This window comes from Gadus morhua, chromosome 22 (assembly GCF_902167405.1).
Source record: "Gadus morhua chromosome 22, gadMor3.0, whole genome shotgun sequence".
Lineage (NCBI taxonomy): Eukaryota > Metazoa > Chordata > Actinopteri > Gadiformes > Gadidae > Gadus > Gadus morhua.
This window is the reverse complement of record NC_044069.1, coordinates 31,175-102,434: the sequence shown is the minus strand read 5'-3', so window position 1 is coordinate 102,434 and position 71,260 is coordinate 31,175. Positions and strand designations below refer to the sequence as shown.

The 71,260-nt window shown below is 49.0% G+C and overlaps 4 protein-coding genes across 6 annotated transcripts in view; 1 reads left to right on the top strand and 3 right to left on the bottom strand.

The window, feature by feature from the left end:
* The window catches only part of LOC115536189 (germ cell-specific gene 1-like protein), a 13,370-nt gene extending 1,715 nt beyond the window's left edge, over positions 1-11,655 (bottom strand). Inside the window, exons 1-6 of one of the 2 annotated variants that reach the window (XM_030347931.1) lie at positions 11,316-11,655; positions 8,512-8,715; positions 1,498-1,692; positions 1,266-1,325; positions 794-952; positions 13-124 (exon numbers count right to left, since the gene is read on the bottom strand). In XM_030347931.1, coding sequence (XP_030203791.1) covers positions 13-124; positions 794-952; positions 1,266-1,325; positions 1,498-1,692; positions 8,512-8,707 — 722 coding nt within the window. In that variant the 5' untranslated portion in view covers positions 8,708-8,715; positions 11,316-11,655. Of the gene's footprint in view, positions 1-12; positions 125-793; positions 953-1,265; positions 1,326-1,497; positions 1,693-8,511; positions 9,349-11,315 lie in introns of those variants that run through there. The other variant, XM_030347932.1, reaches the window with a different exon arrangement.
* A 5,402-nt stretch (positions 11,656-17,057) lies between these two features.
* On the bottom strand, positions 17,058-34,388 carry LOC115536179 (epsin-1). The gene is made up of 10 exons (XM_030347897.1): positions 34,323-34,388; positions 33,579-33,710; positions 30,093-30,184; positions 25,505-25,660; positions 25,008-25,136; positions 24,276-24,396; positions 24,027-24,202; positions 22,646-23,948; positions 19,741-19,887; positions 17,058-18,788 (listed from the first exon to the last, which is right to left on the bottom strand). Exons 3-10 carry the CDS (start codon positions 30,159-30,161, stop codon positions 18,775-18,777), a joined length of 2,115 nt encoding a protein of 704 aa, XP_030203757.1. The 5' UTR covers positions 30,162-30,184; positions 33,579-33,710; positions 34,323-34,388; the 3' UTR covers positions 17,058-18,774.
* A 501-nt stretch (positions 34,389-34,889) lies between these two features.
* On the top strand, positions 34,890-46,649 carry LOC115536273 (adaptin ear-binding coat-associated protein 1). Of its 2 annotated transcripts, XR_003974630.1 has the most exons (8): positions 34,890-35,021; positions 38,949-39,049; positions 40,377-40,481; positions 43,292-43,373; positions 43,474-43,582; positions 44,158-44,305; positions 44,594-44,679; positions 44,900-46,649. XR_003974630.1 is itself a non-coding variant. In XM_030348057.1 (7 exons), exons 1-7 carry the CDS (start codon positions 34,927-34,929, stop codon positions 44,617-44,619), a joined length of 666 nt encoding a protein of 221 aa, XP_030203917.1. In that variant the 5' UTR covers positions 34,890-34,926; the 3' UTR covers positions 44,620-46,649. The 2 variants fall into 2 exon arrangements, 1 of the variants encoding a protein (XP_030203917.1); XM_030348057.1 differs by having other exon boundaries at positions 44,594-46,649.
* A 4,788-nt stretch (positions 46,650-51,437) lies between these two features.
* LOC115535955 (serine/threonine-protein kinase SBK2-like) lies at positions 51,438-57,326 on the bottom strand. Its single transcript, XM_030347567.1, has 5 exons — positions 57,132-57,326; positions 54,497-54,641; positions 54,216-54,418; positions 53,142-53,303; positions 51,438-52,856 (listed from the first exon to the last, which is right to left on the bottom strand). Exons 1-5 carry the CDS (start codon positions 57,135-57,137, stop codon positions 52,176-52,178), a joined length of 1,197 nt encoding a protein of 398 aa, XP_030203427.1. The 5' UTR covers positions 57,138-57,326; the 3' UTR covers positions 51,438-52,175.
* Between the last annotated feature and the right edge of the window lie 13,934 nt (positions 57,327-71,260).

Below are 71,260 nucleotides of genomic sequence, written 5' to 3'. Positions count from 1 at the left end.
GGGGAGACTCACGCGAAGGACCAGCTGTAGTCCCAGGTCTGGGGCCTCCAGTCCTTGGGTCCGATGCTCACCGTCATCTGGAACACTGTGGTGTACATCATGTGGGCCATCATCCCCATCAGACCTATACAGACACGCACGCACGCACGCACGCACGCGCGCGCGCACACACACACACGCACACACGCACGCACGCACGCACGCACGCACACGCACACAAGCACGCACGCACGCATGCACGCACGCAACCACGCGCGCACACACACGCACACGCACACACACACACACACACACACACACACGGGTATGTGACGACCCAGTTGGGTCTTTGACCCCGCCCCTGCTGTGTATGCCTGTGTTTCTCTCCCTCCTGATTAGGAGATTGTCGGCAGGTGTGGGATGGACCGGTGGCAGTATAAAGAGCCTGCCCAGACAGCAGACGTGGCTTCTCCCTCCTCCCAGCATTGGCTTTCCTTTGTCTTCCTTTGTATTCACATGGACTGATATTTACATTACCTTTTTGGTTACTTACATTTATACTGACTTGGACCACACTTCTTATTGTTATGTTTATTATATAATAAATTACTTATTATGTGAAAATAGCGTGGTCTCCCCGGTTCATGTTGCATGCATGGAGCCAGCATGTCACAACACACACACACACGCACTTAGTTTTATGTTCTGTGTGTAATTCAGCATTGGACAAATGGACTAGTGCAGCTGTGATTGTTAGGGTTGATGGTGTGTGTGTGTGTGTGTGTGTGTGTGTGTGTGTGTGTGTGTGCTCCACCTGAGAGCACGGTGCACATGGCAGCGTAGGCGTTGATCTTGAGGGCGTTCATCTCCCTGCGGGCGCAGAGACAGATGCTCTCCACACACATGAGCAGGAAGCCGGTGGCCAGCAGGCCGATGTACGTGAACTCACTGATGACCGACAGCCACAGCACACCTGGGGACCCGTTAACCAATTAACCCGTTAACCAATTAACCACGGACACCAGGCACCACTTAGCTAGCAAACCAATCAATGAAATTATAAATCATCTTTTAATGTTTTCATTTGAAAATCGGAATATTTGATGTGCTGTGTTAGCCATTTGACAATTAGTAATTCATGTACACATTAAGAAATCCACCAACTAATTGGATTATTGACAAATCTATGATTCAACCAATCCTTTAATCCATTAATCAATCCACCGATCAATTGATCCAAGAGAAAAAAGCTGAGAGGTCAAAGTTCAGACTTCAGGCGAACTGACCCTGCGTCTCCCCCGGAGTCAGCTCGATGAAACTCCGACATTTCTCTTCCTGGTCATGCCCTGCAGGCACCAATCAGAAGACAAGGCAGTTATCCCCATCATCCAATCAGTGCGTGTTGCTATCGTGTCGCTATCGTCTAACACGAGGGTCGGCTGGTCATCCCCCCCACCCCCTCACCTTCATTGTGCATCTCACAGGAGTGCCAGAAGCCCCCCCCCCCCCCCCCCTCACCTTCATTGTGCTTCTCACAGGAGTGCCAGAAGCCCGTGTGGAAGTAGCGCAGCATGTACTTGTCCTCGCCCGTCTCCCAGAGGTAGTGGACGGCGTTGGCTAGGGCCTTCTGACGCAGACGCGCTGCCTCCTCCCGCTGCCGTGGCGACAGTGTCCCGTTGGGGAGGGGGCCCTGGGGGTCCGGGGTGGGGGTCTCTGGGGGGGGAGAGAGAGAGAGAGAGAGAGAGAGAGTGAGAGTGAGAGAGGGAGGGAGAGAGAGAGAGAGAGAGAGAGAGAGAGAGAGAGAGAGAGAGAGGGAGAGAGGAAGAAGAGCAAAGTAGCGATCAGAAATGCTCAGGAACAGAATCGCTTTTTAAACAACATCTCTCCGAATCGCCATCCATCATTTCCTCTCGTCACCTAGGCTGCGGACCTCCAGAGCTCCGGGGGCCCCAGAGAGCCCCGGGGGCCCCAGAGAGCTCCGGGGGCCCCGGAGAGCTCCGGGGGCCCTGGAGATCATCTCAGTGTGTGTGTGTGTGCGGGGGGGGGGAAGTGGTCTGTAATCTGCTGGTCGTTCATATTAATCCAGACAGAAGAACAAAGGGTCTTAAAGTCTTAAAGCCACGAGAGACTCTGGATTACAGATTGGGTCGCATATATCAGGATTAGGATTACAGCAGAAACACGCGCGCCGCTCATTCAGCCGCACAGCTTCAGGAACACACGGATCCTCAACCCAGCTGGGTTTACCTGTAGTCACGGCTGATTAGTAAGTAGATTAGTTGGCTAGTTAGTTAGTGAACATGTTGTGTAGGACTGCAGTTAGTTAGTTACTTACTTTACCTGTGGTTTATATCTTGTGTTAGAATGTTAGCTAGTTAGCTAGGTTGCCTGGTGTAAGACTTGTGTAAGTTAGTGAGTTAGTTAGTTAGCTGGTTAGCTATGTAATTTGTGGTGTAGGGCTGTGTGAGTTAGTTAGTTAGCTAGTCAGCTATGTTACCTGTGGTGTATGTAAGGGGCATCGCAACAGGGATAATCGCACAGTGGAAGGCTGCGCGATTTAATCTGCACAGTGGAAAGCGCTCGTCCACTGGGCGGACGAGCGCTGGCCGGAGATGTTGGCTCCTTTCAGAAGCAGGGAGATTACAAAACAAAAATAAATGTATAATTTGCTGAGTGCTGCCTGGCACTAATGCTCCCGTTGAACTGATCTTTATTCCATCATGAACAATACTTGGACTGACGAGATAAACCGCAGCGTTCCCACCGTAAAGGCGTTGCTTATCACACGGGCCAATTTTGATGACACCTGTCTCCACCTGATTCCACAGCAGCAGGCTCAGTCAGGCTCAGTCAGCAAACAATTCGATTTTGGAGCAAATTCACTCGTACAAATATGTGTAGGCTAATTCGGAGAGCATTTGTCTCTGTGTTCAGGTGATGTTTTTGGAGCTCTACGAGGTTGACGTCTTACACACAAACACACACACACACACACACACACACACACACACACACACACACACACACACACACACACACACACACACACACACACACACACACACACACACACACACACACACACACACACACACAGATCCGGCCCACGAGGGAATATTTACTGGCCCTTTTAGTGGAAACCTATAGGTAAAAAGTAAAGTCTGGGATATTGCATAACAGTCTATGTTTAACGGATTTCCCTTCTATTGGGCAAAAACTGTTGGTCTATTTTTATTGATCCCCTTCGAAAATTTATTTGGAAAGGGGTGGGTCTGGGGCGGGCTATATTCTCGCCTTTCTTTTTTGTAAAGCTTATTGTATTGCCTTTGGGCCGATATGGAGTTACCTGCGTCCATTCCTTGATTGTTCTGACGCGGCACTCCAAACAATTAATTTTGTTCTAATGTTCGTCCAATCCACTCCAATAGTGGTAAGTAAGTAAGTAAGTAAAATGTATTTATAAAAGCACATTTAAAACAGTTTGCACTGACCAAAGTGCTGTACATAGTGCATTCAGCAGGCAAAATAACAATAGAATAAAATACAACTAAAAGACATGAAACCGGACATCCACACACAACAAAGGCAATAGTGCAGAGGTCAGATAGTTGATGGGGAGGGAAGGCAAGGTTGTACAGATGGGTTTTGAGCCTTGATTTTAAGGCATAAATGGAGGGGGCATCACGTATGTCGGGTGGCAGTTGGTTCCACAAGCGTGGAGCAGCTACAGCGAAGGCCCGGTCACCTTTTTGTTTCAGTCTGGAGCGGGGGATGTGTAGAAGACCTTATTAGAGGATCTAAGGGACCTGGTGGCTGAATGGGGGTGTAAAAGGTCTGATATGCAGAGGTGTCAAAAGTATTCACATTCATTACTCAAGTAGAAGTATAGATACTAGCGTTTAAAAATACTTCTGTAGAAGTTGAAGTATCAACTCAAGCTTTTTACTTAAGTACAAGTATAAAAGTACTGGTTTCAAAACTTCTTAAAGTATTAAAGTAAAAGTAATGCAAGGGGAAAAAAATGCCATTAAGGACAAAAGCGTAGGCCGTGCCACAGGGGCCTATAGAATTACCATCAGCTTTTTTTGCCAAGTATGCTCACACATACAAGGAATTTGGTCTCTGCATTTATCCCATCTGTGAATTAATGACACACACAGCACACCTCTATAGCACACTGCCCCACAAAACATTTTTCTAAAGGCCATCTAATGACTATAATATTAATGTTGAAAAAATTGGGATGCACCTGTTTCAGACACATTTATACCCATTGAAAATGAACGCATATTAGTACAATGCAAATACATTTAAGAACCATATATGTGAACTGAATGTAGATGGGCTCTGGTCATGCGCAGGTGCCATGTATCAAGTATAAACCAATAGGGTGTAAGAATGGTATATGTTTCTATTCTCATCCAACCAATCAAATTCACTCTATCCGATGGCGCAGATTATCTGGATAGGTTTTTCTTTGAACGCCGGCGGAATAAAAACAAGCCGAAATTAAATAGGAGTAACGAGGCCATTTTTAAAAAGTAAGAAAGAGTAGAAAGTACAGATAAGTGCGTGAAAATGTAAGAAGTAGAAGTAAAAAGTAGGCTGAAAAATAATTACTCCAGTAAAGTACAGATACCCAAAATTTCTACTTAAGTAAGGTAACGAAGTATTTGTACTTAGTTACTTGACACCTCTGCTGATATGTATGATGGGGCCTGACCATTGATGGCTTTGAACACCATAAGAACAGTCTTGAAAATGATCCTTTGTTGTACTGGCAGCCAGTGAAGGGAAGCAAGAACGGGAGTGATATGCTCCCACTTTTTTGACCCGGTCAACAGTCTTGCTGCTGCATTTTGGACTATTTGGAGGCGTGATATGAAGGACTGAGGGAGACCAAGGTAGAGGGAGTTACTGTATTCCAGCCGTGATGTTATGAAAGCATGGATTTCTATTTCCAGATTGTGGTATGATAGGGAGTGCTTTATTTTAGAGATGGTTCTGAGCTGGTAGAAGCTGTTCTTCAGATTGTGGTATGATAGGGAGTGCTTTATTTTAGAGATGGTTCTGAGCTGGTAGAAGCTGTTCTTCAGATTGTGGTATGATAGGGAGTGCTTTATTTTAGAGATGGTTCTGAGCTGGTAGAAGCTGTTCTTCAGATTGTGGTATGATAGGGAGTGCTTTATTTTAGAGATGGTTCTGAGCTGGTAGAAGCTGTTCTTCAGATTGTGGTATGATAGGGAGTGCTTTATTTTAGAGATGGTTCTGAGCTGGTAGAAGCTGTTCTTCAGATTGTGGTATGCAGTGGCGGAGCCACGTGGTGGCCAGGGGTGGCCGTGGCCACCATTGGTCAAACTTCGGCCACCCCGCTGGCCACCCCTACGACCGGGCCAAAAAAAAAAAAAAAAATCGAAACGCTATTTTCGCATATCTGTCGTTCCCTTAAGGACGCATTTTACTGCAACACAAAACGGGAGATTCCAATGCGAGTAGAGTTTACTTCTTTGTGATTGAATTACCAGCAGCCACAGATGCAACATTGTAGCGTGTGAAAACCGCAAAATTCTGCCGTGTCCATGCATTCTTTCTATTCTTTCTTCTCTATGCATAGCGCATCTCGTCGATTATGCTGTTTCGTGCTGCTAGCCTTTTAGTGAGATCAGAGAGTGTTGAGAAGGACAGTACCAAAATGTCTTTGGTAAGATGGATATAAGAGAGACCCGCAGTGAATTCAACCCGGTCCACTTGACATCGGGTAGGTGCATGACAGGTACCGTAAAACGTAAATAGCCCGGGCTATTATTTGTTTTCTATCACTGAACTTTCGAACAACACTCTTGCTCAGCAACGATGGGAAATAGCCTATCAAATGCATTATTTAAACCAGTATGAATATTACCGTAGGCCTACATGTTTACCAGGCAATTGAATAACGCCTGCCCTGCACACAAACACAGGCACGCACGCACACGCAGTGCGTGCCTGTGTGGTAATCGGGAGAGTTGGGAGAATTCACTGTGGCCCGTTAACTTTTCGGGGGGCGCCGGGTCAACGTCGCAACCAATTCGATTTTGTCTAGAGGGGAGTAACTGAGCGCCCCCTCCCGAAGTGGTACAGACGAGGTCGGCCTTGAACTGCGATTGGTCAGAAAGACGTAACAGCTAATGACAACATTGAACTCTCATGCAGGCTCGAACAGAGTGACACACAAACACACACACACACATCCAGCTTGTTCCACGCTTAAAGCGCCCAGGCTACTATGCGGCGAGCTGGGGCTCTCATGTTCTCCCCTGCGGTGTATTCCTTGTCCGCATCCCCTGCCATCCAGTTGTCATACGATTCATGCAGACTGGTTTTGAACGGCTGATTCCATGGATGTACTTTGCGTGTGCCGTGTTTTCCCGGCGATGTGGCGAAGGCGAAGCTGTATGGTTATGCTGTTGAGAGCTTAAATAAATGCACTAAATAAGTTGACTATGAACAATTATTGAAGTTTAACATTTTCTTCAGCAAATTTGAAAACTGACAGATACAATATGTAGCCAGTGAAAATCGCAAAAAAAAAATGAGACACTAAAATAATGGACTTATTTTCTCTAGATGTACCCTCTAGATGGGTGTGTTTAAATTAACTCCAGGATTGGGGACTGGGACTACTAGAATAGTTAGAATAAACTAGTCGTTTTTTCCGCGGCCTGGTATGTCAGCGGTATGAAAAGGCCTAATACTATCAGGTAAAGCCGACTTTAGATGCTTAATGAAAACAATCATGTTTCTGATTTATGTGGCCACCACTATGAGAATTTTGGTCCCAGTCTGGCCACCCCTATAAAATTATTCTGGCTCCGCCACTGGTGGTTTCTTTGACCCGGTCAACAGTCTTGCTGCTGCATTTTGGACTATTTGGAGGCGTGATATGAAGGACTGAGGGAGACCAAGGTAGAGGGAGTTACTGTATTCCAGCCGTGATGTTATGAAAGCATGGATTTCTATTTCCAGATTGTGGTATGATAGGGAGTGCTTTATTTTAGAGATGGTTCTGAGCTGGTAGAAGCTGTTCTTCAGATTGTGGTATGATAGGGAGTGCTTTATTTTAGAGATGGTTCTGAGCTGGTAGAAGCTGTTCTTCAGATTGTGGTATGATAGGGAGTGATTTATTTTAGAGATGGTTCTGAGCTGGTAGAAGCTGTTCTTCAGATTGTGGTATGATAGGGAGTGCTTTATTTTAGAGATGATTCTGAGCTGGTAGAAGCTGTTCTTCACGACCGAGTTGATTTGCTTATTAAAGCATAGATCAGAATCAAAAATAACGCTGAGGTTTCTAGCAGATGGTTTTAGGAATGAGGTTAGACTACCTAGGTCAGTGAAGATGGGTGTTTTGAATTTGGAGGGGTTAATGATGATAACTTCTGTTTTGCTATTGTTTAGTTGGAGGAAATGATCCCCCATCCAGTCATTTATCTCCTTGAGACACTCTGGGAGCATCTGAAGGCAGTCCTGCATTGAGTTTAAATCCAACTCTAACCAATAAATGGTCCAGTTTTAAGTTTCATAGAATATTTATACATTCCCAGGGCATGTTTAATTAGTGCACGCCCCGCCACTCGAAACACACTTGTATAATGCATGTCGTCAATTGATGGAATGGGTTATTTTATACATCATCCCAACTAAGATTTGGAATGAATCAAATAAATTAGGCTACAGATAAATAATACTGACATGGCTACTTTTTGGTTGAACACATTTGAACAAAATATTTATGATCCCCCAATGTTGACCTCTTGGCGTTACTGATTGATAGACTTTCGGAATGGCGGTACTGAAAGGTGTCGGGATGGGGGCATGTCGAAATGGCGGCATGTCGGACTGGCAGCATGTAACCCTAGTTAGGTATGTTACCTGTGATGTAGGGCAATGTTAGTTAGTTAGTTAGCAAGCTAGCTATGTTACCTGTGCTGTAGGGCTGTGTTAGTTAGTTAGTTAGCTACTTAGCTATGTTACCGGTGGTGTAGGGCTGTTTTAGGTAGCTAGTTAGCTATGTTACCTGTGGTGTAGGGCTGTGTTAGTTAGTTAGTTAGCTATGTTACCTGTGGTGTAGGGCTGTGTTAGTTAGTTAGCCAGTTAGCTATGTTACCTGTGGTGTAGGGCTGTGTTAGTTAGTAGTTAGCTATATAACCTGGGGTGTAGGGCTGTGTTAGTTAGTTAGCTAGTTAGCTATGTTACCTGTGGTGTAGGGCTGTGTAAGTAGTTAGTTAGCTATGTTACCTGTGGTGTAGGGCTGTGTTAGTTAGTCAGTTAGTTAGCTAGTTAGATATGTTACCTGTGGTGTAGGGCTGTGTTAGTTAGTTAGTTAGTTAGCTAGTTAGCTATGTTACCTGTGGTGTAGGGCTGTGTAAGTAGTTAGTTAGCTATGTTACCTGTGGTGTAGGGCTGTGTTAGTTAGTTAGTTAGTTAGTTAGATATGTTACCTGTGGTGTAGGGCTGTGTTAGTTAGTTAGTTAGTTAGCTAGTTAGATATGTTACCTGTGGTGTAGGGCTGGCTGATGTTCTGTCCACAGTTCTTCATCTTGACAGGGGACAGGCAGAGGGGCTTGACCACCTTGTGCGTCCCCTCGCACCAATAGGAGGTGCAGAAGGCCATGACGGACAGCGTGAGGGCCAATGAGGTGAGAGACAGAGACACCAGGGACCGCCCACGCCGGGACATGTTCTCAAGCATTGTGACGGCTGGGTGGGAGAGAGAGAGACACAGAGATGGAGATCAAGAGAGAGAGAGGGAAGGAGAGAGAGAGACAGTGAGGGGAAGAGACAGAAAGAGGGGGGGAGAGGGAGAGGAATGATAGTGATGGGTAAAGGTCTTAGGATGTATCCTTGGACAGCCTAGCAGGCTACAGCTTCAGCCAATCAGATCCATCAAATATCGCTCTCTGTCCCGTCATCATTAACCTTCAAGTCTCAGAGTTCAGAGTTCAGAGAAAACAAGAAGAGAAGGAACGCAGCTCAAGGTCTAGTCTGGTAGAGCAGGGTTCTAGAGCAGGGTTCTAGAGCAGGCTTCTGGTAGAGCAGGGTTCCAGCGCGGTTCAAGCACGGTTCCCTGTCCATACGACGCAGACTTCCTCGCCCAGTGGGTTGTCGGTAGAAGCCTCAGAAGCTGTCCGTGCGCTCGCTCCTCCTCAGTGCGATGATGCCTTGGCGTTGCTGCGGCGATTATGCAGTCATTAAAAGGGGAAGTCCAGCGGTTTCCCTCCTGATCACAGATCAACGGCCACGCCTTAGCAAGGATTTCCCTCGCTAATTCATGGCCAAGGGTCGCGGGGTTAGCCTGCAGACCTCATGAACTCCCCCTCCTCCTCCTTCTGTGAACGTAGCATTAGCCTCCCCTCTCCCCCAGGACACCAATACCTCTAATAATCTCTGTCTTCGACAGCGTTTTTTAATCATGGGCAGTAATCCCTGGAGGGTTAGGTAGGTCTGTAATCTGTGGGAGTGTTGACACACACAGTGACTGAGGACCTCAGAGAGGCCAGAGGGAGAATGAGGACCTCAGAGAGAGACTGAGGACCTCAGAGAGGCCAGAGGGGGACTGAGGACCTCAGAGAGACCAGAGGGAGACTGAGGACCTCAGAGAGGCCAGAGGGGGCCTGAGGACCTCAAAGAGGCCAGAGGGAGACTGAGGACCTCAGAGAGACCAGAGGGAGACTGAGGACCTCAGAGAGACCAGAGGGGGACTGAGGACCTCAGAGAGGCCAGAGGGAGACTGATGACCTCAGAGAGACCAGAGGGGGACTGAGGACCTCAGAGAGACCAGAGGGAGACTGAGGACCTAAGAGAGGCCAGAGGGGGACTGAGGACCTCAGAGAGACCAGAGGGGGACTGAGGAGCTCAGAGAGGCCAGAGGGGGACTGAGGACCTCAGAGAGGCCAGAGGGAGACTGAGGACCTCAGAGAGACCAGAGGGGGACTGAGGACCTCAGAGAGACCAGAGGGGGACTGAGGACCTCAGAGAGGCCAGAGGGGGACTGAGGATTTAGGAGGGGGAAAGGTAGACAGAGACATGTGAGGACCTAAATGGAGAGCGTGAGTATGACCCTCAACTTCATCACCCTCACATTGGTGAGAACCACACACTCACCAATCGTCTTCATCATCGCCATCGCTACAACTATGACATCATCATCTTCACCATGGTGGTTACCACGGTAACCATCCATACCCCCGCACCGACGGATCTTCGGGAGGGCGACTTCATCAGAGTTTAATCTGGTTCCCCGTCGCCAAATCAGCCGGCAGGCTCAGTGGTAATCCTGGGACGGGGTGCTAATCCACACGCTGCTCTGTCCATCCAGATGCCCCCCACACCTGGGTCGTAATCCAGACACGCCCCCACACCTGGGTCATAATCCAGACACGCCCCCACACTTGGGTCATAATCCAGACACGCCCCCACACCTGGATAATAATCCAGACACGCCCCCACACCTGGGTCGTAATCCAGACACGCCCCCACACCTGGGTCATAATCCAGACACGCCCCCACACCTGGGTCGTAATCCAGACACGCCCCCACACCTGGGTCATAATCCAGACACGCCCCCACACCTGGGTCATAATCCAGACACGCCCCCACACCTGGGTCGTAATCCAGACACGCCCCCACACCTGGGTCGTAATCCAGACACGCCCCCACACCTGGGTAATAATCAAGACACGCCCCCACACCTGGGTCGTAATCCAGACACGCCCCCACACCTGGGTCGTAATCCAGACACGCCCCCACACCTGGGTCGTAATCCAGACACGCCCCCACACCTGGCTCATAATCAAGACACGCCCCCACACCTGGGTCATAGAGGCGTGGGGGCGTGACATGCTAAGTACCCCGACATGCTAAACATGCTAAGTACTCCTCATGGGAAAGCAGTCAACACATTGTAAGTGACTACTTTTGGAATAGTTGCAAAATGCAACTATTCACGTGATATTTTCTGTGAATTACTGTTTTTCATATCCTTCATTTATCCATTAATGTTCTGACTTCTGCCGCCTTTCAACACAGTTTTCGCGGTGCATGGTGAAGAGGATTAAAGCAACAACATAAGACACCTTATGCATCTGTCAGACAGGGTAGAGACACACACACACACACATTGAGATATACAGACAGGTTAGAGACACACACACACACACGCAAACACACACACCGTGAGATATACAGACAGACAGGGTAGAGACACACACACTCACAGTGAGATATACAGACAGACAGGGGGGTGGAAAGAAAGAAGAATACAGAAAGAGAGATCAACAGAGATGGTTTATCTCACTCACCTGGGCACCACTCACTCTTTGAATCCTGTGCTCTGAGGCGGTCTACTTCACTCCCATAACCTTCCTCCGTCTCTCACTCCCTCACAACTTCTCACTCTGTCTAAATCACTCTCCCTTTCTTGAGTTTTGATCCCAAACCCTGACGGAGTTTAATCCATAAATCAATCTGTCCCCTCTCCCCCTATACTCTCTTATCATCAGTGTTCACACACCCACGCACACAGACATGCATACGACGATACACACACACATACATGCATACGCACAGACACGCACACACACACACGCCCGCACGCATATGCACAGACACACATGCACAAACACACATGTAGGCGCAGACACACACACTCTCTCTTTCCCCCAACCCCTGTCTCTCTCTCTCTGTGGTTCTAGGTCTCTGCTGGGTCGTCCAGTGATTATACCCTCCCCCTCCCCCTCCTCCTATATCACCTCCCCCTCTTCCTCCCACTGCTCCTCCTCCTCCCCCTCCTCCCACTGCTCCTCCTCCACCTCCTCCTCCTATATCATCTCCTGCTCCATGTCTCCTCCTCCTATATCACCTCCTCCTCCTATATCACCTCCTGCTCCTCCTCCTCCTATAGCGCCACCTCCTCCTCCTTCTATATCACCCCCTCCTCCTCTCTCCTCCTCCTTCTATATCACCCCCTCCTCCTACTATATCACCTCCTCCTCCTCCACTCCTCCTCCTCCTATATCACCTCCTTCTCCTCCTCCTATATCACCTCCCCCTCCTCCTTCTATATCACCTCCTTCTCCTCCTCCTATATCACCTCCCCCTCCTCCTCCTATATCACCTCCTTCTCCTCCTCCTATATCACCTCCCCCTCCTCCTCCTATATCACCTCCTTCTCCTCCTCCTATATCACCTCCCCCTCCTCCTCCTCCACCTCCTCCTCCACTCCTCCTCCTCCTCCTATATCACCTCCTTCTCCTCCTCCTATATCACCACCTCCTCCTCCTCCTCCTCCTATATCCCCTCCTTCTCCTCCTCCCCCTATATCACCCCCTCCTCCTCCTATATCACCTCCTCCTCCTATATCACCTCCTCCTCCTCCTCCTACATCACCTTCTGCTCAGTGTGTGTGTTGATCATCAGATCAGCCAAACAGAAGGATGAAATGCATAATGATAAACCAATATATAAGTAAACATAACCCTAACAGCTAACCCAATGTTTAACTAACTAACAGTTTAACCAACAATATAACTAACACTTTAAACTGAAACATACACTCAAACTCCTAGGACGCACTTACCCTCCTGGTCTCAGGGTCCTAATGGGGAAGTTGTTTAAAAGGTGATTTAGTATTTTTAGGCAGGAGGGTAAGAGTTCTTAGTGTTCCGCTGCTTGTGTCCACGCTGATAGTGTCAGTTCACCTTAAACTAGAAACGATCTACAGTTCAGAAGGCTTCGGTCTACCAAGCCACTGGGCCACTTGAGGTGAACTCAGCAGATCTTGGATTAAGGTCGTCGTCCAATGAGACAAAACGGCGCCCCTGGTGGTGAGGCAGAGACACTACACACACTTTTAGTAGTCCTACACACTGATCACTGATCACTATCTACTGAGCAGTGATCGTTCATCAATACTCCCTCCTCCCTGATCACTAATCGATAGTCAATACTCACTGATCAATACTCACTTATCACTTCCAGGCTTCATAAACACAGCAGCATTAGCTGCAGCTACATCTACATTGTAGCTAAAGCCCTTTTAACTTCTAGAATATTTTCAACGTGTGAATGTGGATATATTCCAATTAGTTGATAGTGATTAGTAGCTGTTTTGAAGTCATAGTGAAGGTGATTAGCAGCAGTTGTGATGCATTGGTGATAGTGATTAGTAGCTGTTGCGATGTCAAAGTGATCAAAACGCTTAATTTCGGGGAGGTTCGGACCTCAACCTCGGAGCAAAGTGCTTTGAACTCTGTTGGGTCTGAGTTCAACCTCGGAGGAAAGGGCTTTCAACTCTGTTGGGTCTGAGTTCAACCTCGGAGGAAAGGGCTTTGAACTCTGTTGGGTCCGAGTTCAACCTTTGAGGAAAGTGCTTTGAACTCTGTTGGGTCTGAGTTCAACCTCGGAGGAAAGTGCTTTGAACTCTGTTGGGTCTGAGTTTAACCTCGGAGGAAAGTGCTTTGAACTCTGTTGGGTCTGAGTTCAACCTCGGAGGAAAGTGCTTTGAACTCTGTTGGGTCTGAGTTCAACCTCGGAGGAAAGTGCTTTGAACTCTGTTGGGTCTGAGTTTAACCTCGGAGGAAAGTGCTTTGAACTCTGTTGGGTCTGAGTTCAACCTCGGAGGAAAGTGCTTTGAACTCAGTTTTCGAGCGGAAGTAGAGCTACCCGAGTCCTCTGAGATCACGTCACAACAATGGCCGCCCGTTTCATTGGTAGACTAAAGGGAACTGGCAGCAAGCACTAATGGAGCGTTCCAGAGCCCATCCAAACCAGTGGGACGTGGGACTTATCCTACCTCCAACTAAGAAAAGGGCACTGGAATGCCTGTCGAAGTGGAACATCCCACCGTCGAAGTGGAACCCCCTACTATCGAACTGGGGGGTGATCGACCTACCCCCAATTCACCAAGTAGGAGCTAGTACAGTTCAGGTAGGATAAGTCCCACATCACATTGCTTTGGATGGGCTCTGGAACGCACCATTAGCACCCATTCTAACATTTGCATTACAATACATTATAGCATACAATTAAAAACATCACCTGATCAATTCTTGCTCATGTTCAACCATCGTAATCAGTTCTAAAAACTGATTCAGCAAAGAAGCGCAGAGGTCCAAAATACGGGCATCCACACCTGTAGTTATGACGTCTAGTCTCACGAACGATCTGAGGGGCTTCTGAGGGGCGATACTGAACACTCTTATTTCGGAAAAAGGGAAGGTTTACGTAAAGGCACGTAAGAGCTTCTGAACCTCCGAGCTGTTGTGAAGGCGGCATTAGTAGCTGTTGTGATGCGAGTCAGACAGTGGTTTCAGATCTTTTTTTCATAGTGCGTTTATTAACAGAACAGTCACAACTTCAAATGCACAAACAAATTAAGGAATTTAACCGCAATTACAAAATAAATGAACACAGAGAGTTGCTGTAATATGAACAAAGCATATTTCAATGATGGCTGGATTATGAATAATGGCGAGTCTCTACATGTTTTAACAATGAGCCCTTTCTTCTACAGAGCGGGACTGTGAGACGCCGTTACACTACGGCCCAACGGCGGCAGTCGGGCGGCAGACGGGCGGCGGCGGGGAGACGCCGTTACACTACGGCCCAACGGCGGCAGACGGGCGGCAGACGGGCGGCAGACGGGCGGCAGACGGGCGGCGGCGGGTGACGCCGTTACACTACGGCCCAACGGCGGCAGACGGGCGGCGGCGGGTGACTCCGTTACACTACGGCCCAACGGCGGCAGACGGGCGGCGGCGGGTGACTCCGTTATACTACGGCCCAACGGCGGCAGACGGGCGGCGGCGGGTGACTCCGTTACACTACGGCCCAACGGCGGCAGCGGGGAGTCGTTTTAAGCTCACTGAACGTTCCGCTCAGAGGGAACGCGCTCCAACAGTCCACATGTTGAACGGTTCTGTTGTGCTTTAGCTTGTAGCTTAGATACCTCGTGTTAGCAGGATATCTCCATTGGCGTGTTCCGACATCAATAGTTCCCGTACTTACTATACTTTGAGTACGTATGGCGTTCCATTTACAGTCGAGGTGAAAATAAGTGTACGGCAGCCATCTTAGCTACGTAGCGGAAGAGGCTGAGCTAACGTCGGTGCATTTTCTACATAGCCTGCATTAATGGGTCATTTTGTAGTTTTAATAGCTTTTATAGCTTTTTATAGCTGCCAGGCGAAAAGGGTCACCGTTCAAAGCGGGATGTTTATCACGGGGGATGAGCCGCGGTGGAATTCGCAATCATAATTTCCGGCCAGCGCACAAAATCGACGCACTTACCGAGTGCGGATAGTGTACGTTTAAGTTTACTCATGGAAGCACGGATATCGTAGCACAGCCCAGGTCATTGTTGGTCGTGACCGGTGGACCGGTCCACCCTTTGGCCCATGGACCGGTCCAACCCCCACCCCTTGGCCCATGGACCGGTCCACCCTGTGTCCCAAGGGGTGGGGGGTGGACCGGTCCATGGGCCAAGGGGTGGACCGATCCACCCCCCATCCCGTGTCCCATGGACTGGTCCACCCCGTGTGCCACAGCGTGCCCGATGGACCGGTCTACTTGTGGTGTCGTGCGGGGGGGGGGGGGTGTTAAGGCTGATCAACATCACGCTGTTGTTTGCGTTCGGGCGTTTAATAAACCGCGTGAACAAAAACAGATGAAGACACGGTTGGTTCACCTGTTTATTGATCATGCTCTGGTCACAGAACCAGGAAGTGCTGCCAGACAATCAAATCAGAGCTTACAACCGCAAGTTAAACCACGTGATTATCCGAACACCAATCCCTTAAATCAATAATATACAGAGGAACCCAACAGGTCGTCAATACCGCCGCATATATCAATAAATAATTACTTCTGATCTCAACAGTAATACATATTTAGAGGTTAATCTGACACGTCTACCATCTACACAAGACACATGCACACAGTGTGCACCATAGATATATATATTAACTAGATGCCCTACGGCGGCGTCTAGAACGTCACCACTGGCGGCCATCTTACCACAGTAAGCTGCTCACCCATAACATTGTGTTGGTAGTGGTACGTGTACTTTTTAAATAACCATAACTTGCTCAATTTTCAACCGATTTACAAACGGTTTGGTTTATTACAAACGTTATTAACATGGTTATGATATTGTACCTATTTTAGAACATTATTCTATTTTTCATTATTCTATCAAAAGTGCAGTGTCATAACTACATCTGACGATTATAACAAACCAAACCGTTTGAAAATCGGTTGAAAATTGAGCAAGTTAAGGTTGTTTAAAAAGTACATGTACCACTACCAACACAATGTTATGGCTGAGCAGCTTACTGTGGTAAGATGGCCACCAGTGGTGACGTTCGACTCCATTGGCCAGCAGCGCGGACGAGGCATCTAGTTCATATATATATCTATGGTGTGCACACCCACTAGGGGTGCAACGGATCACAAAGCTCACGGTTCAGATCGGGTCACGGTTTTTGAGTCAAGGGTCGGACCATTTTCGGATCAACAACAACAATAAAGATAACAAGACACATGTGACTTTAAATAAAATCTTTTAACTGTGTAAAAACAAAATAAAGTGAAAAATTAGGTAATAATCCTGCTTCCTTTAAGCATGGTCAATATTTAAAAAAATTGCAATTTGAGGCATTATTCCTTCTTCTTTTTAACATGGATAGGATAGTAAATAATCCCTAACCCGGGATTTACAATTCAGGATGTCTGCATTGCCTGGGGAGTTTAGAGTCTACACTCTCCCAAGGCAATGCAGACATCCTTATCTTCTTTTTTTTAGTTTGGTAGAGAAATACAGTTTCTGTGGTGTTTTATTTGGCCTTTTGTAAATCCATTGATTTCGGTTGGGAGTCTCATGCTCATTGCAAGGGGGGTTGCTTGTAGTCTTTTCGCTCGGTTCTAGCCCTACTGTTGATACGCGAAAAGACTACAACCAAACCTAAAGATGTCCGGTTCCGGTTCCGGTTTACGTTTCAATGGGATTTACGGAACGCCAAATAAAACACAGCAGAAACTGTATTTCGCTACGATACTTGATGATGTTGTTAATACCGGAATTGTCCTCTAAACATGCGCTGATCACGTCAACGCACAACCTTTTTTTTTAATCAGCCGATCCGCGGATCACTTGCGTCCCGAACCGTGATGGTTGATCCGTACGGATCACGGGAAACCCGTGAACCGTTGCACCACTAACACCCACACACTCAGAAGCCACACACGCACACACACACATATATATATATCTATATATGGTCAAACACCAACCACAGGAAATGAGCTGTGTTTCCCGCCTTGCAGGCTCCACTTCCTGCCGGCGTGCGTTTAATACACTGCATCTATTTAAACGTTGATACGACAGAGGGGGGGCGGTTTGGGGTTGAGAGGAGGAAGGGTCCAGCGGTCTCACCCAACGCCCCACTGCCCCCCCCCGCCCTGCCAAGGGATGGAACCTGCCGTCGGTGCCCCGCGCCCAGAGCCGGGTTGAACCATTGACGGCGGGAAACAGGGCGGAGTGCCTGGATGCGGAGCCAAGCGGTTTCCCCCGACGACGTGTCCGGACTGTACCATTCCTGTTCCTAAGAAAGGGGGAGCCGGCTGAGCTCCGGGATGGTACGTTCCACTGGACGGGGCCGGCCGGTGAGACTTGCCCCCCCACGGGGGCGGTTGGACCGCTCCGTAAAGGGGGCGGGACGGGTCACATGGGGCCAGGTGGACCGAACCAAAGAGACCGGAGGGGAGGGGCGACGACGAGGAGAGGGGGGGCACCCCCGCCGTGGTAATGGTTCGGCCCAGCGGCCCGCTCAGTGAACCTGGGAAAAACCAGGAGCAGCGAGAGGAGGAGGAAGAGGAGGAGGAGGAAGAGGACGAGGAGCAGAAGGGGGGGAGGAGGAGGAGGAGGAGGAGGAGGAGCAGGAGGAGGAGCATTCCGGTAGAGAGAGCATAGTGCAGCACAGGGGAGAGGGAGTAGGCGGAGTCAACTCCACAGGTATATACACACACACGTCAGGTCAAGGTTCAGCTCCCGACTATAGATGAATGTAGATTCTATGTTGATCAATAATACTACATTTCTGTAGTATTATTGATTAGGCCTCTCCACCATTGAGACTCTATGGATGTGTATTGATCTACGTTAGGCGATAGATGAACACATTTCTGTAGTATTATTGATTAGGCCTCTCCACCATTGAGACTCTATGGATGTGTATTGATCTACGTTAGGCGATAGATGAACACATTTCTGTAGTATTATTGATTAGGCCTCTCCACCATTGAGACTCTATGGATGTGTATTGATCTACGTTAGGCGATAGATGAACACATTTCTGTAGTATCATCGGTTCATCCGTAGTCTGCCTGATCCCGAGTTTGAAGACCAGAACAAACCATGCCAGAGGGTTGTGGTCTTCAATCAGGTCCTCAGTGAGGGGGGGACAGTCCATCAACCTCAAACCTCTGAAACTAACCGACCAATCACAGACCAACGAGTCCACAAGTCCAAACCCTGGGAGAAAATCCCCGAAACACAGAGACCCGAGAACCGGTCGGAGGCACCCCCCCCCTTACCGGCCGGGGGGGGCGGGGGGGGGGGGCGAGGAGAGGAGGGAGTCCAGGTCCACCAGCTTGGCTCCGGCCGAGCCCAGGAAGGAGGCCGCCGCGGCCCGGCTGGGGGGGGTCCGGTGGGGGGGGGGCGGCCGGGGCCCACCTGTAAGCAGACCAGGACCCACATCTACTCTAGAAGGAGTTCTCTAGGGGCCCGGAGGGGGAGGGGGGGGGCAAGCGGAGGAGGAGGAGGAGGAGGAGGCAAGGAGGGGGGGTGGGGGTGGAGAAGGAGAGAGTTAGGCAGCGTTAAGGAGGGGTTTAGTGAGGAGAGAAGAGCTGTGCATTGAGCTGAAGGCCTTAACCATGACAAGAGTTGGAGAAGGGTTAGGGTTAACCCCAGGGTTAGGGTTAACCCTAACCCTGGGGTTAACCCTAACCCAAACCATGACAAGAGTTGGAGAAGGGTTAGGGTTAACCCTCACCCTAACCATGAGAAGAGTTAGAGAAGAGTTATGAACAGTTAAGACGGTTCAGTGGTTAAAGACAGCAGAAGATGAGTTAACACACACACACACACACACACACACACACACACACACACACACACACACACACACACACACACACACACACACACACACACACACACACACACACACACACACACACACACACACACACACACCAGATGAAGAGTCGCCGGAGACGGACATCAAAGGGCTAGCATGGAGCTAACAGTGCTGAGGAAGGAGGGATGATAGAGGGGGGATGATAGAGGGGGGATGATAGAGGGGGGATGATGGAGGGGGGATGATGGAGGGGGGATGATGGAGGGGGGATGATAGAGGGGGGATGATGGAGGGGTGATGATAGAGGGGTGATGATGGAGGGGGGATGATGGAGGGGGGATGATAGAGGGGGGATGATGGAGGGGTGATGGAGGGGTGATGATGGAGGGGTGATGATAGAGGGGGGATGATGGAGGGGGGATGATAGAGGGGTGATGATGGAGGGGGGATGATAGAGGGGTGATGATGGAGGGGGGATGATGGAGGGGGGATGATGGAGGGGTGATGATGGAGGGGTGATGATGGAGGGGTGATGGAGGGAGGGATGAAGTCCATGACAGAGGTGTACAATAAAGGGGGTGTGCTTTACCTGTGCCGTTGCTGGGTGTATTGCAGGGGGCACCCCAGGGGTCGCTGGCTTTCGGCGGCCCGTCTCCGAACGGGTCATCGGAGGGGGCGGAGCATGGGGGCGGGGCAGGCGAGCCCCAAGCATCGTCCGGATTGGCTGGTGCGGCGTCTGTGGGCGGGGCATGGTGCTCACATCATGAAGGGCTCTCTGACACAGAGGGATCACACCGGCATCACACCGGGGATCACAACGGGGATCAGACCGGGGATCAGACCGGGATCAGACCGGGATTCAGACCGGGATCAGACCGGGATTCAGACCGGGATTCAGACCGGGATTCAGACCGGGATCACACCGGAATTCAGACCGGGATCACACCGGAATTCAGACCAGGCCTCTGACACCGCCGGCTGCTGTGTGGCGGTGTCACTACAGGTAGAGTGGTTCCCATACTGTTACCAGTATCTAAGGTGTTTCCCATGGGAACCAGTGCCACCGATACCGCCTCAAATGCAGGATAGGGTATCGGCGAGTCTGTGGTCCGATCAGATCACATATCGCATTTAACTCACAGAGAGCAACGAACACTACGGTGTTAGGCTGTTCGTTAGCGAAGGATGAGGGAAGTCGGAACGGCATTCAAACTCAAAGTCAGAAAAACATGGATGCTCACGCATAACTATAAGAATACAAATGATTTTGTATTATTATCATTTTGTAAAAATATGTTGATTGGCGGAGAGGGTGGAAATGTTGTACTTCCGGGAGTGAGCAAGGCGATGGAGAGGTCCAGGACACTAACGAAAGCAATCGGTACACAGTGAGCGAACCGATAGTAGCTACAGCGCTAAAGCAATCGGTACACAGTGAGTGAACCGATAGTAGCTACAGCGCTAAAGCAATCGGTACACAGTGAGTGAACTGATAGTAGCTACAGCACTAAAGCAATCGGTACACAGTGAGTGAACTGCTGATAGTAGCTACAGCGCTAAAGCAATCGGTACACAGTGAGTGAACCGATAGTAGCTACAGCGCTAAAGCAATCGGTACAGTGAGTGAACCGATAGTAGCTACAGCGCTAAAGCAATCGGTACACAGTGAGTGAACTGATAGTAGCTACAGCACTAAAGCAATCGGTACACAGTGAGTGAACTGCTGATAGTAGCTACAGCGCTAAAGCAATCGGTACACAGTGAGTGAACCGATAGTAGCTACAGCGCTAAAGCAATCGGTACACAGTGAGTGAACCGATAGTAGCTACAGCGCTAAAGCAATCGGTACACAGTGAGTGAACCGATAGTAGCTACAGCGCTAAAGCAATCGGTACACAGTGAGTGAACCGATAGTAGCTACAGCGCTAAAGCAATCGGTACACAGTGAGTGAACCGATAGTAGCTACAGCGCTAAAGCAATCGGTACACAGTGAGTGAACCGATAGTAGCTACAGCACTAAAGCAATCGGTACACAGTGAGTGAACCGATAGTAGCTACAGCGCTAATGCAATCGGTACACAGTGAGTAAACCGATAGTAGCTACAGCGCTAAAGCAATCGGTACACAGTGAGTGAACCGATAGTAGCTACAGCCCTAAAGCAATAGGTACACAGTGAGTGAACCGATAGCTACAGCGCTAAAGCAATCGGTACACAGTGAGTGAACTGATAGTAGCTACAGCGCTAAAGCAATCGGTACACAGTGAGTGAACTGCTGATAGTAGCTACAGCGCTAAAGCAATCGGTACACAGTGAGTGAACTGCTGATAGTAGCTACAGCGCTAAAGCAATCGGTACACAGTGAGTGAACCGATAGTAGCTACAGCGCTAAAGCAATCGGTACACAGTGAGTGAACTGATAGTAGCTACAGCGCTAAAGCAATCGGTACACAGTGAGTGAACTGCTGATAGTAGCTACAGCCCTAAAGCAATCGGTACACAGTGAGTGAACCGATAGTAGCTACAGCACTAAAGCAATCGGTACACAGTGAGTGAACCGATAGTAGCTACAGCGCTAAAGCAATCGGTACACAGTGAGTGAAACGATAGTAGCTACAGCGCTAAAGCAATCGGTACACAGTGAGTGAACTGCTGATAGTAGCTACAGCGCTAAAGCAATCGGTACACAGTGAGTGAACCGATAGTAGCTACAGCGCTAAAGCAATCGGTACAGAGTGAGTGAACCGATAGTAGCTAAAGCGCTAAAGCAATCGGTACACAGTGAGTGAACCGATAGTAGCTACAGCGCTAAAGCAATCGGTACACAGTGAGTGAACTGCTGATAGTAGCTACAGCGCTAAAGCAATCGGTACAGAGTGAGTGAACCGATAGTAGCTACAGCGCTAAAGCAATCGGTACACAGTGAGTGAACTGCTGATAGCAGCCACATTGCAGGCGAATCAAGCCCAGCCGTCTCTCGGAGGACGCTACAGTGCATAGCGTCCTGCCGTCCTCCGTACACTTTGCAGGCAGTCAGGAGGGACTTTTTTTTTTTTTTTTTAAATTTAGTGTGTTTAGTCTATGCCTTTCATTCGCCATACTGGTAACCGTTTTATAAAAGCAATAGCTCACCTCAGTCTGTGAAATGTGCTCATTGTTAAGGCTTAACTCTGGTATAAGCAGCACATTCCGTAGCCTGTCGTGAGCTAGTGCTGAAATGATCTCGTTCTGAAAAAAGAAATAGTAAGGTAGCCGACCTTCCATCGCTGTCATCATAAGATAACCCTTCACTAAGAACAAGGGCTTCAGCAGTTAGGAGCTACAGGCTGTCTCGGTATGAAGTCCCCACTGCCACGTGTCGGCCGAGGTTCAGGAATCTGAACGGGGAAGGAAAGCTCTAACATCTCCCACTACAAGAACCTGTCCTTCAACGGCCGGTAACGGCCACGCCTTCGGCAGCACACCTGGCTCCAGAGCTCCTGAGCGCCTCTCACCTGGGGCCGCCCAGGGGTCCGACGGCGCGGACGGGGAGCTGGCGGCAGGCTCCCAGGCGTCCACAGAGGGGCTCCCGGCCAGGGCGCCGAATGGGTCTGAGGGGACGGCCTTGGGGGGGGTGGTGGGGGCCACGAAGGGCTCCTCTCTGAGGGGGCTGGACAGGGTGTCAAAGGGGTCCCCTTTAGGGGGGCTGGAAAGGGTGCTGAAGGGGTCCCCTTTAGGGGGGCTGGACAGGGCGCTGAAGGGGTCCCCTTTAGGGGGGCTGGACAGGGTGTCAAAGGGGTCCCCTTTAGGGGGGCTGGACAGGGCGCTGAAGGGGTCCCCTTTAGGGGGGCTGGACAGGGTGTCAAAGGGGTCCCCTTTAGGGGGGCTGGACAGGGTGCTGAAGGGGTCCCCTTTAGGGGGGCTGGACAGGGTGTCAAAGGGGTCCCCTTTAGGGGGGCTGGACAGGGTGCTGAAGGGGTCCCCTTTAGGGGGGCTGGACAGGGTGTCAAAGGGGTCCCCTTTAGGGGGGCTGGACAGGGTGCTGAAGGGGTCCCCTTTAGGGGGGCTGGACAGGGTGCTGAAGGGGTCCCCTTTAGGGGGGCTGGACAGGGCGCTGAAGGGGTCCCCTTTAGGGGGGCTGGACAGGGCGCTGAAGGGGTCCCCTTTAGGGGGGCTGGACAGGGCGCTGAAGGGGTCCCCTTTAGGGGGGGATGGCGCTGGCGTAGCGAATGGGTCGATGGGGTCATTGTTTGCTGGGGACGGGTCAGCCTTGGGGGTGCTGACAGCATGGTTCTTCGGGGGGTTGAAGGGGTCGTCCTTGGAGGCGCTGAAGTCGAAGTCTTGGGCCGCGCTGAAGGGGTCGTCTTTGGACGTCCCGAAGGGGTCCGCTGTGCCCTGAGGCTCAGCAAAAGGATCCTCCTTGCCTGCAGAGAAGGGGTCCGGGCCGGCCTTAGGCGCGCCGAAGGGCTTCTCTTGGGGGGCGCTGAAGGGGTCCGGTCTGTCCTTGGGGGCGGCGAAGGGGTCGTCGGGGTCCTTTGACGCCACAAAGGGGTCCTCGCCGTCGCAGGACGGCGAGGAGAACGGGTCCTCCGCGGCCGGGGGGGCGGCCAAGGGGTCCTCCTCCGTCTTGGCCGGAGCCCCCCAGGGGTCGCTGGGCGGCTTGGGGGGTGCGCCCCACGGGTCGGCCGCCTCTTGGGGCTCCTCAGGGGGGTCGGGCTCCAGCTGGGCGCCCGGGGGGTCCCTGGCCCGGGGCGGGGGTCTAGAGGCCTCTGGTCTGCCCGCGTCCTCCCACTGCAGCTCCTCCTCCGTCAGCTTGGACTGGAGGACAGAGGACACCTTCATCACCACCACCACCTTCAGCACCACCACCACCACCACCTCCAGCCCTTCACTCACCCTCCGCTCCGCCTCCTTCTTCTCCTCCTCCTGCCTCAGCCGCTCCTCCTTGCGGGCGGCGAAGGAGGCGGTGAGGTCGGCCACCGAGGGGATGTTGTCCAGGGAGGGCAGGCCGGACGCCCCGGCCACGTAGCACGGCCGGTAGCTGGCGTCCTTGGGCGTGTCTGAGGAGGAGGCTGGAGGGGAGACAGGGTGAGACACGGTCGCATCAAGACCTCCCAGAGTGTGGGCGGGACGAGGCGGGCCTACCTGCAGCGCTCTTAGAGGTCTTCTCTCTGGTCTTCACCGCAAAGTCTCGCTCCGTCTTCAGCTTCTCGTCGTCCTCCATCAGCACCAGCACCACCTTGGCCTTCTCCCGCACGGTGGTGCCCTGTCAGAGACAAGACCCGGATCAGGACTGGAGTACCAGGACTGGAGCACAGCAGTGCCCTGTCAGAGACAAGACCCGGATCAGGACTAGAGTACCAGGACTGGAGCACAGCAGTGCCCTGTCAGAGACAAGACCCGGATCTGGACTGGAGTACCAGGACTGGAGCACAGCAGTGCCCTGTCAGAGACAAGATCCGGATCAGGAGTGGAGTACCAGGACTGGAGCACAGCAGTGCCCTGTCAGAGACAAGACCCGGATCAGGACTTGAGCACAGCAGTGCCCTGTCAGAGATAAGACCCGGATCAGGACTAGAGTACCAGGACTGGAGCACAGCAGTGCCCTGTCAGAGACAAGACCCGGATCAGGACTGGAGTACCAGGACTGGAGCACAGCAGTGCCTTGTCAGAGACAAGACCCGGATCAGGACTGGAGTACCAAGACTGGAGCACAGTAGGCCTCCGGATCAGTCCTCTAGTTCCTAGTACTTAGGATCAGTCCTCTGGGAAGGTCCCACTGCGCTGGGACCTTGCCAGGACCTCCCTGACCTTCAGGGTTAGCCCTAACCCTAGCCCCATCCCTGAAGGCGCCGTGGGTCAGAGGGCCGTCCTCACCTGGTCCTTGCCGTCTTTGTCCATGAAGCGGAACTCTGTAAGTGCCTTGACGATGTAGATGTTGTCCTTCATCTTCAGCATCACGCGCTCGTCGCCCGTCTTCAGCAGATACTCCAGCAGGGTGAGAGACTGTGGGAACACAGCACAGCTGTTAGGAGGAAACAGCACAGCTGTTAGGAGGACACGGCACAGCTGTTAGGAGGACATGGCACAGGGCCTCCACACCCTCACCTGGTGATGTGTTAGGAGGCGGGGCTCCACACCCTCACCTGGTGAAGTGTTAGGAGGCGGAGCTCCACACCCTCACCTGGTGATGTGTTAGGAGGCGGGGCTCCACACCCTCACCTGGTGATGTGTTAGGAGGCGGGGCTCCACACCCTCACCTGGTGATGTGTTAGGAGGCGGGGCTCCACACCCTCACCTGGTGATGTGTTAGGAGGCGGGGCTCAAAACCCTCACCTGGTGATGTGTTAGGAGGCGGGGCTCCACACCCTCACCTTGTGGATGTGTCTCCAGTTCTTGTCGTCCTTCAGGCGCTTCCACAGCATGGTCATGATCTCGTTGCAGGCCACCACGTTGTAGGTGAGGTCGGAGAGGTCGGCCATCTGGGAGCTGGACGGACCCCAGGGGTCGTTAGAGGTGGCCTCCCTCACCTGGAGTCAGGTAGGTAGAGTCAGGTTAGAGTTAGAGTCAGGTTAGAGCCAGGTTAGAGTTAGAGTCAGATTAGAGTCAGGTTAGAGTTAGAGTCAGGATAGAGTTAGAGCCAGGTTAGAGTGAGAGTCAGGTTAGAGTTAGAGCCAGGTTAGAGTTAGAGCCAGGTTAGAGTTAGAGTCAGGTTAGAGTTAGAGCCAGGTTAGAGTTAGAGCCAGGTTAGAGTTAGAGCCAGGTTAGAGTTGGAGTCAGGTTAGAGTTAGAGCCAGGTTAGAGTTAGTCAGGTTAGAGTTAGAGTCAGGTTAGAGTTAGAGTCAGGTTAGAGTTAGAGTCAGGTTAGAGTTAGAGCCAGGTTAGAGTTAGAGTCAGGTTAGAGTTAGAGCCAGGTTAGAGTTAGAGCCAGGTTAGAGTTAGTCAGGTTAGAGTTAGAGTCAGGTTAGAGTTAAAGTCAGGTTAGAGTCAGGTTAGAGTTAGAGCCAGGTTAGAGTTAGAGTCAGGTTAGAGTTAGAGTCAGGTTAGAGTTAGAGTCAGGTTAGAGTTAGAGTCAGGTTAGAGTTAGAGCCAGGTTAGAGTTAGAGTCAGGTTAGAGTTAGAGTCAGGTTAGAGCCAGGTTAGAGTTAGAGTCAGGTTAGAGTTAGAGTCAGGTTAGAGTTAGAGTCCGGTTAGAGTTAGTGCCAGGTTAGAGTTAGAGTCAGGTTAGAGTTAGAGTCAGGGTAGAGCCAGGTTAGAGTTAGAGCCAGGTTAGAGTTAGAGTCAGGTTAAAGTTAGAGTCAGGTTAGAGTTAGAGTCAGGTTAGAGCCAGGTTAGAGTTAGAGTCAGGTTAGAGTTAGAGTCAGGTTAGAGTTAGAGTCAGGTTAGAGACAGGTTAGAGTTAGAGCCAGGTTAGAGTTAGATTCAGGTTAGAGTTGGATTCAGGTTAGAGTCAGGTTAGAGTTAGAGCCAGGTTAGAGTTAGAGTCAGGTTAGAGTTAGAGCCAGGTTAGAGTTAGAGTCAGGTTAGAGCCAGGTTAGAGTTAGAGTCAGGTTAGAGTTAGAGCCAGGTTAGAGTTAGAGTCAGGTTAAAGTTAGAGTCAGGTTAGAGTTAGAGTCAGGTTAGAGCCAGGTTAGAGTTAGAGTCAGGTTAGAGTTAGAGTCAGGTTAGAGTTAGAGTCAGGTTAGAGACAGGTTAGAGTTAGAGCCAGGTTAGAGTTAGATTCAGGTTAGAGTTGGATTCAGGTTAGAGTCAGGTTAGAGTTAGAGCCAGGTTAGAGTTAGAGTCAGGTTAGAGTTAGAGCCAGGTTAGAGTTAGAGTCAGGTTAGAGCCAGGTTAGAGTTAGAGTCAGGTTAGAGTTAGAGCCAGGTTAGAGTTAGAGTCAGGTTAGAGTTAGAGTTAGGGTGCACTCACACATCTGGCCGTGGCCGTGGCCGTTTTCACACCTAACCGTGCTCAAATCTGCCAGTGTGAGTGTGGCCAGTCTGGCCAGGCCAGTGGGGTGTTCCACAAAGCCGGTTTTATCACATAACCGGGTAAGTTAACCCAGGGTTTGCTGTAACCCTAGGTTCTCCGTTCCAAAAGGATCACGTTATGTTAGTTGCTATAGAAACATATGCTCTGAATCAAACCTGGTCGGAGCAGGTTCTGCGCAGGTTAAGTTTGAAACATAACCCCGTTTTGGGTATTTAAACCCGCGTTCAGCGCAGATCTCATGTGTTCACAATGGCATGCCCTTTTGATGAGAGAACTGCTGATATCAGAGCGCAAATTATACGTGCAATCCACCGGGAGCGATTGATAAGACCACGGCTCGACATCTTGGCATATCAAATAACTTTTTGCTGGAGTGGAGAGATAGGCCTATAGATTCTCGCGCAAATCTTTAATATATTTAAATAGCCTTACATAGCCAACACTACCAATCGAGGACCTGGCCTCAGTTCACTCCAGACTATTTGCGTAGCCCTCCGTTCTTTGCAAATGGTAGTTTTATCTAGGCTATAATGTTGGAGATGCTGAGCACATCTCAGTCCTTTCAGATGACCCATCCAAGATTTGTATCGGCCTCCTATCATACAAAGAGCAATATTGTCTGAGGACTATGCCGAGAGGCACTTACAACACAAAGTATAAAATAGTCCTAATGGACTTGCATCCACTGGAGAATGTTTGATCGTTACACGCACTAATCCATCTTGATCTTTGAAGTTGATGAATTGTCATTTTTAGGTTTTCTACCCAGTTACCAAAAAAATAAACATTTGGAATAGTATGCGCTGTGGCAAGCACATGGTTTGCATGTGTTACTTCGAAGGCAAAAAAAATCTAAGATACAAGAAAACACCAAAACCTACATTCAACCAGTGGGGTATGGTCCCTGACTCTCTGAGGAGGTAGGTACCTCCAGGTACCCCCTCCATGCCAGGGCGCCCTGAATTTATGTTTATTAACGGGGTCAAGACAATTTGAGGGCCAGATCCAGTCTGCCGACTGTCGGCCTTTTCACGATTGGCTTAAAAAAATGGCTTATTTAAATTCATACCAATACAATGGTGGGAAAAGCTTACCAGTTTGTATGTTTTTTATACTTCGTTTTTATACTTGATCCGCTGACTGCTTGGAAGCCATCGGAGTACATATTTTCTTAGAAGAAAGGGGTTGTGTGGTAGGATCTTTAAGAATGCTTAACTGGGATATTTATATATTCATGGCTCAAATATTAAGGCATGGCGTGGCTTGGCGTGGACGCGCACAACCCTGTGTTAACCAACCCCGAGTTGATTGAACTAATGCATAACCGCTGCTGTGGAACCGAAAACTCTGGGTTAGTCGGCACAGGGTAAATCAACCTAGAGTTCAGCGTTAACTCAGTGTTTGTTAAACCTCCGTTCGTGGAACACCGCTCAGGCCAACTTGGCCACTTGGGAGAGGTGTGCTGCTACGGTACGGGCCGCCACGGTACAGATGCTAATGAGCCGACACGTGCACACGCACGGCTACGCAACCCGAGCTGGAAGACGTATAGTCCATGCGACGACCACGGACATAATAAAGGCGACGAGCCTTCTTTCCCATTAAACGGTAAACATGTATCCAAATAAGCAACAGACTAAGCAAAGTGCGAACTGTGTTCTCTGTGTTGTTGTCCATTGTTGTTAGAACTCTGACTGGCGGCAGACTTTATTATGGTCCATGCAGCGGACGCTTGGTGATGACGTGTTACTTACGACGTGATGACGTATGTACAAGAGCCTACCGTGGCCAGGCCACAGTTGCGACGGCCAACGGCCACGGCCAGATGGCCTAGTGTGAGTGCAGGCCAGAGAACAATGGGGCCATTTGAGCACGGTTCGGTGTGAAAACGGCCAACGGCCACGGCCAGATGGCCTAGTGTGAGTGCACCCTTAGAGTCAGGTTAGATTCAGGTTAGAGTTGGATTCAGGTTAGAGCCAGGTTACAGTTAGAGTCAGGTTACAGTTAAAGTCAGGTTAGAGTTAGAGTTAGAGTCAGGTTAGATTCAGGTTAGAGTTGGATTCAGGTTAGAGTCAGGTTAGAGTTAGAGTCAGGTTAGAGTTAGAGTCAGGTTAGAGTTAGAGTCAGGTTAGATTCAGGTTAGAGTTGGATTCAGGTTAGAGTCAGGTTAGAGTAAAGCCCAGTTCAGACCAAAGATTCACCTTGCAACGAGACGGATTTAGAACGTCGCAGGGGCGGTGTGAACGGGTCGTAGCAAGGAGTTGCAAGGAGTCGCAAGGAGTCGCCAGAGATTGTCAAATCGCAAGGTCCAGTTTTAGAACGCAGCGATTTAACTATTTCTCTTCAGCCAAGCACAGCACAGAACAACTTGTACGTCACGGCTTTACTCCATCCCGGTACCGTACTGTCCACTCCAGCATAAAAATATCAGATTGAAATATCCGATATCCGGAGAATGACAAAACACAGTAACTCTAGCCTACTCTCAAGCAAAATAAAAATAAAACGAATTGCAAACCTAACTAATCGCAAACCTAACTAATCGAACCTAACCTACGCAAATGATGCTGTTGCGGCTCTCAACTGTGCCAGAGGGTTCACAGTTGCTTGGGAAACCACCTAGCGTCGCAGCCTGTTGCAGCGCGTTGCAGCCAGTGTAAACAGCCCAGTTTTAGAACGTCGCAGCCCATCTCGTCGCAAGGAGTTGCGAGTTGCAAGCCGTTGCAAGGCAAATCTTTGGTCTGAACTGGGCTTTAGAGTCAGGTTAGAGATAGTCAGGTTAGATTCAGGTTAGAGTTGGATTCAGGTTAGAGTTAGATCTAGGTTAGAGTCTGGTGAGAGTTTAGTTACCAGTCAAGTGTTAGTTAAATGTTACTAGTTAAGGGTTTCTAGTTAATGGAAACTGGTTAAAGGTTGGTAGATATGTTTAATGTTAGGGTTACTAGTTAAGGGTTCCTGGTATATGCAGATTAAGAGTGTTGTCCTCACCTTGACCTCGGCCTCAGAGTAGTTCTGGACCAGGTTCTTGAGCTGTCTGCGGAGCATGGAGGACGTCATGATGAAGACCAGGATAAGACCTGCTGGATCAGGACCAGAGACACCAGAGGCCTGAGAACATTCCCCTGGTCTAGTCAGTGTTTCCCATATATAGACCAGAGACACCAGAGGCCTGAGAACATTCCCCTGGTCTAGTCAGTGTTCCCCATATATAGACCTGAGACACCAGAGGCCTGAGAACATTCCCCTGGTCTAGTCAGTGTTCCCCATATATAGACCTGAGACACCAGAGGCCTGAGAACATTCCCCTGGTCTAGTCAGTGTTCCCCATATATAGACCATTGTGTGGCGCGGCGCCACAGAATCAACATCCAGGCCACAAATTGATTCTGTCTTTTTTTTGGAAACATAGAAATTGTTCCGTTCATTCATCTCCGCATAGCACTCGTTCTCCCTGTCATTCTCGTGTACACACACACACACACACACACACACACACACACACACACACACACACACACACACACACACACACACACACACACACACACACACACACACACACACACACACACACACACACACACACACGTCACCCGTCGCTTAGCAACCGGACACGCTGGGGTTGGTAAGTTACCGGACTACTGTAACTACTACGGAGCGATAATAACAAAGACGTGAATCAGGCAATAAATCCACTTTCCTTGACAGCGGTAAAGTTCGGTGTGCATTAAAGTACAGCGGAGTGGACCAATTGCGAACTACTGCAGCTGCTTTAAGTTAAACCCCAAACTAATCGGAATAAGTGTTTATAGCGGACTACACCACCTCTTCTATTCCGCATAGAATTCTTTCCGAACAGATAATTGTATTCCGATTGAGGCGTGTACATATATATATATATATATATATATATATATATATATGTTACTTTTCTATTCCGATTGAGCTGTTCTTCCACATCAATGCGGATCAGATGTGTCCACATGTAAACTGCGATTAAGATGAAATGCGGTTATAGTTTAGATAGGCCTATACAGTGCCCATATCAAAAAGAATAGAAAACATTCATTACATTCTATTCTTAATATTATCTTATTCTGACTCTGAATGTTTGTTGCTTTGATCCAGATGAGTATTGAAAACTTTTTTCTGCGCCAAAAAAGGCCTCGTCCAGACGAGACGGAGCAGCTTGAGGAGGTAGTTAGCTTACTCTGAAATGAAGTTGAACAGCCAAATGGCTGTGGCTAGTAAATGTTTATTACATATATATAATACATTTATTTCGAATGTTCCTGAACAACCCAGTGCTTCTCAGGGGCCGGGCTGTTCAGGAGAGATACTGATTAGTATAGGCCAGGAGGACAGCAGACAAAATGTTGCTGAAACAACAGGTGAGGTGGAAACAGATTAGTGTAGATTTTAACTTTAAAAAAATAAGAGTAGGGAAAGTAATTTCGATCCTTCTGTTCCTGGTAGAGAAAATGTGCTGACCTTTTCATTGTAGGTCATCCAACCCTACATTACTGGCCTGGAGACAGAACTGAAAAAGATGTTCCAGGAGATGGACATCCTAGGAGCCTTCCATGTCCTTAGACCTCAGTCGGCTGCCCTCCCTGACAATATGTCCATTGCACAGCTGCAGACTCTAGCAAAAAAATTCTGTCCAGACCAAGAGAATGTGCTCCTCCAAGAGTGGTTTTCTTTCAAAAACCATATCATTACAGGGTCATTACAGGTAAGTGAAAATCTCTCTCTCTCTCTCTCTCTTTTTCTCTTATGTGCTTTATCTTTCATTCAAGAACAAGAGCCAGGAGGAGCTCCTGACACTGCTGGCGAGTGAGTATGATGAGTGGTTAGACCTCTACCCCTGCCTCAGTCTCCTTGCCAGCATTGCCCTAATTGTTTCAGTCTCATCTGTGAATTGCGAGCGGGATTTCTCAGCTATGAATAGGGTAAGCACATAGAAATTCACTATTCCTTAGTATATTTCTTGAAGTAATTAGCATTTTAATACTTTATTGATAATACATTTTATTTGATTTTATCCCCAGATAAAAACAGACCTCAGGAACAGGCTGAGGTCGATCACATTTTCTATCGATCAAACGGAGGTTGTGTTCCATATCATCATCATCATCAATTTTTCCCGCTCGGCGCATTTCATGGCCTTGGGGCACTTCTGCTGGAGAGTTGGAAGTCTCTGTTCCAGCATCAGCAGGATGTCTGGATTCAACATCACAACGCGACATCAGTCAGGGTTAGGTGCTTTGTCAAAGACACCTCGACACTCTGCTTGGTGAAGCCGGGGATCGAACCAACAACCTTCAGGTTACCAGCCAACCCGCTCTACCACCTGAGCTACTGCCGCCCTTTCACACTCTTTCATTCATAGTGTGAAAGATGAAACAGCCAAGCCGTTGCTTGTCTATTTGATACAGATTTTGTCCTTTTGAATTGATTCCCGTGGATAGTGCGCACTAAATGAGTTCGGTCCCTTGGTGCGGACATTCTGGGCTGTTGCGAATACAAACCATCAAACTCGGGAACGGACCAAACAGCCAGTCCGAGACCTAGCCGGAGAGGTGGTCTCGGTTCGCTTCAAAACAAACCCTGGTGCGATTCGCTTGAGATGTGAAAGCGAACGCACCTCGGTCCGATCAAGTTCTAAAAATCATATGCCTCTTTGGACGTAACAGGCACCCGCTCAGCCGCACGCATTATAAGAATTATTGTTTGATTAGCGGATACTCCAAGATTAGCAGAAAGTTGTCGGACCGTCAGGTGAAAATGAGTCGTGGCTCAACATCGAGCAAAGAGGAGACGGAACGTCTATTGGATAGTTGGGTCCGATATCCAAAAGACATTCCGTCCTTTGGATATTGGATATCCGGCACTGTTGCGAAAATTGCAATGTGAAATGGAACCGTACCAAACCGAAAATTTAAATTTTTCATGTCATCAACATGCATTAGCGTGATAAAGCGATAGAAATAAAATCACCATCGTAGGCCGTTTTTTATTGTCATATCGTATATCGTTTATATCGCGCATTACTAGTGGGAGGCGGCCGAACAGGATAGGAGCTCAACAGCGCTACCCTACAATAAATGTATCACAGTGTTATTCATGGGTCAGGAATGGAAGTGCACCAATAAATAATATTCAATTAGAGTGAGCGCAGATTCTGAGCGCGGATGGCGGATAACAATAATATATACAGTGGGTAAGGCACGGGCCAAATAAAATAAAATCAGCCCTACTCTAGAGCCCTGTGACCCCCGACCCCTACCTGCAGGCCTCCTAGAGATGTCCCCTGACCCCTAGAGACAGATGACCCCCGACCCCTACCTGCAGGCCTTCTGTTGATAACGATACTCTGCATTTCATCTCAGTTCATCTCTATCCTTAACAAAACGTTTCCTTCCTATCCACTCTCTACCCCATCTTTACCCACTCCCTACCCAGTGTCCTCACCTCTGTTGCAGTGTGGCCGTGCCGGGGATAGATCCTGACGCGTGTCGTTCCTCTGCCACCAGATGATTCAGCGACTGTTCATTCTGCTGCTCCAGCGGTTCGTCTCCTCTCGGTCTCAATGCGACGCGGATCCTGCTGACGGACCAGGAGACACGGCGTTACACGAGAACAGAGACCCACACATCACCGCAAAACGACCTCCAAACGCACTGATACACACATCACCGTGAAACGACCTCCACACGCACTAACCCATCCACCACCTATCCCCACACACATCACCGTGAAACGACCTCCACACGCACAGACACATCCATCACCTATTCCCACACACATGAAGGACGAGTTATCTGACCCACTGCGGAACATAGCCTAGCTCCAAATTAGCATCGGTGTGTTAAATCATCGGCCTCATCCCAACTCGGTCGAGCACAACACCACATGCTATTCTTTAACGTGTTGGACGATAACAATATCATGAACCAGGACTGAAGACCCTCAACCACTGAGGATCCGGGAGTCCCGACCCGGGGTTCAGCACCTCGGACAGCGGTAGCAGCCCGCTAGGTAGCTATCAACAGGATGCTAACGGTTACACGACCGGCTTCAAACGCAACTCAAGTCACCCACATGGTCCACACAACCGCGCGCACAAAGCCTAGACCGGGGGCTCGACCTGGACTAGGGTCTCCCCCGTATGGTCGAAGGTTTAGTGCTCACAGTCTGAGATAAAAACACACCAACCCTGCTAGCTTCGGGAAGCTCCGAGGAATCGCAGCTGGTTTCCGCTTCCGGTCTGCAGTGCACCCGCCCCCCACCAGAATATGACGTCAATAATAAAATAGATGCATAAAATAAAATAGATAAAACTGAATATTCACATAACTGAGCGTACTTTTACGTTGAGGAGTGCTTAAGTTTAGCTTTAAACACTGCGCTTTGGTTTAAGTGAAACATGTAAAAAAACAGCAAAACATTAAAATCTCTCGGCATCATTATAAAATCATATTTTGTGAATAATTTGGGGTTTAAATGTATCGATTAATTATAGTTAAATGTAAAACCCGAATTTAAACTGGCTTTTAGTTTATACGTAGTATTATTAATTAGCTCAGTCATTGACATTGTCCTTAAAACCAATGATCTCCATTAGGCTAAACATTGCGTTGATCATGAGGTTAAAACATTTTTGATGTTTGATGTCCGCTCAAGTCCTCTGAAGCAGAAGGGCCCTGGTGGAGGACAGGGGACAGGCGGACCCCAGACACCAGGGGGTAGAATACTGACCATCCACAACGGGGCCCACGACCTGTCACTCAATCCCCCACTCCGCATCACTGGAACCAAGATGGCGACGGAGGGGGCTTACGAGTCCATCCTGTGCGTAAAGCCAGATGTCAACGTGTATCGCATCCCCCCGCGGGCCACAAACCGAGGCTACAGGTAACGAGCTGCTCTCTGATCCGACCCGGGCTGTGACCCGATCACCGATCAATGATCGATCAGGTTCAGCCCTCTGCGTCCTAGAATTACGATCATAGGCTCAGAACATTGACAACCAGGACAGCGATGATCGGCGTGTGTGATGATGTCGTTATTCTAAAATGATTATTAAAATATTTATTATATTTACAATTAGTCACATCTACAAACACTCTATTTTCTGCGCTGTTGTACCCATCGATTGACTGGAAATGCCATGACGTCACGCGCATCGATAAGGGCGTTGCAACACAACAGACGCGGTGCACGTTCTGCTCCCTGACGTGACCGGTTCAATGCTCTTTTCAGCCGCGAACCGAAAACGGATTTTGTGGTCTATTAACATTTACATTCAGGGCATTTAGTGTCAGACGCTTTCATCCAGAGCGACTTGCAATAAGTCTTCATCTGTCAGAAGAAAGAGAAACAACAATAAATCTCTGTCGGTACGGCTGTTCATAGAACCAAGTGCCAAGCACTTACACTTAGGTTATATGTCTAAAGTACGGCTGGCCTCTGTGCAGCCTCCCCCCACTACTGGAGCTGTCACTCACATGTTGAGCATCAGACTGAACCCATAGGAGCTGTCACTCACATGTTGACCATCAGACTGAACCCTTAGGAGCTGTCACTCACATGTTAATCATCAGACTAAAGTGAACCCTTATAAGCCAGCAGGGATTGGTTTGAGAAGTCCTTAAGAAATAATCCCTTATCTTTAGACCAAGTGAGTTTCCAAACATACAGCTTTCAAGATGGTTTCAGTTGAGCAGAGTGCTATTATCTAACGTAGTGTTATAACGTAGTATTATAAACTAGTGTTTTAATGTAGATTCGATTAGATTATAAAAACTTTATTTGACTTGTAACAGGACAGGAAAATGTGCCTGCATGGCAAAATCTGGCAGATTGCCATGTTGACCTGTGGTGCTCATGCACATTAATGCGCGCTGTCCCTTTTAGATACAGTAGACCAGCTAGCGTCGAGGTGTCCCTGAGCAACTCGCCCCACCCCAACCGCTCCTGATGACAGGCCTTGCATGGTTGACGCCGCCATCGCTGTGTGAATGTGTGTGTGGACCGTTGTGACTGGACAGAAGCTTCTGCTAAGTGCCCCAAATGTACAATGTGTGAAACTGGGAGGAAAGATCTGCCCTTAAGTACCCAGCCCCCACCGGAAGAGGTGCTGACCTGTTTGACCCTCGGACCTGTCTGACCCTCTGACCTGTCTGACCCTCGGACCTGTCTGACCCTCGGTCCTGTCTGTCCTGTCTGACCTGTCTGACCCTAGGACCTGTCTGACCCTCGGTCCTGTCTGAATCTCGGTCCTGTCTGACCCTTGGTCCTGTCTGACCCTCTGACCTGTCTGACCCTCGGTCCTGTCTGATCCTCTGACCTGTCCGACCCTCGGTCCTGTCTGACTCTCTGTCCTGTCTGACCCTCGGACCTGTCTGACCCTCTGACCTGTCTGACCCTCGGTCCTGTCTGACTCTCGGGCCTGTCTGACCCTCGGTCCTGTCTGACTCTCGGTCCTGTCTGTCCTGTCTGACCCTCGGACCTGTCTGACTCTCGGTCCTGTCTGACCCTCGGACCTGTCTGACCCTCTGACCTGTCTGACCCTCTGACCTGTCTGACCCTCGGTCCTGTCTGACTCTCGGTCCTGTCTGACCCTCGGTCCTGTCTGACTCTCTGACCTGTCTGACCCTCGGTCCTGTCTGACCCTCTGACCTGTCTGACCCTCGGTCCTGTCTGACTCTCTGTCCTGTCTGACCCTCGGACCTGTTTGACCCTCTGACCTGTCTGACCCTCGGTCCTGTCTGACTCTCGGTCCTGTCTGACCCTCGGTCCTGTCTGACTCTCGGTCCTGTCTGTCCTGTCTGACCCTCGGACCTGTCTGACTCTCGGTCCTGTCTGACCCTCGGACCTGTCTGACCCTCGGACCTGTCTGACCCTCGGTCCTGTCTGACCCTCTAACCTGTCTGACCCTCGGTCCTGTCTGACTCTCGGTCCTGTCTGACCCTCTGACCTGTCTGACCCTCGGTCCTGCTGACTCTCGGTCCTGTTTGACCCTCGGTCCTGTCTGACCCTCGGTCCTGTCTGTCCTGTCTGACCCTCTGACCTGTCTGACCCTCTGACCTGTCTGACCCTCGGTCCTGTCTGACTCTCGGTCCTGTCTGACCCTCTGACCTGTCTGACCTGTCTGACCCTCGGTCCTGTCTGACCCTCGGTCCTGTCCGACCCTCGGTCCTGTCTGTCCTGTCTGACCCTCGGTCCTGTCTGTCCTGTCTGACCCTCTGACCTGTCTGACCCTCGGACCTGTCTGACCCTCGGTCCTGTCTGACCCTCGGTCCTGTCTGACCCTCGGACCTGTCTGACCCTCTGACCTGTCTGACCCTCGGACCTGTCTGACTCTCGGTCCTGTCTGACCTAGGGCTCGGCGATATGGACCAAAATGGATATGGACCTCGATATTTTTTGTTCGAATGCCGATATACGATATTATAACGATATTTTGAACAAAACAGGTAAAGTGTGCAGTTTTAACTCCGCGCCACAAGTATTCACTATCAACCATTTATTTAGTGTTTTTTTTTTTTTTGCTCAACGAAGCACAGCTGTGCTTTAACAACAGATTTGTAAGGGATAATTTAAAGAACGCCGGTCATTATCAGGAAAATAAGCCCCGATAGGGCGAACAGGACACCGACCTGAAGGGGCTTATTTTCAATAATGACCGACGACGTTCTATACATTATCCCGCTTATTACACGGCTACTTGCCTGAACGAAAAAATAACTTCATGGTGTGTCTTTTTACAATTTATTTGTAACCAGCATTCGTAGTGTTGATCATCAGAGAAATAGCCCGCCAAAGATGTTGACGTCGCATAGCAACCGAAGACGCTGGGGTTACCGGACTATTTACGGAGTGATACCAAAGACGTCATTAGAGACAAAAAATCCTGTTTTCCTTGACAGCGTCCTCTATAATATGAATGATTTTAGCTTGTGTGTGCCCGTGCCCGCGATAAATCACACACAAGCTAAAATCATTCAAATTAATGTGCTTTATTTTTATCTTGCACTATTGGACCACGTACTGCTCTCTTGCGCTTCCCCTCTGACTACGAGATGGTTAGTGTTACAACTTTCTGCTGTCGGCTCCCAGACACGTTCCCTCCAGGACCGATGATCTCTCAGGGGCAACACACCCTTCACTTTGACCGGCAGTGGGTCTGGTGCCGGGTGCTTTATTCTTTTACACACATCCGGACTCGATCATTACTTCACTAAACTGACATGTACGCTACCGCTTGCTCGTCCACTGCACTCACACGCTGACCACACACACACACACACACACACACACACACACACACACACACACACACACACACACACACACACACACACACACACACACACACACACACACACACACAGTGATATGCGCACCAGATACTTTCTCGTGCGAACCAGATACTTTCTCGTGCGCACCAGATACTTTCTCGTGCGAACGAGAAACGTTAAAAAAACATTATTTTTACCCCATGTCCCTTTACGGGTTCAGTACTCTCTACAACCGTGTCCGCCATGTTTTTGTTCAAAGTTTGTTGTGATGCGAAACGTCCGTGGCTGGGAGAACGCTACGTACATGTAAGGGGCGGAACATGGTTTGTAGGCTCAGAGAGCAGCGGTCGGCTTCATAAAATAGCGCTCGCAAGGCAACATCAAAATAATATATAATATACCGGTATGGCGATATTGTCTCAACTACATATCGCTTTCAAAAATATACCGATATAATTTTAAAACCGGTATATCGCCCAGCCCTAGTCTGACCCTCGGACCTGTCTGTCCTGTCTGTCCTGTCTGACTGGTTCCTCAGAGCGGCCGACTGGAAGCTGGACAGCCCTGATTGGTCGGGGCGGTTGAGGATCACGGCCAAGGGGAACGAGGCGTACATCAAGCTGGAGGACAAGGTCTCCGGTACGAGCCCCGCTGTGGAGCTAATATGGAAGAAATGAACCATTAACTATGAGTATTATCAGGCCTATAGGCTATATAGAGATCAGGGGAGGCTTCTCTCTAGTGAGGAGAGGGAGGAAGGTCCTCCTTAACATTTTTTAGCATAGAAAATTTAGATTGTCCTCCAGACTACTTTAATGAATAAATGCCCTTAAATAGGACAACTTTAATGCCTTTGTATGTTACGTTTGTTTCCCTTGGTAAAGGGTCATTAGTACCCCCTCTCGCCTGTTGACAGTTATTTCAGGGAGGATGTACCTCCCCTAGCCTCCATTGACTGCCATTCATTTCACCCCAAAGTGTGAATAACGTGGGGTTCAATGGGAGAGAGGAGGAAAGTCCTCCTCTGAGTGAGTGACTAGCTAAGGGATTTGGATCCCGCCTATGTCTATTCACGAATAGGCTGAAGCCCTGGTTGCACACAGCGCTATGAACCAATAAGCAGGAGTCCTGGCTGTGGAGCAGCCCGGAGGGAGGGGTTATCTCCTCAAGTCTCGGCTACGAGAACCACCTAACCCGCTCAGTCGAATGCCTTGTTTCCACCAAGCGGTGCGCTACTGTTCGTTGCGGTACAGTGCGGCTTCCGTATCCCAAGGCCGGGCTAAGGAGCCCACGGGCTCCACAGGCAGCCCTGGCTACGGAAATGTCAATATAAGCGAACAGAGCCGCACTGTATCGCAACGAACAGTAGCGCACCGCTCGGTGGAAACGAGTCATTAGACTGAGCGGGTTAGGTGGAGCCCGCGGCCGGGCAAGGCTACGCGCGGCCGGCCTGCGGAGCCCGCAAGGAGGCTTGACCTGATCTATAGCTTTAACACTGGACCACGAGTCCCCTTTGATCGGTGGTACGGGGTTCAAGGGGTGGGGCCTCTTGCCCCCGGCGTGAGGGTTTATTCAGGGTTTGAACCCAGAACCTTGGGCCTGGGAGTCGGACGCCCTAACCACTGGGACGTCCCTCTCCCATTACATACAGCCCTCCTCTTTGTACTTTGGAATATGTGATGAGGTAGGGGTGGGGTAGCCAAGGGGGTTGACGCCTAGTCGAAAAGTTCTGGCTTCGACCCCCAATGTCCCCAGTCTACCTGCAGATATCCTAGATCAAGATCAGCCCTCACCCCTACCTGCTCCATGACAGCTAGTCTCTGAGTCCACAGAAAATACATGACCTTCATTCCTGACTGAAGCATTCCAAGCGGCCTCCCGGTGTCCCGGGGTTGCTATGGGGACAGAGTGCCGCAGTGGACTCATCACCTGTCGCTCTGCCGCGGTGCTCTGTCCTGCCCACCAGGGGAGCTGTTCGCCCAGGCGCCCGTGCAGGAGTTCCCTGGCATCACCGTGGAAACCGTCAGCGACTCCAGCCGCTACTTTGTGCTGCGAATTCAAGACGAAAATGGTGAGGCCCCGCCCCCAAGGCTGTGGGCAGGAAACCCACAGGGATCACTGGTCAGTAGGGCTGGAACGATAATCGACTCAAAGCCACAAACCTGTCTCCCGGTGTGAGAAGGAAAAGCGCGACACGCCCTTTATAACGCCTCGTGCCCACTGCACCGTCCGTCAAAGGACGTCGGAAGGCGTGGCTGACGGATGGGGGAGCTTTCCAGGGTCGTCAGAGCCTGAGGAGTGTCACAGTGCTTAAATTTGCATACGCGATGTAATTGGATGACGGATCCGTTGCTGCCGGAAAAATTGAAAAATGTTCAACTTTTTGACGGAGCCAAAGGCTCCAATGGAGCGCACGGACCCACAATGCATTGCGCGTCCGTCCCCATTCAAAGTCAATGGGGATCAGTCAACGGAAGGAGGCAGTGGGCACGAGGCGTAATTACTCCCCTTATCCTGGAGTCCAGATCCAGCCACCTGATATGAGCTGTTAGTGCCAGGGTTCCGTTATCCGATAAGAAAAAAATTAAATGTCAAAATTGTATCTCTCCGGTCAAATTGGCCGATTGAAATTAGCTAATAATCTGTCTAAATAATAGTCTGCTGACACCGCTCCTCTTATAGATGCCGTAAGTCTGCGACGAGATGCCCTCGCTGTGGTGACAGCGCTCCGTGGCTACGGAGGATTGCATTTCTCCACAGCCTCTAAAGTCCTCATATGTGATATGGACGACATTTATCCAGAGTGGGCCTAGCACGCAAAAACAGCCTGTGTGATCCCTGTCTCTAGTGTTTTGTGTGCTTGACCGGCAGTTGGTCTGCTTATAGGTTAGAATGAAGCGGCCACCGATTATTGACAGGCTGGGTACTTTATTCTTATACACAACCGGACTCGTTCGTTTCTTCACTAGACTGACACACACACACGCTACCGCTCGCTCTCCTCGCTCGTCCACTCACTCGCTAACGTCACTCACACACACACACACACACACACTTACTGCCATTCTCGCGCACACACATATGCTACTTGTAACACTATGCGTCGTTATTGCGAATCAGACGTTTTTTGCCATCAATTTGAGAGTTAGGCTATTAAACATTATTTAAGCTACATAGCCTAATAAGAAGCGAAAATAGGATATTTGACCGAAAACTAAACCTATGTAGGTCACTCTGTCCGGCACCGGACAAAGTGCTGGTTAGTGCTACCAACGCTGTTTAGTGCTACCAAACTATTCAAAGTACTATTATTTATTTGACCTTAATATTTTCAAATATGTATGCCTTAAACCACAAATCTAGTTGAGGGTTTTTGCCTACCTGAAAGCATCCTCCAACTGCAATCTTTGGTTATTTATTTATTCATTTTGCATAGGCCTACTTTAATTGTATTCTTTCTGTTCAAATCTGTTCAGCGTTCCAAATTATTTGTTATTAAATGTAACATTAAGTTAAAAATCGTGATACAAACCGAATCGTGAGTTGGTGTATCGTTACAGCCCTGCTGATCAGGGATCAGTGATCAGGGGTCAATGATAACTGTTTAACCTATCAGGGATCAGTGATCAGGAGTCAGTGATAACTGATCGAGAACCCATCGGGATCAGTGATTAATGTTGAATCCATCGGGATCAGTGATAACTGATCGGGGATCAGTGAAAACTGTAGAACCCATCGGGGATCAGTGATAACTGTAGAACCCATCAGGGATCATTGATAACTGATCGGGGATCAGTGATAACTGTTGAACCCATCAGGGATCAGTGATAACTGATCGGGGATCAGTGATAACTGTAGAACCCATCAGGATCAGTGATAACTGATCGGGGATCAGTGATAACTGTTGAACCCATCAGGGATGAGTGATAACTGATCGGGGATCAGTGATAACTGTAGAACCCATCAGGATCAGTGATAACTGTTGAACCCATCAGGATCAGTGATAACTGTTGAACCCATCAGGGATCAGTGATGACTGATCGGGGATCAGTGATAACTGTAGAACCCATCAGGATCAGTGATAACTGTTGAACCCATCAGGATCAGTGATAACTGTTGAACCCATCAGGGATCAGTGATAACTGATCGGGGATCAGTGATAACTGTTGAACCCATCAGGGATCAGTGATCACTGATCGGGGATCAGTGATAACTGTTGAACCCATCAGGGATCAGTGATAACTGTTAAATCCATCAGGGATCAGTGATAACTGTTGAACCCATCAGGATCAGTGATAACTGATCGGGGATCAGTGATAATTGTTGAACCCATCAGGGATCAGTGATAACTGTTGAACCCATCAGGATCACGCCCCGTGCCCACTACCTCCGTCAGTTGACCGTTGCCCATTGACTTTGAATGGGGACAGACGCGCAATGCATTGTGGATCCGTCCGTTCAGTAGGAGCGTTCGCCACCGTCAGAAAGTTGAAAAATGTTCAACTTTTTCGGCAGCGACGGTTCCGTCATCCAATCAGATCGCGCATGCAAATGTAAGCACTGTGACGCAACTCGGGCTCTGACGATACTGGAAAGCGGGAAAGCGGGTCATCTTGCCTCGCAACAAGCAGGAAGAAGCGGGAAGAACCCGACGAACCGATTTGATTGGCTGACGGATGCATCTGCAAAGACTACTCCCCCATCCGTCAGCCACGCCTTCCCACGTCCGTTGACTGACGGTGCAGTGGGCACGAGGCGTCAGTGATAACTGTTGAACCCATCAGGGATCAGTGATAACTGTTGAATCCATCAGGGATCAGTGATAACTGTTGAACCCATCAGGATCAGTGATAACTGTCGATGCTGTGTGGGCGTCTGCAGGTCGCAGTGCCTTCATCGGGGTGGGGTTCGGGGATCGCGGCGACGCCTTCGACTTCAACGTGGCGTTGCAGGACCAATTCAAGTACGTGAGGAACTCCTCTCATCATCACATTGCACTGTCTGTGTGGCTTGTAGAACCAGGGTTCTTCCACGGAACCCTGATGCTCTGATCCAACCTGCAGGGGGCTGAAGCAGGAGGAGGAGCTGAGCAGGAAGGCCCAGAGTGGAGACCCCGGCCCCAAGCTGGACCTGGGGTTCAAGGAGGGCCAGACCATCACCCTGAACATCGGGGTGAGAGGCACCAACAGAACCTCTCATTGACATTTAGGGCCTTCATAGAACCAGTAGAGCCACCATTAGTGCCAAGCACTACCAGACACTAGGTTAACCCATTCCCCGTATACAACACAGAGAGCTAGGATGCTACACCATGCTAATTACTATTTTTAAGAGCAAGGACGTACAACATACAATAAGTGCGTAAGAGGAGGGTAGGGGGGTGTGGGGGGTTGAGGGGAAGCTATGCAGAGGCTAGGTGAAGTCTGTACAAGTGAGTCTTGAGTCTTTTGCGAGAGTGCAACCCATTAAACACAGCGGCAGCAAGGAGAGACCATATAGATTACACATTGTTATCTACCGTACAAAGCCTAGTCTGAATCCCTGAAGATATATCTAAACAACGTCAAATCACAAGATCCATGGTTTCATTTGAAAGTTATTCTAGACATCTTCACCAGTGATGCAAGCACATATATCAGTTTGTAACACATATACCTGATCTTATCCTTTTATAGTGCTAAAAACATACGTAATACCCAAGCAAGTTTTCAATCAGAGACTCAAAAGATTTCCCTTTCCTCCAATAGCAAGGCAAGAAGAGGAACAAGCCCCGCCCCCTGAGCTCTGGTGGGTTTGGGCTCCTCCCACCTCCCCCGGGAGGAAAGATTGTCCCGCCTCCTTCCCCTGGAATATCCAATCACAACACAATTCCAGAGACGGGAGGCTCTGTAACAGGTATCTGACTCCTACCTGCTCCTTAAGGACCTGACTCTGTACTGGAGGCTGTCTAACTGGTATCTGACTCCTACCTGCTCCTTAAGGACCTGACTCTGTACCAGAGTCAGGTCCTCCCGCTGTCCTACTTCCAGCTGGACCGTCTGGACACAATCCTCCTGAACGATTCTTTAAAACTAAAATTTACTTTATGTGTGTCGTCTGACCACTGAGAATAGGTCACTCTCTTATCCTTGTCTGGGGTCTTTGGTCTCTCTCTCTACCCCCCCCCCCCCCCCCCCCCCCCAGGGTGTCTTGGATCTAGACAGCAGTAACTGCAACACGGTGGTCCAGTTTGGCTCGGACCTCGGGGGAGGCTTCTCTGTAGCTTCCAGGTGGGGCTCCCTCTCTCTAAATCACTGGTTCTCATAAAGAACGTCTCCAATGCTAACATGCCAATGAAACATGCTAACATATTAAAACAACATGCTAACACAAACTGTTAAATGAACCGGCTGAAACAACATGGCAACGCAACATGCTAACACAACATACTAACATGGTACACTAACATGCTATAACAACCTGTAAACGCAACATGCTATCTTTGTTCAGCTCCCTGGCCTCAGCTCCTCCACCCGGGACTCCTCCACCTCCACGGACTGGATTCAGTTCTGAACCACTCCACACCTCCTTCACCTCGCTCCACCCCTCTCCTCGAGGACATTAGGTCGCCTCCTCCTCCTTCCCCTCCACCCAAACCGACCACAGAGTTCTGCAACCTTCTGCCCCTCCATCCTAAACTACAGAAAAAGGTTCTAAAACTACAGAGGAATGTTCTAACACTACAGATGAATGTTCCAGAAGCTCAGAAGAATGTTCCTGAACCAGAAGAGATAAAGCTCAGGGTTCTCCAGAGTTCTGGCCTGAAGGAGACGAGGCTAGGACAACATCTAAGGGCTAGAGAGTACTGTGTGTGTGTGTGTGTGTGTGTGTGTGTGTGTGTGTGTGTGTGTGTGTGTGTGTGTGTGTGTGTGTGTGTGTGTGTGTGTGTGTGTGTGTGTGTGTGTGTGAGATGAATCTAATGCTTGATGCTATCTTTTAATATTTTGGTCACTCAAGTGTGTTATGAATACGATTTTGAAATGTTTATTATAAGGTCTGGTAATGTTTCTCTGATGAGCTACATGTGTAAAGCTGAAATTATCCGTCCCAATATAATAAATATCCATTTAAACATGGGGGCCTCCTCATTCGAAGATGATATCAGAAACAAACAGGGTTTTCACTTTGAATTGTTACTTTCACTTTAATTAATTATTTAATAATTCATGTTTTGAGCTGTTGTTACAAAACCTTCTTAATGTTTCGAATGCAAAGCAGTTTGAGCAATGCAACTCAGGTGCATTATTATAAAAATAAATCATTGAAGGACCACTAGAGTCTGTGTAGCCCTGGTCACACCCAGCGAAAGCTCCGTCTGAGGCTCAGGCACCCGACAGCTTCAGGGAGTAGAGCGGGTTGGAAGGTTACCAGAAGGTTGCTAGTTTGACCCCCAGCTCTTAAGCCCAGTTCAGACCAAAGATACACCTTGCAACGAGACGGTTTTAGAACGTCGCAGGGGCGGTGTGAACGGGTCGTTGCAAGGAGTCGCAAGGAGTTGGAAGGACGGAGTCGCCAGAGATTGAACGTGTCAAATCGCACGGTCCAGTTTTAGAACGCGGCCATTTAGCTATTTCTCTTCAGCCAATCACAGCACAAAACAACTTGTACGTCAGAGCCTTACTAGAGTTAAGACCATAAATTGGTCGCGTTTCCAAAAAATATGACGCCTTTACATCCAGTTATTCAAAACCGAATGTTGTGTTTCCCTCCACTGCTAACCCTAACCCTCCTTATTATTTTTTATTATTTTAAGACTGCCACCATTTCAGTCTCACTAACATAATTATTATTAATGTTGTCCCCCAATCAGCGTGATTGGCCAGGTGTCCCCCAATCAGTGTGATTGATGAGGCCAGGTGTCCCCCAATCAGCGTGATTGGGGGACACCTGGCCGAAAGCCGAGGAGGCAATATAAAAGGACTGACATTTGGACAGCACGGCACGGGAGCAAGGAAGAAGGTAGCGCTCTGGTCGGAGAGAGCCTAGAGGCCCACGGAGGCCCTAGAGACCGCGTTTACTTCGTGTTTGATTTAAGTTGTATGTAATAAATGCCTTGGATGGCTTATCCCGCACACAAACGTGTCATTTATCCTTGGAACCCGGCCCAATCGAGTACCTGGTTACCACAATATATATATGTATACATATATCTTTATCCCTAGTGATTGTAGTTTTTAGCTGTGTTTTTACCTTTGTTTTTACAGTTTGGTTTTATTATATGTTCTCAAATATATCTGCTCCAGTTGGAGTCAAACTTCATTTCGATTGTATGGTTTTCTTTGAAAATGTACAGAGGTCTGGGTGAATTTTCAAAACTGTTGAATTTGGATGGACTGAATACCTATAGTGATATGTCAGTGAAATACAATTTGTTTTACAGTCTGGTACCTTAGAAAGGTCAAATGGCACTGATGGTTCCCAAAAGTGCCCAAATGGCACCATTTAGTCCGTCTGGACCTACCTGTACTAAAACCTCTCTAAAATCACTTCATTCACTTTATTAGCATTTATCCTGGAACAGGGTACTCATCAGATGTTGTTATATGTTTCCCTAAAGGTTCTGGGCTACTATCCCATAGTTTCAATGTGGTATTCACTCTAAATAATGTGTTTTATCTAGGCGAAAATTGAAAATTTACATTTCTTACTATGTTCTAGCTGAATTTACTCTGACACAGTAACATCTATATTGATTCTGACACTTCTGCAGCCACCTCACAGGTGTTACCTTCTTTTTTAAACCAACTTCATTCATATAGCCCTTGTAGTTGTGGAGGCATACTCTATTCATTATGGGCATGTCATTTCGGGCAGGAGGCCTGTGAAATAGGCCTAGGGCTTAACAGGTTAAAGGTCCCATGACATGAAAATCTCACTTTATGAGGTTTTCTAACATAAATATGAGTTCCCCTAGCCTGCCTATGGTCCCCCAGTGGCTAAAACTTGCATTTGGTGTAAAACGAGCAATAGCTGTTCTGCTCGCCTTTGAAAAAACGGAGGCTTGAGCGCGCTGATTTGGAACGTCTTTATTTATGTCGTCATAAAGCATCTAAGCTCCTCCCCTTACTCTGCCTGGCCCGCCCAGAGACGTTGGCCCGCCAATGAGACACGACCGTGCGAGCGCCACATGTGTGTGTGTGAATACACACAATGTAACGCAAGTGTTTCTAATCGGTTCTTTGATGTCTCCATCGCCCGGCAGCGGGCAGCCGGCAGCAGGCAGCGCGCGGTTCAGTCTACTTCAGATTGATGTGAAAGTGGAGGAACCAGAGACGTCGCAGAACCAGACAAAGTCGTTTGTGATTCATAATATCGTCTGGAGGCGCACACAGCTTTTGGCCGTGATAATATGTATTAAATGATATAGATTTCTGTGTATTATATGATATTATTTAGATATAGAGCTCCAGGACTGTAACGCAAGGGTTGTACACTTCCTTGTTATTTGGATAACCGTTCTGCCTTTGGTGTTATGGCGCATAACACGTCGGATTCTCATCTCTGGTATTTCTACAAAGAGACTCGTATTGGGGGTTATCTCCGCCAAGGATGAGAACGAATTGGGGGGAAGGAACTTTGGCTTTGACTCCCTCAAGAACATGAACCACGACATGGAGGACGAAGGGATCGTTGGCGGCGAATGTCTCCCGCTTGAGCCCCGCTGAGGGACCACGCCGGAGGCGGGGGTGCCTAAGCGCTGCCCGGCAACAATCCCTTTCTCGTCCTTGTCGCAGTTCAGTCTACTTCACATTGATGTGGACGTTGAAGAACCAGGAACATCAGAGAACCCAACGCCGTCATTTGAGATTCATAATATCGGCTCACACGGCTTTTGGCCGTGATAATATATATTATATGATATAGATATCTATGTAGGCTATATGATAATATTTAGGTATAGAGCTCCAGGACTCCCGTGTGTTCTAGAATATTTACAGAACACGGCTAAAGGCTGTGTGCGACTCGCCATTGCGATGCATCCACTGTAAACAGAGTGCATGGTACCGTGGCTGCAAGCTGCTCAGGGCCACACCCCCACCCTCCTCCTTGACCCGCTTCACTCCTCCTCATTTGCATTATAGCTACAGACGCCAAATCAGAGCATTTGGGGGAAGCTCAATGTGCGACTGGCTCGGAGTGGCTGTAACTCTGCACCACGGCTGAATTTCGGGACCGTCTTTGAATACTGTGTTAGTTGCCCACTAATACCTATATTAAAGAATACATAAAATAGCATGTCATGGGACCTTTAAGAAAGCAGCAGGTATTTTGGCTTCTTCTGGTCATGTTCTTAAAAGTGAATTCTCTGTGTTGCCATCAGGGCGTCGCTACGATTTGCTTGCAGAACAAACCGCCATTCCAAGTCGTTCATCCCCTCTCTAATTCGACTACTAAATGCTCCGTAGTTGTGTATGTGTATTTGTTGTTTGGATGTTACTGTGTCTGTATACTAGCTGCTCAAACTAATTGCCCCTAGTGGGATTAATAAAGTTGTATTGTATTGTAGTATTGTAGAGCGCTGTGTGAATGCAGACCATTTACCAGCTGCTGATCGTATTCTGTTAGGGACGTCGGCGGTGTTTGGTCAGTTATGTCTCCTGAGAGAGCAGCAGTGATTGGCTGACTGTCGGAGGCGGCCGAGAGCAGCTTTCCGACGATGATGACGATAGCGATGACGATTATCAGCCGTCAGACAATCTGGTAAGATTGGTGACACGAGTCTGTACGCTATTTTCTGTGCGATCGGCCGTCGTAAAACCCGTCGCGTCCTTTGCGCCGAATCCACATGTCGAATCGGCTACGACTGAATCGTTGAGTCGGACTAATCTGATTGGTGGAGTGCTAGCCCTTGACTAGCGAATCAGTGAACGAGAAGATCGGAAGTGACGATTGTAAACAAACCAGATAAACATTGAGTTTATTATAGTTATATTATATATATATATATATATATATATATATATATATATATATATATATATATATATATATATATATATATACATATATATACATATATATACATGTATATAAATATACATATATATACATATATATACATATATACATATATATACATATATATACATATATACATGTGACACTTCTCAACATTCTGCTGACAACAATCACTGAGGCCAGTAGCTGTGTTCAGAATCGTTCCCTATCACGGATATAGTGCACTACTGCACTCGTTTTTTTAAGGCCACATTACAGATTAGCTCCGCCTGCTGTATGGAGACTCTACTTCTCGCACAAGCACATAACGTACACTCAAGTCGGTCGTCAATCAGGTGTGTTCTTCACACTTTTTTGGCCTCGTCGGGAGATGGGAGCTGGGCAGACGGATTGGTTAGGGTTAGGCTTAGGGTTAGGGTTAGTTAGCGTCAGCTGACTTCATCTAATTAGAACAACGAGGGATACATATCTAGATAGTCGACCATTATAACTACGAATAAAACCTGCTTTTGTTTTAGATAAATCATTTTAATTACAACAAAACAAAAATCTTGAATGTATTTTAATTAAATGTAATCAAATATCAGCGTTATCTAATGTTAAATTACTTATTTCCAATACTTCCTCTGCTAGTTATCCTAACTAAAGTGAGGTCTCGTTTGTCGAGACATGAATACGTTTGAGGTCACAATGACGTCACACCAATTAGCCCTGCTGACAAGTGGAATCAGAGCGCAGCGGAAGAGAGAGAGAGAGAGAGAGAGAGAGAGAGAGAGAGAGAGAGAGAGAGAGAGAGAGAGAGAGAGAGAGAGAGAGAGAGAGAGAGAGAGAGAGAGAGAGAGAGAGAGAGAGACACACAGAGAGAGACAGAGAGAGAGAGAGAGAGAGAGAGAGAGAGAGAGAGAGAGAGACAGAGAGAGAGACAGAGAGACAGAGACAGAGAGACAGAGAGACAGAGACAGAGACAGAGAGACAGAGAGAGAGAGAGAGAGTGATAGATAGACATAGAGAGAGAGAAAGATAAAGAGTGATAGATAGACTGAGAGAGAGAGAGAAAGATAAAGAGTGATAGATAGACTGAGAGAGAGAGAGAAAGATAAAGAGTGATAGATAGACTGAGAGAGAGAGAGAGAGAGAGAGAGAGAGAGAGAGAGAGATGCCAGCGATGTGTCAACTTTACAGACATCAGTACTCTTCCTCAGATTCTCTCTCTTTAATGAATTCAAAACATTTAGTAATTATAGACTGTGTTAGTGTGTGTGTGCGTGTGTGTGTAATGTTGAAGGTACTTAATGCAGAGCAGCAGATGTTTCTGTGGGATGGAGATCAGAGAGGAGCTCATGTTGTCACAACATGATGGATTCACCACCGCCCCCGGTCGCTGAATCTACGCAGCAGGGAATTAGAGATGCCGTAAAAACACACACACACTAACAAACACACACACACACACACACACACACACACCCGCACGCACACACACTAACAAACACACACACACAAACAAACACACACACACTAACACACACACTAACACACTATCACACACACTTATACACGCACACACACACACACACACACTCACACTCACACACTCACACTCACACACTTACACACACACACACACACGCTGGCTCCGGCCCAGCCCTCTCCGGCCCCCCCGCCGGCCCCCCAGCCATCCAGTTGGGCCCTGTACTGCAGAGGGCCCCTCCGTCGGTGTCAGCTGTCACTCAGCATGCAGACGCATAACCGCACACACGGCCCGGTGGTCCCAGGGAAAGGACACACCAGTTCACCCTGATGGTGAGGGTCCGGCCCAGGGCCAGCCGACCCACGCGGGAGTGGAACCAGACACCCAACCTCATGTTGTAGTCCTTCATGGAACAACCTGTCCCTGCACCCAGCTGTGACCTCACACACACACACACACACACACAGAGACACACACACACACACACACACACACACACACACACACACACACACACACACACACACACACACACACACACACACACACACACACACACACACACACACACACACACACGTCAGCAGCATATCAGTGTCGGTTTCTAGAACTTCTAGAAAATAAACTTCTAGGGTTAGGGTTAAGGTTCCGGTTAGCCTTGGTAACCGCATCGTGTTCTGTCTCCCATATCAACATCTCTGGCCTTTGGCCCCAAGCTGCAGTCAGGAAAATCTTGAGACCCCAAACCTCTTCCACGTCTCCCCAGTGTTCCCAGGGTTCCCAGTGTTCCCAGTGATGTCCTGGTGTTGCTCCAAACTCCAGCCAATGGATTCATGGAACCCATTCAAACCGATAAAGAGCATCATCTGTAGATGTCTATGTCTTAATGGCTCCCAGATCAGCTGACCCCTAGTGGGGCTTGACCCCCAGGTTTAAACACTGGTTTGAAGATGGGACGTGAACACATTTATTCACACATTTCGTTCACATAAACCTGACATAATCACATAAGATCAATGTTTTACACATTTTACTAAAGCCATACATGGCTGAACATCAGTTAATATTTGTGATAGTTTCTTCCACAATCATCGGACAAAACCTTTTATTTAATAGGTCAAAGGTCGCCTGTTTTACCAAGAGGTGTGATGTTGTGATGTCACTGCACTCCACTTGTTACATCACAAGTGGGCGTGTCCAGCCCAGGAATCACAGAGCTGAGGCCCTGCTCCTAGCGGCCATCTTGGATCTAAGTTCTAGCTGACCGCCGGCTTCTTTTCTGCTAGCCTCATTAAGCTACGCTAACACCTCGCTGTCATTATGGGATGTTTGGTGACTCAAGGTTCTGAGTCCCTCCCCCCCGCTCCTCCTCCTCTTCCTCTCCGCCTCCAGCCGGCTCCGCTCCTCCCCCCTCAGCCACTCCTCCCCCAGGAAGGCCAGGGCGTCGCCCGGCCTCCCCCGGAGCCTGGGCCGCGGGTCCAGAAGGGCCCGGAACAGGGAGCAGGCCAGGGGGGTGAAGCCGCGGAACTGGGGGGCCACGGGGGGGCCGGGCCCCTGCGACAACTCGGACCCCCAGGCGTCAGAGGAGGAGCAGGAGGAGCAGGAGGAGGAGGTGGAGGAGGAGGAAGAGGAGAAGGAGCAGGAGGAGGAGGAGGAGGGCGAGGGGGAGGAGGGGGAGGAGGAGGCGGAGGGGGAGGAACAGCAGCAGCAGCAGCAGCGGCAGCAGCAGCAGCGGTGGTGGCAGACCCAGTCCCTGTAGCGGCGGTAGGACGGGTTGCAGCAGGCGGTCTCGGCCCAGGGCAGGGCGCCGGTGAGCAGGGCGTAGGTCAGGATGCCGAGGGCCCAGCAGTCCACGCTGGGGTCGGCCGCCACCCACAGCGGCGCTCCAGCCCCCCCCCGCCTGGCGCCCTGGGCCTCGGGGGGGCAGTAGGCGGAGCTGTACCAGACCTCCTGGATGCGGCTGCCCACCGCCTTCACCTGTGGGGGGGCACACCACATGCACGCACACACCCACATGCACGCACCCACACACCCACATGCACGCCGTGCATGCGGGTGTGTGGGTGCGTGCATGTGCGTGTGTGCGGGCGTGCGGGTGTGTGCGTTTGTCCGTGCGTGCGTCCGTGCCTCCGTGCGTCCGTCCGTCCGTCCGTCCGTCCGTCCGTGCGTGCGTGCGTGCGTGCGTGCGTGCGTGCGTGCATGTGTGCGTGTGCGTGCGGGCGTTTGCGTGCGTGCGGGTGTGTGGGTGCCGGCGTCTCTCACCATGCCGAAGTCCCCCAGCTTCACCCAGCTGCCGGCGGGGTCGCAGAGGAAGACGTTCTCCGGCTTCAGGTCGCGGTGGACCAGGCCGTGGGCGTGGAGGTGGGCCAGAGCCCCACTCAGCTGAGAGACCACCCTCTGGACGGAGCCTTCCTCCACGCCCCCCTGGAGACACACAGAGACACACAGAGTCACGCACACACACAGAGACACACACACAGAGACACACAGAGACACACGGAGACACACAGAGACATGCACACACACAGAGACACACACACAAACACACAGAGACACACAGAGACACGCACACACACAGAGACACACACAAACACAGAGACACACAGAGACACACAGAGACACGCACACACACAGAGACACACACACACAGAGACACACAGAGACACACAGAGACACGCACACACACAGAGACACACACACACACACACACACAGAGACACACACACTGGGACACAGGGACACACAGACACTCACACACACATAGACACAGGGAGACACACTTAAGGGCGGAAGTAGCTCAGAAGGCAGCGAGGCGTGGGTGTGGTAGACGCCTCACCCTGACTGCTGCTGACCAGCTGGCCGTCAGGTTGGGAAGGAATGGATGAATGGCAGGAGAGAGAGAGAGAGAGAGAGAGAGAGAGAGAGAGAGAGAGAGAGAGAGAGAGAGAGAGAGAGAGAGACAGAGAGGGACAGAGAGGGAGAGAGAGGGAGAGAGAGGGAGAGAGAGGGACAGAGAGAGGGACAGAGAGAGAGAGAGAGAGAGAGAGAGAGAGAGAGAGAGAGAGAGAGAGAGAGAGAGAGAGAGAGGGACAGAGGGACAGAGAGGGACAGAGAGGGACAGAGAGAGGGACACAGAGAGAGAGAGAGAGAGAGAGAGAGAGAGAGAGAGAGAGAGAGAGAGAGAGAGAGACAGAGGGACAGAGAGAGAGAGAGAGAGAGGGACAGAGGGACAGAGAGAGAGAGAGAGAGAGAGAGAGAGAGAGAGAGAGAGAGAGAGAGAGAGAGAGAGAGAGAGAGAGGGAGAGAGAGAGAGGGAGAGAGAGAGAGGGAGAGCACCTCTGGGACGATGAGGTCGTACAGGTCTCCGTGGAGGCCCACCTGCTGGGCGAAGACATAGTGGGTGGGGGTCCGGTAGGCGATGCCGAGGGCGCGGGTCAGCGAGGGGTGGGCGCAGAACGCCAGCGACAGGTTGTATTCCCGCAGGAAGGAGAAGAGCGAGGTTGACGCCCGCAGGAAGTACTTCAGGGCCATGGGGGAGCCTGGGGGAGGGGGGGAGAGAGAGGCGATAGGTGAGGGGGAGGTAAGGCGCGAGGGGGGTGACAGGGCATCTGGCTCACCTGTCTTCTTATGAACCACCAGCATGACCTTGCCGTATGACCCCTCCCCCAGCAGCTTAACGACCCGGAAGTGGTCCTCGGTCTCCAGCGAGGTCATCGACTGCACCGACAGGTGACACAACTCATCAAGGAGCTTAGTGGCGGCCTGGGGAGACACACACACACACACACACACACACACACACACACACACACAGAAAGACAAACACACAGACACACAGAAAGACACACACACACACACACACACACACACACACACACACACACACACACAGACACACACACACACACACACACACACAGAAAGACACACACAGACACACAGAGAGACACACACACAGACACACAGAAAGAAACACACAAACACAGAAAGACACACACACACACACACACACACACACACACACACACAGAAAGACAAACACACACACACACACACACACACACACACACACACACACACACACACAGAAACACACACACAGACACACAGAAAGACACACACACACACACACACACACACACACACACAGAAAGACACACAGAAAGACACACACACAGACACACAGAAAGAAACACACAAACACAGACACAGAAATAAACACACACATAGACACAAAGAAAGAACCACACACACAGACACAAAGAAAGAAACACACACACGGACACACAGATAGAAACACACACAGACACACAGAAAGAAACACACAAAGACACAGAGAAAGATAAACACAGTCACACAGAAACACACGCACACAGAAAGACACACAAACAGACACACAGAAAGACACACACACACACACAGACACATAGAAAGACAAAAACACAAACACACACACACACACACACACACACAGAGACACACAGCAAGAGACACACAATCACAGACAGAAATAAACACACACACAGACACAAAGAAATAACCACACACACAGACACAAAGAAAGAACCACACAAACAGACACACATAAAGAAACACACAAACAGACACACATAAAGAAACACAGACACAGAAATAAACACACACACAGACACACAGAGAACCACACACAGACACAGAGAGAACCACACACAGACACAGAGAGAACCACACACAGAGACACAGAGAGAACCACACACAGACACACAGAAAGAAACACACAGACACAGACACAGAAATATACACACACAGACACAGAGAGAACCACACAGAGACACAGAGAGAACCACACACACAGACACAGAGAGAACCACACACACAGACACAGAGAGAACCACACACAGACACAGAGAGAACCACACACACAGACACAGAGAGAACCACACACACAGACACAGAGAGAACCACACAGACACACAGAGAACCACACACACAGACACAGAGAGAACCACACAGACACACAGACACAGAGAGAACCACACACACAGACACAGAGAGAACCACACAGACACACAGAGAACCACACACAGACACAGAGAGAACCACACACAGACACAGAGAGAACCACACACAGACACAGAGAGAACCACACAGACACACACAAAGCGGGGCCATTAACAGATATGTTTAGATACCGGCTGCAGCGTAGCCAACATCTCCATGACAACCGTCATCACCACAACACGTGTGTGTCGATAGGAATGTGTTTGTGTATATGTGTGTGTCCGTATCAATGTGCTTATGTGTGTGTGTGTGTGTGTGTGTGTGTGTCTGTGTGTGCGTGCGTGCGTGCGTGCGTGCGTGCGTGCGTGCGTGCGTGACAGGGCGGCTCCAGGGTCCTCTCGGGACAGAACGCTGTGATTGGCTGAGGGCTGCGATGGGGCCCGACCCCACAGGGGGGGGGGGGGGGGGGGGGCTGTGTCTATGTGAGTATGTGTGTTCGGTGCGTGTGCGTGTGTATGTGTGTGTGTGTGTGTGTGTGTGTGCGTGTATCTGTGTGCGTGTGTGAAAGCGAGAGAGTGAGTAAGTAACATAAATATTTACTTTCCATGCCAATAAAGCAGAGAGAGAGAGAGACAGAGACAGAGAGAGAGACAGAGACAGAGACAGAGAGAGAGACAGAGACAGAGACAGAGACAGAGAGAGAGACAGAGACAGAGACAGAGACAGAGACAGAGAGAGAGAGAGAGAGAGAGAGAGACAGAGAGAGAGAGTACCTTCACCACAGAAATCTAATCTAATTCATTATCAATAACAAGGTTCACTTTTCACGTTAAGCCTGAAAACTGGCTTCAAAACAAAGAAATTCAGACACAATATGGTACAACAACATCAAGACAGTGTCGCAACAAGTTATATATGTTATATCAAGTTTATTGAGGTATTACTATCTAGGAAAACATTTATGTAAACTTGTTGCACGTAATTTATTTTGCATCATGTTTGGGTTTTGAGACAATATTAAATGAAAGACGACTCCCTAGTGATAAGCAAAGAACCTTAAATAGGATACAATCAATTATATTTCATTTAACAGTATTCATTATTATTATTATATTATATATGTATATTTATATCTGACTATATATGTGTTCTTATGTTCACAAATATTATATTGTACCCTGCAGTAATTTAATGTGTGTTTTATTATTTCCGCATCAAACACAATTCTTTGTGAAAAGCTAACTTAACTAATGGTTGTAGATCGAGACTCACCGTCATGTCGCTATGATGCGGGCGGTCGATGCGGCTCAAAGCGCTCCTCAACGGGACACCGCAGCTCACTATCACATCTTTGAAACGCAATCAGGTGCAGCTGGGGTCAACTCTCTCCGTTTGTCTGTCTGCCTGTCGCTCACGGTGCTTCTGTTTGTCTGTCTCTCTCTCCGTTCTCCGTTTCTCTACATACCTGTCTCTCGCTCTAATGTCCTCCCATTTCTCTAAATAGCTGTCTCTCACTCTCATTTCCTCGGTCTGTCTGTCCGCCTGTCAACTGCTGTACGGGACTGCTGGGCGAGTGACCGCGCCCCCCCAGTGCATACACTTGGCATAGACACACGCACTGTGTGTGTGTATGTGTATGTGTGTGCGTGTGCGTTAGTGTGTGTGAATGGCACGAATTGCCATGAAAGGACAATGTTCGATACTCATGAAAGACAATTCAGGAAATCATTGGATACCAAACTACTCCAAGAAAGAGCGCACTTTGCCTGCTAAAAAGCGGTGATCCAGCGAAGTGGAGTAAAGTGGCATCCATCCTAACCGGAGTATTCTTCCAAAATGGAATATTCCGCACAGGAAATATCAACGGGAAAGAGAAAATGGCTAGGGCGGAACTCACACTCTACCCGGGACCTCATCTTCCTCTCACATAAAGAGGGGGGGCTGGGTGTCCCAAACGTGGAATGGGTATACACTGCTACCAGGCTGACACACCTCCTCAGCATGCTCAACAATGATGATGCCACTGTCAGAGAGCTGGCCAGAGCTTCCTTCCTGCTGGACCTCAGGAAGAGGAAGGTCCCTCTGGCCAAAGCAGGCCAGGACAGCTTCTTAGGCTTTGGGAGGAAAAGCAGCGGGAAACTGGACACACAAACTGCAGGCTTTGGAGTTCGGTCGGACTGGCCGGACCTAAATGATCTGTGCAACAGAATGTCAGTCAACTGGAATGGACACAACACAACTCACACACAGCACCACAGGCATCTGATGCATTTGTCACCGACCCTTCTGTAACCGCAGAGGCAACTGTATATCACAACGAGGCACAACACATACTACAGAACACTACAGCAAGGAGATTCCTTCTCAACATAAAACAAACAGAGACCAAACAACACTGGACTGGACTTAGAATGCAGGGAAAGCTAGCATGCCTAGACTTTGCCGACCACTCTGCTTCCCACTCCATGTACAAAAATGCTGCTGTTGGGGAGGACTTCCTCTGTTTCACTGCCAAAGCTAGGCTGCAGGTGCTACCTACCAAATACAATCTGGCATTATGGTATCCTGCACACCACCACCCACACTGTATAATGCACTCTGGCCATCAACTTGAATCAGTTGCCCCTATTGTGAAAGGCTGTACTATTGTACAAAGGACTGTATATTACACGCCATGACCGACTTGTCGATCTAATTTCCAGCAATGTTAAGGAAGTATCTCTAGAAAATGTGACCATGTACATACATTCACGCATCATGCCGGAATGGTTTAACAGCTCTATTGATGTGATGTGTAACATCCCAAATAGCCCTGATGTTGTGTTTTTAAACAGAGACAGAAGTGCTCTTACTTGAGATAGGCTGTGTGTTTGATCGGTACATGGAAATTGCTTTCAATGATAAAATCATTAAATACCAGCCCATTCTGGAAATACTAAGGGACCTAGGCTACCAATGCAAGCTAATAGATTTTATTTTTGGAAGCTTGGGGCATGTCCACAACCGTGTTTTCAGTGGGTTAAGGCTGGCAGGGCTCTCCAGCAGAAAATCTAAACAATTAGCAAAGTTCTGCTCCATATCAGTGATAGGCAGCCTGGCAGTGTGGCGCAGGAGATGTTTTTGTTTTTTGTACCCTTGAACGATGACTTATCTTATCTCCGAAATATTTGAATCTTGTCTCTTGTAATGTGATTGTTGGATTCAAATAAAGAATTAAAAGTGTGTGTGTGTGTGTGTGTGTGTGTGTGTGTGTGTGTGTGTGTGTGTGTGTGTGTGTGTGTGTGTGTGTGTGTGTGTGTGTGTGTGTGTGGGGGAGGGGGACGACGACTCAGTTGAAACCTCATTTAGGACTTGCTAAGTGTGAACTTCTAATCTAAATTAGATTGGACTAAAAATGAGCCCTCTCTTTCCCTCTCTCTCTCTCTGTTTCCATCTCTCTGGCTCAATCGTTCTTATCAATTCACTTCTTTCGATTCAAAATATCTTTATTGGCATGAAAAATAAATATTGACATTGCCATAGCAGTTAAAAAAAGAACAAAGGAATCATGAGAGTAGGCTCATACAAAAATCCATCAGTGCATGAATGCAACAATACACCGGGGGGGCCTCTGAGGGAGAAGTCGACTCCAGGTCAAACAGAAGCACTATCGACTGCATAACAAAGCATTCAACCATCACTAGCATCACTGAGAGCATTCAACCATCACTAAGAGCATTCAACCATCACTAAGAGCATTCAACCATCACTGAGAGCATTCAACCATCACTAAGAGCATTCAACCATCACTAGCATCACTGAGAGCATTCAACCATCACTGAGAGCATTCAACCATCACTGGCATCACTAAGAGCATTCAACCATCACTAAGAGCATTCAACCATCACTAAGAGCATTCAACCATCACTAAGAGCATTCAACCATCACTAGCATCACTAAGAGCATTCAACCATCACTGGCATCACTAAGAGCATTCAACCATCACTAAGAGCATTCAACCATCACTAAGAGCATTCAACCATCACTAGCATCACTAAGAGCATTCAACCATCACTGGCATCAATAAGAGCATTCAACCATCACTATGAGCATTCAACCATTACTAGCATCACGAAGAGCATTCAACCATCACTGGCATTACTAAGAGCATTCAACCATTACTAGCATCACTAAGAGCATTCAACCATCACTAGCATCACTAAGAGCATTGAACCATCACTGGCATCACTAAGAGCATTCAACCATTACTAGCATCACTAAGAGCATTCAACCATCACTAGCATCACTAAGAGCATTGAACCATCACCTAAGGTGTTTTGGGTCCTCTGAGTGTCATTCAAGCTGCAGGTCTACTTCACATTACTTAGGACACAGGCACCGGGGACAGAGAGAGAGAGAGAAAAGAGGGAGAGAAAAGAGTGAGTGAGAGCGAGAGAGCAAGAACCAGAGCAAGAGTGAGAGCGAGGGGAAAGAGAGAGAATACGGTTGTTTTTGGAGTGACACATTTCAATTTTTCAATGATTAAGACATGTGCTTTGAAAAAAAAAAAAAAGCATCAAAATACAGCTTGATTATCAAAAGAAACGTTTTTGATAGGCTTCAGTATAAAGATAATGAATATTAACTGGAGTACTAAGAATTGTTGCGTTTCTAAGGACAACTACTTATCACGGCTGCAGATGAAAAAATGCCACACAATTAAAACCACACATAAAATCAATTTTTCTTCCTTTTAAATAAAGCATGATGCAATGTCCAGAGCTGAGGCGAGATAAATGTACCTCGATCAACACTCTGGAATATAAATATAGAAAAGGCTTGTAACAGTCTGAATAGTAAGGCTGCTTATGGTGCAGAAACAGGAGCACAAGGTATCTGTCAATCAGTGGGACGCAGATATTTAAATATTAGAAACATAAAATATTAGAGGTAATTGTTAAATAATTACAAAATCTCATATTACAATACACAAATATTAAAAAAATAAAAACAAGATAAAAAACAAAGAAACATAAAATAAACTTGAACAATGATGCACTCCCAGTTGCTCCAAGGCACCACCATCATCCCCGTCATCAATACATGGATTGATTACTTTTATTTATATATAAAGCATATAAATAGATGGCATCAGTACCTGGCTTCAGTAAGGCAACATTGCGTATCCGCTACCCGTATCCGCTAACCATATACGTACGCTACCGTATACATTACCGTATACACTAACCGTATACGTTACCCGTATTCATTACCGTATAGGCTACCCATATACGCTACCCTTGTACGCTACCCGTGTACGCTACCGTAAACGCTACCCATGTACGTTGCCCATGTACGCTACCCGTGTATACTACCTTATACGCTACCGTATATGCTACCTGTATACGCTACCCGTATACACTACCGTAAACGCCACCCTTGTACGCTGCCCATGTACGCTACCCATATACGCTACCTTATACGCTACCTGTATACGCTAACCATATACGCTACCGTAAACGCCACCCGTATATGCCACCCATATTCGCTATCCGTATAATTTTGCGAGGCTAATGTTGTGAATCCAACCCTCATTGATCTTGTGGTGTTACTGATGCTACATTAGCATGCTAAGTTCCTAAGGTGAGGTAACGCTGAGGTGCACCTGCTCAACTGCATGACCCTAAGCAGCAGTCTCTTGGACCAGTCGCAGTAGAGCTTCAGCCTCGCCGCGACTTCGAAGGAGTAGTGGAGCACGTTGAAGCTGTGGAGGACGACCGGAAGGGAGGGGGCCGGTGGGGGCGGGACTTCCTGTTGCAACTGAAAAAATAAAACAGAGGAAAAGAGCCTCTGCTGTTAGGGGCCACTCACACTAGGGCCGCGGCCCCGTGCCCGAGCTCATTTGCATACTAAAGTCTAGAACGTTGGGCTAGTGTGACCACGGCATCCGTACTCAAGCACGGAACAGCCCCTTGGCCGTGTGCCGTGGCAAAAGTACTGATGCTAATGAGATGACACGCGCGGATACACAACGTGAGCTGGATGACGTAGTCCTGCGCGACCCTTCTTTCTTTATAGGTCCATGCCCTTCTTACCCACAACAATAATTTAAACAATGGCGGCAAGCGGTTCACGAGTGGGTTTACATTGGTGTGATAGTGAAGTCGAGTGTTTACTTGAAATTTGGCTCGCACTCTTAGATGTTTTTAAAACCCCCTTTTTATTTTTGTTTTTAACCTGTAGCCCTTTGAGATCTTCGGATGAAAGGGGCGCTATAAATTAAATTTATTATTATTATTATTATTATTATCGTATTACAACGGGATGAGGTACGTGTGAAGGAGCAATCGTGCCCAGGCCACAGCCTTTGGGAGCAGTGTGACCACGGGCCAGTGGGGGGAGTGGGGAGGGGGGGAATCGTGCTGAATCTTCCTGCAGCACGGAACAGGCAAACTTGCCTAGTGTGAGTGCGCTCTTAGTCTCAATAGATCAATATGTAATGTTTTAAATCAATATAACTTTTAATTTTGAATGTGTCACTATGAAATGTAATAACTCAATATCAGATATATTACATTTTACATTGATATAATACCCTTTATATTGAGATATTACATCAATGTAAAATTAATTACGTAAATTTGAACTATAATCTATCAATATAAAACGTATAATATCAATACAAAATGTAATATCTAAATATACAATTTAATATCTAAATATAAAATTTAATGTATCAATATAATGTATAGTATGTATAAATTTTTTATTCGATCAATATAAAATGAAATATAGATCAATTTGAAATATAAGATAAAATAATATGAAATAATTTATCAATATAAATTGTAATATATCAATATAAAATGTACAATGACTGCCTTTTCAGTGCCTCGAAATAGTACTCAAAAGTTGAAAAGGTACATTTCAATATTTCCACCACTTTAAATTGAAAAAGTGCTAAAAGGATATTACCTCGTATGGTATGATATGAACCCTAACCCTAACCCTATGGTATGATATGAACCCTAACCCTAAGGTATGATATGAACTGTAACCCTAACCCTATGAACCCTAACCCTATGCTATGGTATGAACCCTAACCCTAAGGTATGATATGAACTGTAACCCTATGGTATGACATGAACCCTAACCCTAAGGTATGATATGAACTGGAACCCTAACCCTATGAACCCTAACCCTATTCTATGGTATGAACCCTAACCCTATGGTATGATATGAACTGTAACCCTAACCCTATGCTATGGTATGAACCCTAACCCTAAGGTATGATATGAACCCTAACCCTAAGGTATGAACCCTAACCCTAAACCGATAAATTGAATATATCATTGATCATACCCGCTTCAGAGCGTCGCCAGTCATCCCAACGAGTCGCGTCACGTGAACACTGGTCTGGTTCAGGAGGCTCTGCCTGCCTGCTGCCCTCGCGCTGTCCAGCCAGTCCACGCTCAGTTTGAAGAGCGAGGAACCACAGTACAACTCGTACAGAGACTCGTTCAGCTGCAGGCAGAAGAAACGCGTTTTAATGTCAAAGTCTGGCCATGTCAGGGTTAGCGATCCTACCTTAAACAAACAATCCTCCCTTCAGGCCTCCCTCCGAAGCCTAGTTAGCTAGCTAGCTAGGTAGCTAACTTTATCTCTGATTAGGGTTAGGGTTAGGCCCCCTCCGAAGCCTAGTTAGCCAGCTAGCTAGTTATCTAGCTTTATCTCTGGTTAGGGTTAGGGTTGACCCCCTTAGGGTTAACCCTAACCCTAAACCCGTGCCTTGTGGAACACATGCTCAGTGAGCACACCAGCAGGATGTGCACAGGAAGCTGGGCAGTTAGGCAGACAGACAGGTAGTTAGTCAGACAGACAGGTGGGTCGGCAGACAGACAGGTAGGAAGGCAGACAGACAGGTGGGTGCGTACCGTGAGGGTGCAGAGGTGATCGATGGAGAAGTTCATGGCTGGCAGGTGTTCCAGTCTGTAGTCGTCCATCTCCACCGGACCCAGCTCAGCCCTCATCTGGACCAATCACAACCAGCCATTAACACTCAATGCACTAGCTCTCAATATGGTTACACACCGAAGTTACTGGTGGACTAGGGTTAGTGGGCCAGAGTTAGTGGGCCAGAGTTAGGTTAAGTGTGCTAGGGATAGGGGGCTCGGTAAAGGGTTAGTGGGCTGGGGTTAGTGAGCTAGGGTTAGGGTTAGTGGGCTAGGCAAAGGGTTAGTGGGCTGGGGTTAGTGAGCTAGGGTTAAGGTTTGGGTTAGGGCTAGGGTTAGCGGGCTAGGGTTAGTGGGCTAGGGTTAGTGAGCTAGGGTTAGGGGGTTAAGGTTTAGGTTAGGGCTAGTCGGCTAGAGTTAGTGGGTTAGGGTTAGTGGGTTAATAGGCTGGATTCAGTGTTATGTCTAAGGGTTAGTGGGTTAGGGTTGGGGTTATTCATATTCAGCATGTTGGTGTTGGGTTAGGGTTGGGTTAGGGTTAGGGTTAGCATTTTACCGCACGCAGCAGCTTGATGGACACCTGCTGCAGCTGATGTGCTGCACTGGCCATCCCCCTGAAGCGTTGGCAGTCTGGGTCCGGCCGGGGCATGGAGAAACACACCTGAGCTAACAGCGCCACCAGCAGGACGTTCACGCCAACATCGGCAAATACTGTCCAAACAGACATAACACAGCGTTCAACATCATAATCATCAATGTGATATAAACTTACACCCAACGCAACCAATACATTCATTCATCGACCACATCGCATACAGTCACACACAAATATAACACAGTAGTATAGTGTACGTTATATTTTAGCGTTTATTCATTTATTAGAAGGGCCAATATTGGTCAAATTTTTGGCACATTTTTTGATTTTATTTCCTGCCTATCTATGAGGGCAGTGCGAGGCTTGTCGGTGTCTCCAGCCTGGTCATGCCTGGTTGGATGTACAGTCTGCTAAAGCACCGACCCAGAACGGACTTAAACGCTGGATAGGGCCGCGACGGAAACACCAGAAGTCTGACCCTAACCCCAGGGGCGATTCTAGGTAGTGTGGGGGCCATAGGCAGAGGATTGTTGACGGGGGGGGGGGGGGGGGGGGGGGGGGGAGCGATTGTTGACGGGGGGGGGGGGGGGGGGGGGGGTCCCAAACAATTGCGGGGCCCCAGGCAGTTGCCTGGTATGCCTAATGAGATGCGGCGCCTCTGCCTAACCCTGCAATCCGAGGTGTAGCGTTACCTGCACCAACTAGCTAGAAAGGGCTAGAACTGGTACCAGCTTGAAGTAGCTTGGAACAAGCACCGATCCTAGTATCAGCTAGCTAGAAAGGGCTAGAACTGGTACTAATTTACAGTAGCTTGGAACAAGCACCGATCCTAGTATCAGCTAGATAGGAGATACTAGCCATGTTACTAGCATAACTAGCTTTGAAATAGCACTGTTTCTAGCATAAACTAGCTAGGCGCTACTAGCACCGTAAAAAGCTTAACCGATCAAAAGATGCCAACGCTACTCCATCAAGGGGAGGATTCATCCCTCATGGAGAGCAGGGAGGGTCAGGGAGCAGGGAGGGGGGAGGGTCAGGGAGGGGGAGGGGGGAGGGTCAGGGAGCAGGGAAGGGGGAGGGTCAGGGAGGGGGAGGGGGAGGGTCAGGGAGGGTCAGGGAGCAGGGAGGGTCTGGGAGGGTCAGGGAGGGGGGAGGGTCAGGGAGGGGGAGGTGGGAGGGTCAGGGAGCAGGGAGGGTCAGGGAGAAGGGAGGGTCAGGGAGGGGGAGGGGGGAGGGTCAGGGAGGGGGGAGGGTCAGGGAGCAGGGAGGGGGGAGGGTCAGGGAGGGGGGAGGGTCAGGGAGGGGGAGGGGGGAGGAGCAGGGAGGGGGGAGGGTCAGGGAGGGGGAGGGGGTAGGGTCAGGGAGGGGGGAGGGTCAGGGAGGAGGGAGCCCAGAGGGCAGGCTGTGGGATGGGAGGAACGATCCAGGCTCCTCCTGCCTCTAGGGGCCTGGTTCACCAGGTGGTACAGCGGGTGGACCAGGCTCCTCCTGGCTCTGGTTCAGCTGGTGGTACAGCGGGTGGACCAGGCTCCTCCTGGCTCTGGTTCAGCTGGTGGTACAGCGGGTGGACCAGGCTCCTCCTGGCTCTGGTTCAGCTGGTGGTACAGTGGGTGGACCAGGCTCCTCCTGGCTTTGGTTCAGCTGGTGGTACAGCGGGTGGACCAGGCTCCTCCTGGCTCTGGTTCAGCTGGTGGTACAGCGGGTGGACCAGGCTCCTCCTGGCTCTGGTTCAGCTGGTGGTACAGCGGGTGGACCAGGCTCCTCCTGGCTATGAGGCCTGCTGAGTGAGACCCTAACCCTAACCCTGACTGAAGGTTGCTAGTTGGATCCCCGGCTCCTCGAGGTGTGTCGAGGTGTCCATGAGCGAGACGCCCCACTCCAACTGCTCCCGACGAGCTGAATCTGGCCTTGTGTGGTTGGCTCCACCGTCGGTGTGTGAATGTGTGTATCAAACCTTGTAAGTGGCTTTGGATGGAAGTGTCTGCTAAACGCCCTCAATGTAAATGAGTCGGCCACCCTGACCAGCCTGCCATCATTCCATCCCTACCTCCCTCCCTCTCCCACAGAGAAATTCCCAGCAACACTCTTGGGGCCGTGGCTATGGCTATCCCCTCTCATCACCACCTCTTCCTCCCCCAAAACAAAGGCATCTTTGTTTTGGAGGATGAAAATGCAGAATCCTGTTGTTATAATACACAGGGAAAGCGCTATTGAATCCTCCCAGACAACAGTTCTTTACAGTTCTTACAACAGTCAACATTTCCCTCCTCTGAGTCACAGGGAGAACTTTCCACCAGAAGCAGAACTCCGAAGATAGTATCAGATCATCGGTAAAGACCTTTACATTTCTCAATAGTTGTTTTTCAAACATACACTTTTTTAATACATTTGGGGTATTTTATGTCTATTTTGTTAAACCATTGTCATTTGACTAAAGCAGATAAATATTTTGCATCAAAGATACATATTTATGGCCTTAAAAGTATTTGATGAGGTGGACAGCCTTTCTCTCTTCCCCTTCCTGTATCTCTTCATCGTCCTCTCTTCCTTCACCTTCCTGTCTTTCTTCATCGTCCTCTCTCCCTTCACCTTCCTGTCTCTCTTCAGCTGTCCTGTCGTTCTTCATTCTCTCTCTCTCTCCCTTCACATTCCTGTTTCTCTTCATCGTCCTATCTCTTTTCACCTTCCTGTCTCTCTTCACCTTCCTGTCTCTCTTCACCTTCCTGTCTCTCTTCAGCTTTTCTGTCTCTCTTCACCTTCCTGTCTCTCTTCATTGTCCTGTCGCACTTCATTGTCCTGTCTCTCCCCAAATTCCCGTCTCTTCACTGTCCTGTCCATAAAGCCTGTTCACTAACCGAGTGGTAAATAATAATATTAATAATAATTCATTTGTTTTGTATAGCGGGACCTCACTAACCACCACCAGCTGAGCACATACACACACACACACACACACACACACACACACACACACACACACACACACACACACACACACACACACAGTGGCGTGTCTTAATGAGAGCCTTCCAGGTAATGCGTGGTGACTTCCTGTGACTCAGGTAACGCGTGGTGACTTCCTGTGACTCAGGTGACGCGTGGTGACTTCCTGTGACTCAGAGACAGCCAACACAGCAGCAGGCCAGTTAGCAGCGAGGCCACAGCCGGGAAACTGCAGAGCATGTGGATCACTAACCCTAACCCTAACCCTAAACTGCAGAGCATGTGGATCACTAACCCTAACCCTAAACTGAAGAGCACGTGGATCACTAACCCTAACCCTAACCCTAAACTGCAGAGCATGTGGATCACTAAGCCTAACCCTAAACTGCAGAGCACGTGGATCACTAACCCTAACCCTAAACTGCAGAGCATGTGGATCACTAACCCTAACCCTAACCCTAAACTGCAGAGCATGTGGATCACTAACCCTAACCCTAACCCTAAACTGCAGAGCACGTGGATCAGAGGCAGGGGGAAACCCCTGCTGCATAAAGAGCCATCAGATAAGGACCGGGCCCACAGAGCAGAACAGCCCTACCCTCCTCACCCCTCCCTACCCCCCCAGCCCCTGAGCCCTACACCTCCCATCTTCACCTCCTCACCCCTCCCTACCCCCCCAGCCCCTGAACCCTACGCCTCCCATCTTCACCTCCTTCTCCTCTGAGCCTCCTCATCCTCTGAGCCGCCTCATCCTCTGAACCTCCTCCTCCTCATCCTCTGAGCCTCCTCCTCCTCATCCTCTGAGCCTCCTCATCCTCTGAGCCTCCTCATCCTCTGAGCCTCCTCCTCCTCATCCTCTGAGCCTCCTCATCCTCTGAACCTCCTCCTCCTCATCCTCTGAGCCTCCTCCTCCTCATCCTCTGAGCCTCCTCATCCTCTGAGCCTCCTCATCCTCTGAGCTTCCTCATCCTCTGAGCCTCCTCATCCTCATCCTCTGAGCCTCCTCATCCTCATCCTCTGAGCCTCCTCCTCATCCTCTGTACCTCCTCCTCCTCATCCTCTGAGCCTCCTCCTCCTCCTCCTCTGAGCCTCCTCCTCCTCCTCTGAGCCTCCTCCTGCTCCTCCTCCTCCTCCTCTGAGCCTCCTCCTGCTGCTCCTCCTCCTCCTCCTCCTCTGAGCCTCCTCCTCCTCCTCCTCCTCTGAGCCTCCTCCTCCTCCTCATCCTCCGAGCCTCCTCCTCCTCCTCCTCCTCCTCTGAGCCTCTCCCTCCTCTGAGCCTCTCCATCCTCCCTGACCCAATCCTTCTCTGGCCAACGTCTTTACAAAGCTACCCTTTTTCAACCATTCAAAGAAAGAATTTAAAATTACAGCGGACGAATTCAGGCCAAAGACTAAGCACTTGGCGGCATCAAACGGACCGCTTCTCAAGACAGCAGCTGTCGAAAACCATCGTTAGCAGACACTTTTATCCAGAATCAACAATATATCTCTGTCGGTACCATAAGGATGTTCATAGAACCAAGTGGAAAGCACTAACAATCCCTAGGTTTACTCTTTCCCCTTAGACAACATAGATAGCTAGGAAAAGATGCTACCTAACTAAGGTAATAATTACGTACATCATACAATAAGTGTGTACATTAAGTGCCAGGACACAGAACACCTTAACATCACTTCATCCTTCTCCTCATAAAGCGCCTTCCTAACCAGTGGCAGCGCTACACATAATTGCCTCACACTCATCTGTTCATACACACATTCGTACCCACATTCACCTGTTCATACACACATTCATACACACATTCGTACACACATTCACCTGTTCATACACACATTCATACACACATTCTAGCACACATTCACCTGTTCATACACACATTCATACACACATTCGTACACACATTCAATGACCTCCACCTCCTGAGCTACTGCCGCTGCTGCAACGCCAAACGTTGTGATGCCTCATGTTGTGACACATATATGCACATATACAATCACTCACACACACACACACACACACACACACACACACACACACACACACACACACACACACACACACACACACACACACACACACACACACACACACACACACACACACACACACACACACAAAGAAAGTACTTACATCTCATTTTGTCAGAGGCAGGACTTGTGTGTGCTCCTTCCCTTCCGGTTGGTGTTAGACGTGAGCGTTTGTCGAGAGAGTAGAGAGAGAGAGGCCTTTTATACAGTTCATGATGACACACACCTGACTCAGCCCAGAGCCTGTCTGGCTCTCTTTAGGTCCCACGCAGGAGAACCCACTGGGGCCCTGAAGAACACAGTTCAGGGGAACGGGGCCGGATACAGATCATAAACCACAAAACACTCAGACGGAACACTCTGTCATTGATTAAGATCAGGATGATGGTTGTTGGTGCGTGGCGTCTTGGTCTGCACAGGGAGCCACCTGTGCTCCTGCCACCACCCTTGAGCTTGGCACCAAGCGGTAGTCCTGGAGTTGGTCCCCGGGCGCTGCACTGTGGCTGCCCACTGCTCCCACTGCTCCCACTGCCCCCATTGCTCCCAGTGCTGCTAGTGATGGTTAGATGGTACCTGGACTTATACAAACATAGAATGGCTGTCTTCATTTGGTAACAGAATCGTTCTGGGACTGTGGTACTGTGGTAGTGGGGTGGTGACCTGCATGTTGGCGCTCACCTATTTGAGGCCAATGATCTGAATAAAAGTGGGTATGGTCTTCGTTTGGATGAGAGTGGACGGCCCTCGGTCAGCCAGGGGAGCACTTCCTGTGAGAGCTGTCCACTTCCTGTTGCACACTTCCTGTTGGATCAGACACCATCAAAGCGTTGAGTCATGAACTCTTGTTTTCACTTACCCTGACCTCTCTTAGGCCGGTTGTAAAACGCACACACACACACACACACACACACACACACGCACACAGGAGGAAGTATAAATGGGTCACTGACATTGTTAGGGTTAGGGTTAGGTCACGTCATGGAGCGTACACTGGGAGTCAGGCTCTAGGGCCGTGGCTAGACAACCATGATGCAGAAGGAATTCTATCCTTGATGTTGACCAATGAGCAGTCTTCATAGGAATGAATGGGCGGCATGTTTTAACATGCTGTCCTTTTCTTCATAGGTCCATGAGTCGGAAACAGGTGGACTTCTCGTAGTTTGAACAAGCATAGTTTTGGAGAGGGCACGTCTCTTTGAAAGGAGTAATGTAATTTCATGTCCCTCATGTGGGAAATTCCACGTGGTAATTCCAACCAACTAGGGCAACGTTTTGATATGTTGAGGGGAGTGTCGTATGTCCGCATTTATTAGAGACCATATGCACAGAAAAGCAGACGGAGGGAGTTACCCTGGAGCTCCCACAAGTATTTAGACCCGTGTGACATGTCGCATAGGGAAGTTATCACCAGCATTTCTGACGTTTTTATTGCAGAATGCATTATGTTATGCGAGGCAACGCTACGCATGCTTGATCTGAAACACGCCTATTGTGTTCATTGTCCTGCCATGACTAGCGTTCAGTAAAGACAAACCAGAGGTTACACAGCTGTCCCTCCATTCTTTCGGAGAATTGAGGATATTACACATACCAATCAACACAGGCCGTTGATTGGTCGACAGAATCCTGACAGCCGTGCTACAGGGGGATAAAAACAAACACAGTACCCGCAAGGTGTCTCGAGATCATGGATGACGGCGTCGTTCAGGTATGTGCCATTCAACACTGTCAGGAACAATATAAATCAATTCCTATAAATATCTAGGGCTTTGGCTGGACTCTTCCCTTTCATTCTCCACCCATATTAATAGTATTCAGATTAAAGTGAAAGCCAGATTAGCCTTTCTCTTCCGTAACAAAGCATCCTTCACACGCTCTGCTAAACTTACACTTGTAAAAATGAC

What these genes read in the sequence shown, in the direction of transcription:
- LOC115536179 (XM_030347897.1), bottom strand. Translation starts at nt 30,161, where the DNA reads ATGACGTCCTCCATGCTCCGCAGACAGCTCAAGAACCTGGTCCAGAAC. An exon ending in ACTGGAGACACATCCACAAG is followed by an intron (nt 25,137 to 25,504) that starts GTGAGGGTGTGG and finishes GTGTTCCCACAG; the next exon opens with TCTCTCACCCTGCTGGAGTA. An exon ending in ACAAAGACGGCAAGGACCAG is followed by an intron (nt 24,397 to 25,007) that starts GTGAGGACGGCC and finishes TGTCTCTGACAG; the next exon opens with GGCACCACCGTGCGGGAGAA.
- LOC115536273 (XM_030348057.1), top strand. Translation starts at nt 34,927, where the DNA reads ATGGCGACGGAGGGGGCTTACGAGTCCATCCTGTGCGTAAAGCCAGAT. An exon ending in GCTGGAGGACAAGGTCTCCG is followed by an intron (nt 39,050 to 40,376) that starts GTACGAGCCCCG and finishes CCTGCCCACCAG; the next exon opens with GGGAGCTGTTCGCCCAGGCG. An exon ending in GACGGGAGGCTCTGTAACAG is followed by an intron (nt 44,306 to 44,593) that starts GTATCTGACTCC and finishes CCCCCCCCCCAG; the next exon opens with GGTGTCTTGGATCTAGACAG.
- LOC115535955 (XM_030347567.1), bottom strand. An exon ending in GGTGGTTCATAAGAAGACAG is followed by an intron (nt 54,419 to 54,496) that starts GTGAGCCAGATG and finishes CCCCTCCCCCAG; the next exon opens with GCTCCCCCATGGCCCTGAAG. An exon ending in AGCTGGGGGACTTCGGCATG is followed by an intron (nt 52,857 to 53,141) that starts GTGAGAGACGCC and finishes GCCCCCCCACAG; the next exon opens with GTGAAGGCGGTGGGCAGCCG.